The sequence below is a fragment of the Marmota flaviventris genome, chromosome 18, assembly GCF_047511675.1.
Source record: "Marmota flaviventris isolate mMarFla1 chromosome 18, mMarFla1.hap1, whole genome shotgun sequence".
Taxonomy (NCBI): domain Eukaryota; kingdom Metazoa; phylum Chordata; class Mammalia; order Rodentia; family Sciuridae; genus Marmota; species Marmota flaviventris.
In genome coordinates this window covers 10,391,928-10,450,143 of record NC_092515.1, presented here as the reverse complement: position 1 = coordinate 10,450,143, position 58,216 = coordinate 10,391,928, and the positions used below count along the sequence as shown (strand labels likewise).

General features: G+C 53.5%; 3 protein-coding genes across 6 annotated transcripts; 1 reads left to right on the top strand and 2 right to left on the bottom strand.

The window, feature by feature from the left end:
• Nucleotides 1-356: 356 nt before the first annotated feature.
• Nucleotides 357-17,671, bottom strand: Ppp1r13l (protein phosphatase 1 regulatory subunit 13 like). 4 transcript variants are annotated; one of them, XM_071604228.1, is made up of 14 exons: nucleotides 16,221-16,341; nucleotides 13,553-13,698; nucleotides 11,554-11,630; nucleotides 11,328-11,470; nucleotides 10,418-10,928; nucleotides 10,235-10,333; nucleotides 10,065-10,156; nucleotides 9,338-9,836; nucleotides 7,159-7,619; nucleotides 4,286-4,417; nucleotides 4,077-4,210; nucleotides 3,823-3,989; nucleotides 2,869-3,068; nucleotides 357-971 (listed from the first exon to the last, which is right to left on the bottom strand). In XM_071604228.1, the coding sequence occupies exons 2-14, from the start codon at nucleotides 13,576-13,578 to the stop codon at nucleotides 933-935; spliced, it is 2,580 nt and encodes an 859-aa protein (XP_071460329.1). In that variant the 5' UTR covers nucleotides 13,579-13,698; nucleotides 16,221-16,341; the 3' UTR covers nucleotides 357-932. The 4 variants fall into 4 exon arrangements, with proteins under 4 accessions (XP_071460329.1, XP_071460331.1, XP_027801530.2 ...); XM_071604230.1 differs by lacking the exons at nucleotides 13,553-13,698; nucleotides 16,221-16,341 and adding an exon at nucleotides 17,595-17,671; XM_027945729.3 differs by lacking the exon at nucleotides 13,553-13,698 and having other exon boundaries at nucleotides 11,554-12,109.
• Nucleotides 17,672-17,940: 269 nt separating this feature from the next.
• Nucleotides 17,941-20,512, top strand: Polr1g (RNA polymerase I subunit G). The gene is made up of 3 exons (XM_027945912.3): nucleotides 17,941-18,021; nucleotides 18,340-18,478; nucleotides 18,620-20,512. Exons 1-3 carry the CDS (start codon nucleotides 18,000-18,002, stop codon nucleotides 20,010-20,012), a joined length of 1,554 nt encoding a protein of 517 aa, XP_027801713.2. The 5' UTR covers nucleotides 17,941-17,999; the 3' UTR covers nucleotides 20,013-20,512.
• Nucleotides 20,115-32,785, bottom strand: Ercc1 (ERCC excision repair 1, endonuclease non-catalytic subunit). The gene is made up of 10 exons (XM_027945913.2): nucleotides 32,222-32,785; nucleotides 31,657-31,768; nucleotides 31,086-31,301; nucleotides 27,135-27,238; nucleotides 26,243-26,342; nucleotides 25,053-25,129; nucleotides 22,190-22,289; nucleotides 20,913-20,984; nucleotides 20,655-20,723; nucleotides 20,115-20,209 (listed from the first exon to the last, which is right to left on the bottom strand). The coding sequence occupies exons 2-10, from the start codon at nucleotides 31,759-31,761 to the stop codon at nucleotides 20,156-20,158; spliced, it is 897 nt and encodes a 298-aa protein (XP_027801714.2). The 5' UTR covers nucleotides 31,762-31,768; nucleotides 32,222-32,785; the 3' UTR covers nucleotides 20,115-20,155.
• Between the last annotated feature and the right edge of the window lie 25,431 nt (nucleotides 32,786-58,216).

Genomic DNA, 58,216 nt, shown 5'->3' with positions numbered 1-58,216 from the left:
GGCAGCCCTTGCCAGGGCCTGTGCCATGGTGTTTGGGCTCTAAGATTCTGAATCTGTGAGCCTAATGAGTCTCCCTTCTTACTAAAGTTAACCTACCTTGGGCAGTTTGTTACAGTGTGAAAAGCTGCTAATACATATCACTAAATAAAAGACACAAAGAGGAATGTGAAGCGTGGAAAAGAGGAAGGGAAAGGTCGGGGATTCCCCTAGAAAGTGACTATTTTAAGTCTGCTTTGCCAAGGGAGGAGGCACAGCTCAGTGATAGACTGCATGAGGCCCTGAGTTCCATCCCCAACGTCACCAAATAAACAAAAGCCCACACTGGTTTGCCCACCTTGAGCATTTATTGAGTCAGAACAGGATCAAAAGAGAAGGGAGTCGATTTCTGTGCAAACTACCTTTATTTATAAAGAAAACTCCCCCATTTGGTTATAAACATAAAACCAGCACTTCGTGAAGGCACTTAACTGGGGAAGGCGGGGTGAGGATCCTGGTGGAAACCAGTGGGTCTCCCCCAGACCCCAGAGCTTCTGGGAGACAAGGGACAGGAGTGACTCCCAGGGGAAGTCAGTTGTGGGGGGTCTCAAATCCCAAGCTCAGCTGGGAATGGTGGGTTGGCTGCTGAGGGTGAGGAGTGATTGGCAGTCAGGGCGGGAAGCACTTTGGACGGGATCTGCTTTGGCAAATGTGGAGGATCTCCTGCCCCCAAGATTCTCAGCCTCACCCCTGGGGCCTCCACGGTTAAGGCAGATTGCTAAACTTAAGGCTGAAGTTCTCCTCCACTGGCTTCTGGAAGAGCTGAGAAATGGTGGTGAGGGCCCCACCCCTGCAGAGTTAGGGGCACAGGTAAACAGCAGTATGTGGAGGGGGACATCTGGGGCAAGGGCAGGCTGGCTTGCTCTTGTCGCCTGGGAAAACATCCTTCTGTCCGGCTAGACTTTATTCCTCTGAGGCTTCACCCTGGGGAAGAGCTGAGGGGAGCAGACCTTCAGACAGACATTGGGGCTCCAGCCCTCATCCTTCCCTATGCCCACCAAGGAGGTGGGCTGCCTCCATCTCCCATCCCTTCCTCCCGGGCTCCCCCCAGCACTCAGAATCCCAACTCTCTTGTCCCCTCCAAGTACCATACAAGGCCTTGGATTCAGCAGCAGATGGAAGGGAATCTTCTGGGTCTATTAAACTGCCATAAAACTGATGCCTTCTTCTCCCTACCACCCAGCTTCTCCTGAATTAAAAGAATATTCTTGATGGGTGCTGTGGTGTACGCCTATAATCCCAGCAGCTCAGAGGCTGAGGCAGGAGGATCTCAAGTTCAAAGCCAGCCTCAGAAAAAGTGAGGCACTAAGCAACTCAGTGAGACCCTGTCTCTAAATAAAATACAAAACAGGGCTGGGGTTGTGGCTCAGTGGTTGAGTGCCCCTGAGTTCAATCTCTGATACCCACTCCCAAGGAAAAAAAAAAAAATTATTTGCAGAAATATAACAGAACCCTCACTCAACCCTGGGGGGATCTTCTAAAATTTTATAGAAGTTAGATTTCTACTCTGATTTTATTAATGGATTCTTCCTCACCTAGCCTCATGCTGCAGAATAAAACCACCTTCTGCCATGGCTGTGATATGCGATTTCCCCCAAGATACTGGGGATTGAACCCTGAAGCATTTGACCACTGAGCCCCAGGCCTATTTATTTATTTAGAGTCAGGGTCCAACTAAGTTGCCAAGGATTCTGGAACTTGAAATCCTCCTGTCTCAGCCTTCCAAGTAACTGGGATTACAGTCAAGTGCCACAGTGCCCAGCTATAATCCTTGAACTTTCCCCCATCACTAAGATGGGATTCTTTTTTTTTTTTTTTAATATTTTTTTAGTTGTACTTGGACACAACACCTTTATTTTATTTATTTAATTTTATATGGTGCTGATTATTGAACCTAGTGCCTCACACATGCTAGGCAAGTGCTCTACCACTGAGCCACAGACCCAACCCAAGATGGGATTCTTTTTTAAAAGTCTTTTCATTCTTGGGGGTTGGGGATGTGGCTCAAGTGGTAGAGCGCTCACCTAGCATGCGTGAGGAACTGGGTTCGATTCTCAGCACCACATAAAAATAAAATAAAGATATTGTGACCACCTAAAACTAAAAAACAAATATTTTTTAAAAATCTTCTCATTCTTTTTTATTAAGCCTTATTGTTATACATAATAGTTGGGTTCATCCTGATAAGATGGGATTCCTTTTTAACCTTCCCATCAAAATAATCAGGGATGACAATAAAAACTTTTTTTTTTTTTGGCAGTGCTGGGAATGGAACCCAGGACCTTGAGCATGCAGACAGGCCACACTCCCAACCCAGTAAAAATGCCTGATCAAGCTGGAATCAACTCTGGGTGTGGTGGCACATAACTGGGAACTTATCAGTTTAGGAGGCTGAGGTAGGAGGATTGCATGTTCAAAGCCAGCCTCAGCAATTTAGCAATGCCCCTAAGCAACTCAAGTGAGACTGTCTCCAAATGATAAACAAACAAACAAATGAAGGTCTGGGGATGTGGCTCAGTGGTTAAGTTCCCTGGGTTCAATCCCCAGTACAAAAAAAAAAAAAATTAAAGATTTGAAGGGGAACCCAATGGCTGTACTGGCGAGGACCCCACAAAGGCACCGGCCCTGGGAGGCTCTTCCTCACCCACTCCCCTGACTGTGGGCGACTTTCCCTTACCCCACCATTACTACCGGGGGCTTTTCTCCTCCGTCTATCAAAGATACCCAGCCTGCCTCACCCATTCCACCGGGCTGTCCTCCTCCCTCCCTTTCTCCTGTGAGCTCTGCCCCAAACTGCCGCTGGAGGTCCTTGGGACATCTCTCTGAGCTCACCCCGAAGTAGTTCCGCGGCACGTAGCCCTCCTGGCCGTGCAGCGTAGCCCACCACCAGTCGGTCTCCTCCGGCCCGTCCCTCCGCAGGATGGTGACAGAGTCGCCCTCTCGGAAGGATAGCTCGTCCCCGAACTCGGCGCTGTAGTCCCAGAGGGCGTACACCGCCCCGCTGTGCATCAGCCCCATGCTCTGCTCCACGTCTGAAAGGCCAGGACCGCCATGGTGAGAGCTCGGCGGAGGGCTGGGGACAGGGGCTGACCCCTGGCGCTTGTCCTAGCCAACTGGAGTTGTGCGTGCTCAGGTCAGGGGACAGGAGCCAGAGGGGAAGTCTGATGCTGGAATTGGCAGCCTCTAACATTGCAGGACACCGGGACGCGGGTCACCGCCCTGTTCCCCTGGCGCACATTACCAATCACTCCAGCCCAAGGTCCCTAAGGCCAAACTGCAATCCAAGTTGCCCTTCCAGGTGTGCAGCAGGGACCCTCCGCTTGATCCCCGTGGTCCCCCTACTCGCCCTCCCTCAGGGAAACTAGGTGACATCTAGTCTAGAGATGGCACAGCCTCTAGACTCCCCACAAATGCAACAGTCCTTAGGCCCTTCCCAGCTGCATGGCTTCTCACCTGCCAGGTGTGTACTGCGGCCTCAGACAGGTGGGAGAGCCCACCTGCTCAGCCCTGTGCCGGGTCGATGGTATGGCTGGAAACTATAACTTTCCACCCCGCAGGTAGAAAGCGGGGAGCAGCACCATCTCCACCCCGTCTCCCCGCAGGTCTCCCTAAAAATGGCACGCCCTCCACTGCCACGCCCCTCCCCACAGGTGGCCCACTCCACATCCCTCTCTCCAGAGATCCCACTGGTGCAGCACCCACGTCCTCCTCTCCCTGTGGGGCGCAGCCTGCGTTGCAGCCAGGTGGGAGGTTCAGCACCAGCCCAAGAGCCCCAGCCGGGCGCACCTGCCAGGTAGGTGGCGCAGTCAGCATAGCCCTCCCGGTAGGGGTCGCATTTCTCGATGGCGGTGGCGCCGTCGCTGAGAGTGGTGGCAAAGATTGCAGCGCCATGCTGCACAAGCACGGTGCAGATGGCCGTGTCGTTGCACGATGCCGCGCAGTGCAGAGGTGTCCTAGGCGCAGGAGGCATGCGTGAGGGGGTCGCGCCAGCCCGCGCGGCCGCCCATGCCCGCGCCAGTCCCCTGCGGCTTAGGCCTCACCAGCCGTGGCTGTCTGGGGAGTTGACATTGGCGCCCGCCGCGATGAGGAAGTCCACGATCGGGTAGTTGGCGCCGCAGATGGCATTGTGCAGCGCGGTGATGCCCTCCTCATTGGGCTGGCTCGGGTCGTTCATCTGAGTGGGCCAGGAAGGGGCTTAGTCCAGTGGATGTCACCCCACACCCGCCACCTCCAGCTCAGCGTCCCTCACCTCCTTCACCGCCTGCTGCACCACCTCCAGCTCCCCGGTCAGCGCCGCGTCCAGCAGCAGCACCAGCGGGTTGAGCCGCGCCCGCCGGGCCTTGCGCGGGGAGCCCGCCTTGCGCAGCACCGAGCGCATCTCCTGCGGGACAGGGCGGGGACCTCAGAGACTAGGAGGAATTGTTAGTACTGCACACCCATTAGGGGGAGGCCGGGGACCACAGGCTTAAGGACCAGGCAGCAGCTGCCCAGATCGCCCAAGTATCCAGGGGGAAGGAGGAGGGCTGGGATTCGCACCGGGGAGAGGTGTGTCCTGGCCCCGGTCCTCCTGAACTCTACAACAGCAAATATCTTTGGATCTTGACCCTGAGACCTGCGAGTAACTGAGAGGCTATGGAGTGGGTGGCCAAGTAATTCTAGACCTTCAAGGCAATGAATGTGGAAGCTAGTTATTCACTATACACACAGACACACGTGCACACACATGCATGTGCATACACATATACACGACTACACAAAATAAGTTATGTATTAAAAATATAGATACAGATAAAATGCCATGAAGCATGCATGACAAGTGTTACCAGGTCTTAATTCCAGAGGTTTGGGATATGAGTATTCATCATGTTATTCATGTGCTTTCTTATTTTTCATTTCCTCCTACAAGATTTATTTCTACTGAGTGTGTGTTTGTGTGTGCATGCACATGCAGTGTTAGTTATTCTGGTCTTGGCTGTCTCCAGCATTTCAATGATTGCAAGATTCTGAAATTTAGAGATACTAAGAGGCAGTGAATCCAAAATCTTCAATTTCTCAGTTATTTTTCTTTCTTTTTTTTTTTTCCTTCTTCCCAGTACTGGGGATTGAACCCAGGGCCAGGTGCATGCTAGGCAAGAACCTACCACTGAGCTACATCCCATCTCCTTTTAATTTTTTTTTTTTTTAAATTTGAGACAGGTTCTTGCTAAATTGCTCAAGGTAGCCTCAGACCTGTGATCCTCTTGTGTCAGCCTCCCGAGTGGCTAGGATCACCAGTATGCCCTGTTATTTCAAGTTTTTAATATGTTGTGATTGCAGAAATGCTAAATTATACTATTTCCTTCACTATTTCGAATTGTGGAGGGGCCAGGGTTTTGCAATCCTGATATTCTATGAGAACTTTCATATTTTACTATTAGAATTTCATTGCAAAAGACTGAAGGAGATACTCAAATTGTTTATCACAGTTCTGAGTGCTGAGACTTTTGTTCTTGGTACTGATTACTGTTTTTTTCCATGTTTTCTAAGGTGTTTATGTATTCTTCTACGATAGAAAGTGTTAATTTAAAATATTACTCTTAATAAAAAAATTGGGGGGCTGGGATTCTGGCTCAGCGGTAGAGCGCTCGCCTAGCACAGGCAGGACCCGGGTTCGATCCTCAGCACCACATAAAAATAAAGGCATTGTGTTGTGTCCATCTACATCTAAAAAAAAAAAAATTGGGGGGTACCAGGGATTAAATTCAGGGGCACTTGACCCCTGAGCCACATCCCCAGCCCTATTTTGTATTCTATTTACAGACAGGGTCTCACTGAGTTGCTTAGGGCCTCATTAAGTTGCTGAGTTCAATTCTTGAATTTTGTGTCTTTTCAAGCTTCTCTGTGACCAAGACATTGTGATTCTCTGAGGGGACAATTCTCCTATTTTGAGATATCATCCTTCCCCTCTTGATCTCAGGGCCCTGAGCCTTTTCGTTCCTTGGCTCTACCCTGGAGAGGCTGGTAACAGGCATTCTGGGGTGTCTGCTTCACCCCCACTTCTCTGGGAACTGTCCCATACACATCTACCCACACTGTGTTCAGGACAGTTCCACCTGACTATAACTCTGCCCCCATCCCCGATGCACAGCCAAAACTAAGATCGGCAAGAGACCATCCCCTGGGCAAATGACAACATTAATGGCAGCTAACAGTTATGTGCCAGGCACCATTCTACCCACTCAATACACTAGACCTTCACAGCAACCTCATGAGGTGGCTTGTGGGAGACCAACCTTGCACGTGACTGAGTTAACTCCCCTGCTGGGCGATGTGGCCTCAGGCACCCATGCTGCTAGACTGCCCCGCTCTTCTAGGGTCTTCATGCCTAGGCGAGCCTTCCTACAGCCCTATGGGTGGAGCTATACTCACCTGTTCCTTTGCAATATAACCCCTTGCCCTGTTTAGGATAGAATCTTCCATGGAAGTGCCTTGTGTGTGTCCCCTTCTCTTACTGTGCCCTTGGGTGTGGCCTACCTAGATGTCAGTCAACCTGCTGACAGTGGACATCATGAAGATGGACTCAGCCCCTGAAACCTGACTCCTTGCCTCATTTGAATAGCTTCTCAGTAAAAGGGGTCAGCAGGGTGCTCTCTCTCTCTCTCTTTCTGCGGACCCAAAAGGTCAGAGAAGCTGTCACAGCGACCCCAAAGAAAAAGGTATTTGTGTCTCTTGTGTGGTTATTTTGCGCAGCCCAGTCAGCCCAGTTTACCTGGAGTGACCCCTGAGCATTTTAGTCACCAGAACAGAAACCTGGCAGTGGCTGTAATTCTCACCATTCACAAATGAGGACACTGAGGCCCAGAGAGGTTAAATGTCTCACCCAAGACTGCACAGCTGGTAAGTGGCACACAGCCAGGATTCAAACACAGGTGAGCCCAGCTCTATGGCCAATGCTCTTAACCACTGGCCCCAGGGACCAGCGACTCAGTCTCCATCATTTGGGAGGCTGGATTCCCAGACTCCTGAACTAGCCCTCAGAAGAGGGCTGCTTCTCTCACATAAGGCATGTACTTGGGAGTGTTTTGTTACAGCAGCTGGCCCCAGACGCTAGCAGACACACCCGTTTCCTCCTGTGTTACTTACCATGCTCTGTGGCTGCTCTGGTGGGCTGCTCTGGGGTGGGGCTGGGGGCGGTAGGGGAGCTGGTGGGGCAGGAGCAGGGGGCCCGGCCCTGGCCTCAGATCCCTCGGTGATGGGCGTCAGCTCTGGCTCAGGCCCCCCAGGCCCTGGCCCGCCATGCCGGTGGAAGAGGCGGCTGATGATCTGCTGGTACTGCTTCTTGTGAGTAGGGGGCAGGGCCACGGCAGGGCTCTGCTCCATGGAGCCCCTGCGTTTGAGGGGCCGAGGAATCTCGGCCAGCACCCGGGCCACCTCCTCCAGCTCGGGCACCGACTGCGCCTCAGGGGGCAGCGCTGGCTGCAGCCTCGTGGGGCTGAGGGGCCGAGTTACAGCGCCTTCGTCTGCATCACCAGCCTCCAGCACCGGTGTCAGCAGCCCCTCTAGCTCAGGCTCAGCCTCCGCCTCGGCAGGGGGTTTGAGGAGGCCTAGCAGGAACAAGAACCCAATCAGAGGACAAGTCCTCTGAAGGCCCCCAAAACTCTCCACAACTTCCAGGGTCTGAAATCACTACCTTATTTTCTGTGTGACCTCAGGGCAGTTTCATGCCCTTTCTGGGCTACATATTCCCTGAACTGTGAACAATACGTATTTACACCTCCCATTTATTGAGCACTTAGGATGTGCCTGGCACTTTACATGCTGGTCTTGTTGAACTCTCCCCTCTAGGCTATTATCTCCATACTATGCGAAGGAAATCTGAACCTCAGAGAGAGTAACTAAGTTACCCAAAGTCACACTGCTGGCTGACTTCAGAATCTGTACTCCTAGCAACCATGAGGACCGGACTTTCCAAGATCTGCAAGCTTTCCTCTCCTACCATCTCGGGCAGAAAACTCCTTCCAGAAGTAGAATCCCAGCATTTAATGATCTCTTCTCTCTGCCTTATTGCCCTTTGGCAGTGGGAGCTGAGTGTGGTGGTGCACACCTTAAAATCTCAGGGTCTCAGGAGGCTGAAAACAGGAGGACTGCAAGTTCATAGCCAGCCTCAGCAACCTAGCAAGGCCCTAAGCAACTTAGTGAGACCCTGTCTGTCTCAAAATAAAAGCAAGAAGGAGGGGATAGTAGAGGATAGGAAAGGCAGCAGAATACAACAGACACTAGTATGACAATATGTAAATAATGGATGTGTAACTGATGTGATTCTGCAATTTGTATACGGGGTAAAAATGGGAGTTCATAACCCACTTGAATCAAAGTGTGAAATATGATATATCAAGAACTATGTAATGTTTTGAACAACCAACAATAAAAAAATTAAAAAAAAAAAAAAAAAACAAGAAGGACTGGAGATGTGGCTCAGTGGTTAAGCACCCCTGGGTTCAATCACTGGTACCAAAGCAAGCAAGCAAGCAAGCAGGTGGGAGCAGTAACAATCACTTTTGTTTTCTTTTTTGATACTAGGAATTGAACCCAGATGCCCTTTACCACTGGACTACATCCCCAGTCATGTATACATATATATATTTTTTTAAATTTTTAGACAGGATCTTGGCAAGTTGGTGAGGACTCATTAAGTTGCTGAGGCTGGCCTTGAACTTGTGATCCTCCTGCCTCAGCCTCCTGAGTTGCTGGGATAATAGGCGTGCACCACCGCACCCATTGTAACAAACACTATTATGACATAATCCCTCTCACCCTCCTATAAGGTAGATATTCATCTCTCTTCACAGATGGGTAAACAGATACTCAGACAAGTTAGGTAACTCATCCTGAGTCACACAGTAAGTCAGTGGTGGAGAGATGCCGAAACCCTCTCTGCTTAACTCCACAGATCTCCTACCAAAAAACATTAATGATTATCATAACAAATGATAGCTATTGAGGGATTACTATGCAATGGGCCCTATTTCAAGGACTCGATATGGTTTTAATGCCATCTCCCATAAGATAGGCTCTTATCATTGTTCAGTTTTTACACTCAAGGAAATTGACTTCCCTGAGGTCACACAGTGTAGAAGCAAGCAGTCTGCCCCAGGGTCCATCCTTAACCACTGTACCATCCCTGGCTCCTGTGCCAATGCCCAAGTTCACCTGGCCTAGCACTCTGAAGGGCAGTGTCTGGAAGGAGACGGTTCTCCCAGCTAATCTGTCCCTTCATTGTCCTCCCTTCACCCAGCCCTCTAGGGGCCTGTTATTGACTCACCTTCATTCACTGGTGGCCATGTTTGTTGGGGGACCTGGGGGACTGGAGCCTGGGGTTGGGCCTGGGGCTGGGGCTGAGCCTGGGGCTGAGGCTGGGGTTGGGGCTGGGGTTGGGGGGGCAACTGGGGCTGTGGTTGGGGCTGGGGCTGCAGTTGGGTCTGGGGGGGTGGCTGGGACTGGGGAGGCAGCTTAGGTGGGGGTGCTCTGGAGAAGACGGAGGACCCAGGGAGCATGGCTCTGCTGGCCCCCTGCTCCCAGAAAGCGTTCTGCAACTTGAATATCACGCTGAGGGGGATGGGACGCTGGCGAGGGGCACTGCGGGGCTGGGGGCTGGAGGGGGGCATGGGGATGCGGCTGACAGGCTGCCAGCTGCGGGGCAAAGTGCCTGACGGGGCGGCGGAGCCCAGCGAGCGACGGTAGCTGCCCACGTCTGAACGCCTGTCATTGGCGAGAGGGGAGACCTTGTAGTTGCGCGGCAGGGTGGCGCTGGTGAGGTTGTCCTGGAGAGCAGAGGGGGAAAGTGAGCCGGGAGCAGAGACTCAGAAGGGAAAGAGGAGGAGATAGGGGCACAGGGGCGAGAAGGGAGAGGAGGAGGCAGGAAGCCAGGGGGTGAGAGAGCGGGTCCAGGAGGGGTGCAAATCAGGATAAAGAAGGAAGCGCCTGGGGAAGGGCGTGGGGCTCCGCCAGGAGGCCCCCAGCTCCTTCACCTGGCGTCCCTGGCCCCTCACCTTGCCGGTGGCCCCCAGCCCATCCAGGCTGCTCTCTCTCCAGGGCAACAGCTGCAGGCCTGGCGAGGCGGGTCGGGCAAAGACGTCCAGACCTGAAGGGCAGGAATCATTAGGGCCGGGGTCGGGGGTCCTCGCCTCGGGGCCCCCAATGCCCGGGCTTCCTGGCTCACGTTCGTAGCTGGCTGTCTGCGTGGATTTCTTCTCGTAAGCCACGTCCAGATCAGACTCGTTCCAAGCTTTCGGGGGTCGCCGGCGCAGGGTCAGGTCATCTGGGGCGGGTGGCTGCGCATGAGGATGTGACGGGGGACTGGACCCCAGTCCCCGTCGCCCCCCATTTGGGGCCCCCGCCTCACCTTGCGCGCGCAGAGGCGGGGCGAAGGCGCTGCCGCCCGCGCCCAGCAGGGGGCTCCCGAAGGCCGAGGGCGCGTCGTAGGCTGCTGCAGGTGGGCGCGGCGAGGGCCCGCGCTCGGGGAAGAAGGCCTGGGGCCCCTCCGCCAGAGGGCTGCCACGCGGGGAGCCCGCACGTCCCAGATAGTCGAAGGGCGTAGGGGGACCTTGCTGGCGGAGCGGGCCTGACCCCGGTCGCGGGGAGGGAGCACGGCCCACGGGGCTGGCGGCGCCTTCGAAAGCGCGCGGCCGCGGCGAGGGCGCGCGGTCCAGGCTGCCGTAAGCATCAGGCTGCAGATAGAGCGGGGTGCGCGGAGACGATGGTCGGCCCTTTGGGGATAGAGGGCTGTAGGGGAGCAGGGCCGGAGCACTCTCGGAGCGTCCAAACTGGGTGTCTGCGCTGTCCGTGGCTGTCTTCCGGGGGGACCCTCGGCTGCCGAAAGGCTCGGGGACCGGGCTGGAGCTGTACCGGGACAGCTGTGGGGAGGGCAGGACGTTGGGGGATGAAAGGATACATTAGCGGAGGGGTGGGGTGGGGGCGGTGGAATCAAAAGAGGTCACCAAAGGTCAACCCAGAGGAGAGCACCGGGGTGGAAATTTTGGCACAGCGAGCTCAGATGAGCTGTGCTGGGGACGGAGCCCAGACTTAGGGCTGAGGCTAGCCTATCACTGTTTGCGCGACCTGGGAAAAGGCCCCTTTGCTTCCCGGGATCCTGTAGGTCATCCACCTCCCCTGGTCCTCTCTTTCAAGTGTCCTTGAATACCTACGACCTACACAACCATTGGGGGCAGCCTTGACTGAAATCCAAGCCTCCGACCTGGGGTATGGAGAGAAGAGAAGCTGGCTTCCGGGGTCAGGGCAGGAACCCGGCTCACCCTAGGGGGGACTCCGCCCTGCGGGCCAGGAGGAGCTGGCGAGTCCGACCACAGTGACTCAAGCTGCTTAGTCAGTTCGTCCACCTTGGCCGCCGCCGTATCCAGCTCCATCTGCTTCAGGTCCATGTGCTTCATGGCCAGCGCTGGGCAGGCGGGAATGAGGGTCAGGACCGGGCCTCCTGGCAGGGCCCTGCCCCCGCGAGCCCCGCCCCCGATCCCAGCTCACACTGGAAGTTCAGGTCCAGAAGGTCCCGCGCGCTCTGGAATGCCTCGCTGTCCATGGTGCCGGCCGGAGCGGGGCGCCTGCGTGGTGGGGGAGCGGTCTCAGACCTCACCCTCGGGGACCGCGGGGCGCCTCTACTCTTCGTTCCTTCCGCCAGATGTGCTTTACCCTTCCAGTTCCCAGATGGGAAATGTCCACTCCTTCAAAGCCCAGTCCACTCACTCACTACCTAGAAGTCCAAATCGGTTCTAGAAGGCTTCAGACACTTTTCTCTCTTTAGCGGTTCCTTGTTCATCTCTTTATCTCTGCCCTAATAAAATGCATCAAGGGGCTGGGATTGTGGCTCAGCAGTAGAGCAGTCGCCTAGCGCGTGTGAGGCACTGGGTTCCATCCTCAGCACCACATAAAAAAATAAATAAAACAAAGGTATTGTGTCTGACTACAACTAAAAAAGGCGGGGGGCTGTGGCTCAGTTCTGGAATGCTTGCACGTGTGAGGCACTGGGTTCGATCCTTAGCACCACATAAAAATAAATAAGTGAAATGCTGTCCATCTACAACTAAAAAAAAAATTAATATAAAAATGCATCAATTCCTTCAACAAGTATCTATTGATCATCTACTATGTGCCAATGAACATTGAATAAAATTACAACTATCAGTTACTGTGCTGAATGCCAGCTAGGCACCAGAAGATGCTGTGCTAGATGTTAGAGGTATTTATTTAAAATAATAATTGCACTGTCTAATACATCCCAGAGTCCATACCCATTACTTTCAGTTTAATGAAATAAAAACAAGATTGAGGGGCTGGGGATATAGCTCAGTTGGTAGAGAGCTTTCCTCGCATGCACAAGGCCCTGGGTTCAATCCCCAGCACCAAAATTGACTGCAGGGCCACTGTGCTAAATGCATTGCACGCCAAACCTCATTCCATGGTCAAAAGCACCTACTAAGCTTAAAAATCTTTGTTCAATGGGCTGGAGTTGTGGCTCAGTGGCAGAGAGCTTGCCTCCCACATGTGAGGCACTGGGTTCAATCCCCAGCACCACATAAAAATAAATAAATAAAATGAAGGAATGTGTACATCTACAACTAAAAAAAAAAAAATTTAAAAAAAGAAATCTTTGTTCAAGGTCACCCTGCAAGAAGTCTATAGAACTGGGTTTCATATCAGGTTCTAACATGTTAATTCTGTGTCTTCTCCACGAGACTGGAGGAGTCCCAGAGGGCAGTGATTGCTGTTTCTTCTCCTCAAGAGTCCCCATCCAGGGGAGGCCTGGCTCACAGTGACCCATTGTTAGGAGGAGAAACAGGGAGGTGGCTAGCAGCGGATGGGCAGTTGTGGCCACTGGCCCAGTGGGAGGCCACCAGGAACCGGTAAAGCCAGCCCCATCTCTATCCCCATGGTAGCCACCACGCCTGACAGCCCTGTCACCTCCTTGCTACATTGACCTCTTAGCTTTGGCCATAAGATGTGGGTAGCAGGGCGGGCTGTGGCATGCCAATAGCAGCCTCTGTCTGGGAAACCACGGAAACAGAACCTGTTAGAGTTGGCGGCTCATTTGGGTGTAGTGGGAGCGTGTGACCTTGGGCCATGAGTCCTCTCCACTCTGGGGCCTGGGTTTCCCCATAGTAGAAGGAGAAGGCTATCCTAAGAAGCCCATTCCTTCTCTAAGAGGCCTCCATTCTGAAGATGTAGGGAACTTGAGATTGTAATTAAGGTCCTACAGAGACGGAGTCCCTCAACTTGAGAATTGTTGGCAAGTTCTAAATCCAAGATTCTATCTTTGGAACATTCTAGAATTCTCTAATGTGGCTAGCCCAGAATTGTCTTCCTATTCCACTTTCTAGAGATCACACTGTCTTAGAAGTCTACAGCAGATAAAAGCACAAGAAAGGAGCCAGACTCCCTTCTTTCAAATATGGCAGGATCTCGTTCAGACCCTGGCCAGTGTGGCTCCTTTTCCTAACCTGTAAGATGGGGATAAATAACTCTTCACCTCTTAGGACTATTGTGAGGATCCATCTGGTCTGAAGGAGCAGTAGGAATTCAGGGCTCTGGGAATTGAGGCCTCAGAAAGTAGAGGCTATAGGAATCAAAACTCGGGACTTTTAGAATCTCAGGGATACCCAGGAATCACTGCGTCTGTCAAAATATAAAAACGATCAATTTTGTGCGGCCTTCAGTGCCAGCATTCGACAGTCAGCGGTTCTTTTGGGGGACTGCGTGATTTCCGAAAGTCTAAGGTTCTCAGATTCCATGCTGACATCCTAAGGAAATGCCAGCAATGGGTGTGGGGTTGTCCTGGAGGCTGGTGCCGGGACCGCCAGAGGGCGCACTGTCACCTCCCGATCCCGGCCGGGAGGGCGGACAGCGCCTGAGCTCAGAGCCCGGGAATGCGCGGCGGGCCCGGGCAGGTGCTCATCTCCCGGGGCAGAGGAGGGGGCCGGGCGGGGCGCGAGGGCGGGGCGCGGGCCGCGTCTCTGTTCCCAGGCTCCTGACCCTGCCCTCCGCCCTCAGGTCCTCTTCCCCGGGCAGCCCTCCAACTTCGGCTCCCCGTCCCGCGGGCTCCCATCCACCCCCAGGTATCCTCCCCTGGGTTCTCCTCTCCACGCCCCCTCTGCACCCCAGCCAGGTTCTTTGGGGTTAAAGATCCTGTGGGCTTCCTGGAGGAATCGTCCTCAGTAAGGACGAAATCAGGGTGTCGGAATAGGCTGGGAACACCTAGATGAGATTCCTCCAGCTTTGTCCTGGGCTGGGGCTTATTTTCCCCTCTCTGGAACCGGCTAGGGACTTCCCCTCTCTGAGCCTCTGCCTCCAGTAGATATTTAGCTTCTCTGAACCAGTTGCCTCCTGGGTATAATGGGGGAATTAATACTTTCACCTCAAAAGGGTGTGAGGATCGGGTGACCTGATTGATCTACAGTGTTGAAATAAATTTCACACATCCAGAATTCTAAATCAACAGCCTTTCTTGGTGGTTCATTAAGATAACACAGGGTCAGGCCAAGTGAGGGCTCAAGATCCTAAGTCATTTTTCTCCCAAAAGGGCCCTTTCAACTCTGAGATTTTAAAAGTCCTAAGTTTCAATGCCTCTGGTCTCAGCTTCTTTGCCTAAGGATCACAGAGCTCTAAACTCCTCTTGTACATTCCTGAGTTCTGCCCCGTGATCATGCCCAGTAACTTGGGGACTGGGACAGGGAGAGCCCTGAAAGATTCCAGACAGAAGCTGGCAAGAGCCAGTGTCCACTCTCCAGCCTCAATTTCCCCACTGGTAGGGAGGAGTCCTTTCCTGGGTCAGCAAGCATCCTTCATGGTGTAACGCCCAGGTCCGACTTTTGGGAGGTTGCCTGAGACTTCTCTAGACAATAGGGTCCGTCCTGTCTACCTGCCAGACCTGAGCCTGGCATGACATGAGCCGTTTTGGCAGCCAAATTATTATTTTTAATTTTATTTCAGGCTGCCACCAAATGCCCTTCAAGCCCAGACATTAGCAAACACCCCCCTCCCTGTTTAATCCCCCCCACATGACGCATAGGGGTGGAGAAAAGGGGGAGAGAAAGAGGGAGGTGTCTGCCTGCCCCTGCCCTCCCCCGGCCTCAAGGACAGACACCTCCAGAATTAGCCTCTATCCCTCCCTTATCTCTCACAATACCTCAGGTCATACTGTGGGAGTAGAGGTGACATTTCTCACTCCAGGGTCAGGACAAGGAGCTCTGGGAGGGAGTTTAGCTAGACAATCTGGTGGAATCCTGCCCCCCACCCCAGAGAGCTGCCATAACCGGAAGGAAGAGGTCAAATCCTGACCCCCCTAACGCTGCTGTCACCTCTAAGCCTCAGTTTACCAATTCTTCTTTGTGCAATGCTTCCGTGGCAGACCAAACCCCCATTCTGGAATTCTGCCCTAGGCTCTAGAATGACCTCTGCAAACCCCCAGAAGTTTCCCATCCCCATGGGGCAATAGGAGGCTCCCCCACCCCCACCAGGGGGCTCCCTGGGGCTGACGTCCCTCCTCTGGTTAGGCAGGTCTGACGCCTCAGTTAATGACATGTTGGGGTTCGCTCAGCGGCACAAGGGAGATTGGAGAACCTCCCCAGTTTTCTCACCCCCCTGCCCCCACCCTAGAGCTGGAAGTGCAGGGAGGGCAGGGGCATACCCTCCAGAGGGACCCAGGGTACCTGTCCTGGTCTATTTCAGAGACCAGTTTCCACTATCTCCGACACACCCTTAATTCTGCTCAGAGACCTAGAGGCTCAGTCCAGAAGGCAGCCGGAGGACGACGGTAGAGTAACCACTCTTTCCACCCTCGTCCAAGCCTCCCATTTCTGCCTAAGATTTAGGGATCTGAGGCTCTAATATTTCCCAAAGACTCGGACTTCCAAAAGTCCGCAACTCGAGAGACTCAGGAATCCCTCCTTGAATGTCTCACTGGACCCCTTTGGACCTGAGTCCTCCATTCCAAGAACTCAGACATCCAAACCCCTTCTCCTTTCACCCAGTAATTCAGGCATCCTAGTATCCTAGTTCTCTTTTCCAGGCACCCAGGCATCTGCGCACCCCAAATTGGCCCTGGGACCCGGCGTCCAAGTCCCCTCCTACTTCCCTCCCCCAGGGACATGGTGTCTGGTTCTTTAGGGGTCGCTGGACCCCTGAAGGGTGAAACTCACGGGTCCGGGGCAGATCCTGGCACCAGGGGGTCTTCCTCCGGCTCCAGCTCCAGCTGCTGGGAGCCGAGGACGGGGCGGGGCAGGCGCACGGAACAGGTTAGACGACGTGACTCTTGCTGGAGGGAGGCGGGTCCCCGCGGGGGGGGGGGCGGGCAGAGATCGCGTCAAGCACCCTGGGACTTGTAGTCCCAGAGGGGCAGGACGCAGACATTCCCATATATATTCACTCTAAATCCATTTCACAGACAGGAAGAGCAAGGCCCAGAAGCCAAAGGTGATCCAGCCAGCAAGACACAGAAGGGTCGAGACTCCCACCTCAGGTAGAAGCAGAAGACGAACTCCTGGGCCCTTCCTCACCCCTCCAGGCTCAGTTTCCCCTTTCCTGAGTGAAGATTTGGACGCCACTAAAGGGGTGGAAAATTGGAGCATAGGGAAAGTCACAGGCTCCAATCCACAGATTTAAGGCCAAATCTGTAACCCCTTGGGTCTCTGAATTTCAATCTCCGGGTGGGTGAAAAGCGGCGGAATGAACATCCCAGGATTTTCCAGCAAGAGCCCAATAGGGCTAAACTACAATCCCCAGTAGCAGGCGCGACCGACGTCCGGCGCCTCGAGGCTTCGGATCCTCTGGGAATTGTAGTCTCGGAGCCCATAAGGGGTGGCTCCCCAAAGTTTCTCTCTCCCACACGCGGGTCACTGTTTGGAGATCCCAGGCGGAAAGAACACTTCCCATTCCCCTTGACCCTCTGGAAAGCCGCAGAGGAAGGGGGAACCCCATGTCTGGAGTTGGATCCAAAATCTCCGCAGAGGGGGCGGGAAGCGGCGCTGACACACTGGCCAGGAATGCAGTCGGGTCACCCTGTCTAGCCACTGTCCCGAAGCTCCACCCGCCGCCCCACGCGGTGCAGTTCTGGTGGGAAGGGGCGTGGGCATGTCCCCCAAATCCGCACCCACATGCGGCTGTTTATAGGCGCCTCGGGGCAGGAGGGGTCGACAATGAGAACTTCTGTCCCCTCACCCTTACTCAAAGCCATAGGGGATATTTCTCAAGCACTAGACTTGATCCCCTAGAGCATTTACGAATCTGCTTTGATCCACGAACCCCGCCCCTTCGTCCGCACAGTTCCAGTTCCACGCGAGTCCCGCTTCATAGGCTCCGCCCCCCAGACCCTCAGGCTCCTCCTCTTGTGTTTCCCGCTACCCCAGAATCCAGAAGCCCCGCCCCCTAGCTGTTACTTCAAGCCCTGCTGGGAAAATTACCCCATTCTTCCATTTTTCGAATTTTCTCTTAATTCCTAAATTTCCAAGGCATCCAAGCTTCTCCAGAGGAGATTCTAACGTTACAAGCACAGTCCTGCCACCCAGGATCCTTACCTGCTTCTTTTAGGAATCTCAGTCCAATCGATCTTCCTGTCTCTTTAAGAGTTAGAGCCTATCTCTGCGACTGCCCCTTTAAGGCCGTGTCGGAATAATGCATATCTGAGATAGTGTGGGGGAGGCTGGCCGAGACTTGGCGCGGCACTGACTCCCGCGGCCCAGTGAACCACCCTCTTTCTGGAGATTTTGGTAATATAGTCATTCCTTGCTGGTCTGCTCTATACACGTGGAAACGTCCCTCATTTCTGCCCAACGGAGCAAACGGGCGCCGAGCGACACCCCCCACGCTCCCACGCCACTTGGGCACTTCGGGAAGAGGCCCCGCCCACTTCGAGCCACGTGGTCGGCGGCGGGGTCGGCTCAAAGTCGGCTGCTGGGTCTGCGCTCCGCCGGGGGCTCGGGATGGCGGCGACCCCGTCCGCCGGTGAGCGGGCGTGTGGACCGGGGCTGGGGGCGGGGAGAAAGGGGTGCCCGGGAAAGTTCTGGCGAAAAACGGGGCATCCCGGAGACGGGGAGAGCGAACCTTCCAACGAGGGCGCCAGGATGTGGACGGCGAATACTGGGGGGAATACCCGTGGAAAGAAGGGCGCCCCCAGGGGTGGTGTGGGGACGCCCCTGGAGAAGAGGTGGGCACGGGATTGACGGGGAGGGAACGGGACACTCGGGAGGTTGGGACTAATGGATTGGTGGGCGCCCTTCAGGATTGGATGTCGACAGATCCCCGTTTCCTCTCTTCCCGCAGGTGCTGCTCGGTTCTCTTGTCCCCCCGATTACACAGCGATACCCCCAGCCTCAGAACCCCGTTTCTCCTTGGAGGAGCTGTCTGGCCCAGATACCCAGCTGTGGCTTATCCAGGCCCCTGCAAACTTTGCTCCAGAATGGTGAGTGGTCCCACCCACCTCCCGGGAAGACTCCCCACTCCAGAGGCTGCACTTGGAGGGTGTTTGGAGGGGCATTTCTGAGGAATCCAGTGACTTACAAACAGATCTGACCAAGGTTCTCCCCTCCCTTTCTCCCCTCAGCCTCAACGGGCGGCTGGTGCCTCTCTCTGGCTCCCAGACAGTGAAGGGCAAGTTGGCAGGACAGCGGCTGCGCTATCAGGTCCTCAGCAGCAGCGGTCCCCGGGCAGGAGAAGCAACCCTGCTGGCTCCTTCAGCCCATGCAGGCGGTGGACTTACTTGTGCCCCGACCCCCCAGGGCAGCCTAAGGATCTTTGAGAGTCCCCAAAAATCCCTATCAGGGACCCCTCTGCAGCCCATCCCAATGAACCCCCCACCACAGATCCCCCCTGGCCTGAGGCCTCGATTCTGCGCCTTTGGGGGGCAACCACCAGTCACAGGGCCTGGGTCAACTCTGGCACTGAAGCCATCTGTGTTGGGGAAGAGGAAGAAGAAGAAGCAGATGCCAGAGGCCGAGGCCTCCCAGGAGGCAGTGAATGGGTATGAGGCCCTGGAGGTGGACCCAACTCTGAGGTCCCTCAAAGTAGATGTTGGGAAGAAGAAGAAGAAAAAGCTGCCAACAGAGGTGGCGGAGCCTGCAATGATAGAGCCCACAGCTGAGCTGCTGGGGCCTCTGGGAGTCCTAGTCCCACCCACCACGAAGAAGAGGAAGAAGCCCAAAGGGGCCGAAGCAGTTGACCCACAGGTTAGGGTGCCAGAACCAGAAGGACAGATGGCCGAGCCAGAGCTGGCGGTGAAAACAGAGCCTCCTGAAGAGGCAGCCCCTTCCCCAGGCAGGAAGAGGAAGAGGAAAAAAGAGGCAGGAGTGGAGCTGGTGGAGGGGACGGTGGCCGAGCCTCAGCCACAGGTGAAGGTGGAGCTGCAGGAGGAAGCCGTCCCACTGCCCCCCAAAAAGAAGAAGAAAGAAAAGAGGCAGAGCGCAGGGGCGGAGTCGGGGGCTGAGGCTGGGGAGCCAGAGAGGCCGCCTCTGGTGCTCTGTCCCCAGAAAGCAGAGCCCGAGCTGCCAGGTGACGACGACAGGCCTCAGGCCGAGGCAGCTCTGGTGTCCCCCAAGAAGAGAAAGAAGAAAGAAAAGTGGCAAAGTGTGATGCTGGAGCCGGCGACAGAGGTGGCAGAGTCTGAGCTGCCAGGTGACCTTGAGCCTCAGGTAGCTCCAGCATCTACCAAAAAGAAGAAGAGAGAAAAGGGGCACAAAATGACAGAGCCAGAGACCGACATGACTGAGCCACCATGGGGGACAGTGGAGCCTGAGGTCAGCGCAGCACCAGGACTGACCTGGAAGAAACCGCGGGGTCAGGAAGGCGGCGAGATGCCAGAGGGGGTGCCCCAGGAGGAGATTCCAGGGCCACTGCTGAATCTGGAGCCCAGGGAGGCGGCTCCCACAGGACCAGAAAAGAAGAAGAAGCACAGGAGGAAGCCTCAGCAGGAGCCTGTAGCCCTCCCCCAGGGAAACTGAGGAACCAAAACCACCCAGGGCATCAGAAGGTGAGCAAAGCGACGAACCCAGACCCCAGGCGCGAATCCCGAACCTGCCCCAGCAACCCAGCAGGAGCCTGGCCCCAGAGAATGCTTTATTGTCATGCTGGAGGTGGCAGCTGTTCATCGGGGCACTTTGAGGAAGGGCTCATGTAGGACGTCAAACAGCCTGCGGGCCTGGGGTGGGGAGTGAAAGGAACCACTCATTAAAGGGGCCACGTGTTTGCTGCTCGTGGAGTGAGGTATTGGCTTTTTCTCCCAGCCTGCAGGGTCGGGGAGATGGGAGGGAAGCAGCCCATCTGGATTGTCCCCTAGACTGGCTGTGCGAGGCTCAGCTAGTCCCCATCCCCTTGGACAGGTCTCGCCATCTGCAACACAGGCAGGTGGGGGCTGGGGCTCAGTGGTAGAGCGCTTGCCTACCATGTGTGGGGCCCTGGGTTCCATCCTCAGGACCACATGAAAATAAATAAATAAATAAAGGTACTCTGTCCATCTACAACTTAAAAAATTAAAATAAATACAGGCAGATGGTTGCTGGGCCTCTGGAGACTTTTGAACACTGGGATCCGAGGTCTGGTTGGTGTAGGGTCCCTCCCCTCAAGTCCCTTCCCAGCACACTTACCTTCTGGGGGCCCAGGCCTGGACACAAGGCCAGGTCTTCCCGTGATGCAGACATGAGCTGTTCCAGGGACTGGGAGGGTGGAGGCAAAGGGTCAGGGCAGGTGAACACTGGACCCCACCCTGGCCCAGCTGGTGAAGGGCCTTGGGTGCTGCTGGGGGGACGCGAGGAATGCAGGGGACTGGGATGCAGCAGGGTATGGGCTTCTTAGGAAAGGGAAGGAGGGGAAGCGCCTGGCAGAGCAGGGCAGCTGGTCCTTACTCCAAAAGTGGCCAAGAGGGTCTGACTGTCCGTCTTGTTGACTGACTTCACGGTGGTCAGACATTCAGTGACCTGGAAGGAAGCAGCAGAAAGCCCGGTAAGACAGCTCGGAGGGCAGGGCTGGGCCACTGCTGGGTCCCCAGACTGTCTACTGTGCAAGAGGCTCTCAATAAATGTTTTATTTTTTTCTGGGGGAGGACTGATTAAAAAGCCAGATCAGAGTGATCCCAACTAGCCAAGGGTGTGGGACACGTGAGATCAATCCTGCTTATCTGAAGGAGTTGGTACAAAACCAGTCCACCACCACCTGTCCCTGCATGAGCCAGGGTAAGGGAGCTGACCGCTCTGGCCTCCATTTTGGGGCAAATTAGATTCCCAGGAATACCCAGAAGACTCGGGTGTCTGTGGACATGGATTGGGGTGCAGCTTAGATGCTGCCCCACCCCAGCACCGTGACAGCCGCGTGCCTGGGTGTACTGGCTGCTGCCCTGGTTCAGACCCCAGCCCTGCCAGTCCCTAGCTGTGGGACCTGGGGAAGTCACTTCCTCCCTGCCTCAGGAGATGGGTTTGGAACTGCTGTGCAGGCTTGGAGGAGGAGGCTGGGATGCAGGAGCTGTGGCCAGCAGGATCCAACTGACCCAGGCCCTTCTGCTGTCACTTCTTCCGAGGAGGACCTCCAGGGAAGGCACCAGTGGCAGGGTCCCTCACTGGAACCCAGAGTTGACAGTCCACTGAGCAAATACTCCCTGAGTGTCTACTGGGTGCTGGGGACAGGACAGGCTTGGAGTCACCTCCAGCCCTGCCCTCCTGGGCTGAAGTCCAGTGGGGAGACAGGTGGGCAGGCCTGGGACGGGAGCACAGGGAGAACCTCTGCTGGCTGGGGTTGGGGAGGGCTTCCTGGAGGAGGGAACATCCGAGCTGGGATGCCCGATGGGATGAGGCAGGTTACTGGGTGGAGGGAACAATATGGAAGCTCAGAGGGATGAGGAAGGCCCGGGAGGACACAGGCCCTGCACAGCACTGCAAGGCCGGGCTTTCCCTCAGGGCACTGGGGAGCCATAGCAGGGTTGGGAGCTGGGGAGAACAGGGTCAGTGTTACGCTTAGAAGACCACGCTGGGAGCCGTTGGGTGGGAAGGCAGAGGGGGACAGGGTAGGGAGGGAGAGCCCAGATGGACTCGCCTTGGGACCAGAACTGAAGTTTGGCCACCCAGGAGCTGCAGGGAGACCCAGGCAGGCATGGGAGGTGCCTGGAGGGAGGGAGGGAGGGAGGCCTCACCCGAGACACAAAGTTCTGTTCCAGCTTCTCCATCAGAAGGTCCGCAGGCTTCTGCTCGTAGGCTTTGTAGGTCTCCAGGTAGCGCCCGGCCTCCTCGGGGCTGAGGTGACAGGACACACATCAGCCAAGTGAGGGCCATCATGTTCTAGATGGGCTCCATTTCACAGTCGTGATTGCTAATGCTGTAAATTCCAAACGCTAACATATGCAAAAATGGAAGTTCTCAGCTCCCCCATGGCCCATGGCCCTGGCCAGAATCCCTGCTGGATCTGGGGATCTCTGTGGTTCTCCTCTGGCTCAGGGCTAGAGCCTGGAAGCCCAACAGGCTGGGGCTCAGGCCGGGCTCAGGCCTCACTTCCAACCTGGGTGACCTTAGGCCAGTGATTTTATCTCTGTGGACCTCTGTTTCCTCATCTGTAAAGTTGGGTGATAGACTGTAATGATAAAAGAAGTCACTGCCATGTCCACCATCAGGGCCTGGCTCTTAGAAGCCTGTTTAAGAAATGTTGGCTGGGGTTGGGCTCAGCGGTAGAGCGTTTGCCTAGCATGTGAGAGACGCTGGGTTCAATCCTCAGCACCACATAAAAATAAATAAAATAAAGGTCTTGTGTCCAACTACAACTAAAAAATATATTTGAAAAAAAAGAAATGTTTGCTCTTAGTGGGTGCAGTGGTGCACGCCTTTACTCCCAGTGGCTCAGGAGGCTGAGGCAGGAGGATAGCAAGTTCGATCCCAGCCTCAGCAACTTAGCAAGACCCTGTCTCAAAATAAAAAAATAAAAAGGCTGGGGATGTGGCTCAGTGGTGAAGTGCCCCTGAGTTCAGTCTCCAGTGCAAAAAAAAAAAGAAAGAAAAAGAAATATTAGTCTTTTGGAAGGAAGGCTGGCATTCTGCTCTGCCTTTTGCTGGCATGAGAGGGAGGGAATCAGGAAACTGAGTTTATTTTCTCAAGTGCAGCATGAAGACAGCCTACTAAACATTCAGCTTCCTGACACAGAGGAAAATGAGCTTTTGAAGAGCTTTGTTTGCTTTTGTGGCGCTGGAGACAGAATCCAGACTCCCTCAGGCTGGGCGAGGGCTCTGCACTGGGGCTGCAGCCCAGCCTGAAACACTGCTTTTAAAATTGATAAAAAGGGTCCCGTGGGCAGGGCAGAGTAACTCGGGGTTCTGAGCACCAGGAAAGGCTGGCCTTTTTTTTTTCCGCCCTTTGAAACAGCAGTGAGTAGTGCAGTGGCCTCAGGAGCCACCACAGTTCCTTGGGATGTGCTCTGCGCAGCTGGGCCCCCCCCCATGCCTGCCTCTGTACCGAGCATGTGCGGACTGTTTTGTCCTTGCCATAATCCCTAAACAATAGAATTTTATGTAAACAACTATTTACACAGCATTTACATTGTATCAGGTATTTTAAGTAATCCAGAGAAAACGGGAAGGATGGGAAGGCAGGTGGAGCAGCACCTGGCAACAGGAGCCGCTGGTTCTCTCCAGCAGAGCAAAAACAGAAACAGAAAGAAGGGAGCTGAAAACACCAGCAAGACGTGAAGGAGCCACAGGTATCTGTTGCCGAGGGAAGGAAGGCTACAGAGGCCACAGGAGCCCAGCCACAGGCACTGGGCCAACAGACTGTAACAAGATCCGAGAATGCCAGGGGTGGGTGGGGGAAGGGAGGGATGGACAGGTGGACACAGGCATTCTAGGGCAGTGAGTCCATCTAATGATACACCCAGGAAGGACACGGAGGTATCACACACCATCCTGCTGTGTCCTGATCCAAGATCACAGAAAGCCTTGACCTCTGTGACCTGACAGCAGAAGGCCTGGAACATTCCCAGGTGCAGATAAGGGTGTTGATGTTGTTGCCTCAAAAACACTGAAAGAAACTGGCCCCGACCTGAGCCAGAGCCTCAGGCCCTCATCAGGGCAGCCCTGAGCCCTGGCTGTGGACACACTCCCCCACCCAGAGCCTCTGGCTGTCAACGTCCATCTCCAGGGCCTGCTGCAGGCCACTCTGCAAGTCCCCCAAGAAATGCTTTGGACAATTCACTCTGTGCTTTCACTGGTATCCAAAAGGCTCCAATTTGGGGACATTCTCTTATGGGAAATTCTGTAGGTTTAACAGGATGAAAAAACTTTGTCTAATCCTACAGAATGCACAAGAAAAGAACAAACCCTGAGGTAGACTAGGGACTTCACAGTGGCTCCTGGGCTATCACAAATTCATCACATAGCGGCACATGCCTGTAATCCCAGTGGCTAGGGAGGCTGAGGCAGGAGGATGAAAGTTCAAGGGCAGCCTCAGCAACTTAGTGAAGCTCTAAGCAACTCAGTGAGACTCTGTCTAAATAAAACAGGGCTGGGGCTCAGTGGTTAAGTGCTGCTGGGATTAATCCCCAGTACCAAAAAAAAAAAAAAAAGAATCATAAAATTTTTATTGTAGTTTTTCTTTTTGAGTTTAAAGCTACAGGGTTGGAAGGAGCGACTCCATGTGCTTGCATGAGACCCTGGTTCCATCCTCAACGCCACACATAGAAAAAGAGCTATAAAACTCATTTTTAGGGTTTAATTCTGCTTATGGTGTGAGGAAGGGATCCATTTTCCCATTGGAAAGCTAATGTAAATGGTCTTTAGGTGCCCAGGCCACATTTCACGTCTAACTCAGAAACCTAACGCTATCCAGAGCATGGGACCCACATCAGGCTGCGCCCGCACCTCCCCAAGAGAGAAGTGAGGACCTCGGTGCACAGCTGAGGATACCGAGGCCCAGAGGGAGGCAGTGCCTGGACCAGGCTCACACAGGGTGTCCAGGGACAAGGAGGGAAGGCTGAGTGGCAGGGAGGTGGGGGAGGGGAGCGGGGCCCAGTCTCACCTCCAGGCCAGGATCAGAGTGCAGTCGGCCAAAATGCACATCTTGGCCAGTTCCTTGAGGGCCTGCTGGGGATCTTTCTGGCGGAGAAGAAAGTCAGGATTAGGGAGCTGGCAGAAAGCGGGACTTCCCGTCTGGACACACAGAGCTCAAGGTGGGGAGAGCCTTTCACTCACCCTCCAAGCCCCCACAGGGTGCTGACCCTGCGCTGGGCAGCACTAGGACCCAGCAGCGACTCACAGGGCTCCGCCCTCCTGGACTCCTAGTCTAATGAGGGGAACAGACCTGTCCCCAGAGAATGAGGACCTGAAGTGGTCATGAGTGGCTTCCTGGAGGAGGAGGAGGCTGGGAAAAGGAAGCACAGGCGGCAGGATGGGAAATCCAGGCACAGAAAGGAGGGGAGAGGGTGGGAGAACTCAGACGCGCTCTGTTGGGGATGTACTGAGGAGGAGGTGGCGAAGGGGAGCTTGCAGCCTGGAGGGCTGGGGACCAGTGGTGGTGCAAGGCCTCAGGGCTACAGAAAGGCCCTGGGGACCCAGGAGCCGTGGGGAAGAGTGCAGGGAGGGAGCATTGACCTGGGGTGTATTCTTTAGGAAGACCTCTCTGGCCACTGTAAGGACAGGAAGGGTCAAGACTGAGGCCATAAAACCAGGAAGGAGGCAGGGACAGGGACCCAGGCAGGAGACGAGGGACTAGATTGGGGTAAGGACTGCAGGGACAGAGGACGAAGTAGACTTGAGATATTTAGGAGGCAGAGGTCTGGGACTGGCTGATGGGGTGTGAAGGAGACAGATCATCTTATGGTCCCACCTCTCTGCCAACACAGGGTGTTAGTAACCTGCGTCAATCTCAGATATGAAAAATGGTTCCTCACTGAGCGCTCCTTGGGGATTGAACCCAGGGGCGCTTAACCACTGAGCCACATCCCCAGCCCTTTTTATTTTTCATTTTAAGAGTCTCACTATGTTGGTTAGGGCTTCACTAAGATGCTGAGGCTGGCTTTGAACTTGCAATCCTCCTGCCTCAGCCTCCGGAGCTGCTGGGATTACAGGCGCACACCATCACTCCCGGCCTTACTGAGGTTTTAACGTGCCTTTCTTCTTGGAAAAGATTCAACAGTCCACTTCATAATGGCGAGGCTCGAAACCACCTATTTCACAGTAGGGGAGGGTGAGGCGTGTGACCCTGCTTACCACGTCCACCTGGACCAGCAGGATGCGCAAGGCGAAGGTCTTCCCCAGGCTCTGCAGTCGCTCATGGATGTAGTCTGGGTGGAGGTTGTGGTAGCGGAGGCTGGCAGGGTGGGGAGATGGTGGGTTGGGGCCTGTCTCCCTGAGAACCCAGAAACCCCTTCTGCACTCCTTGCCCCATGGCCTGGACACCAGGCACCATGAGCGCAGCATAAGTGGCTTGCAAAGAAGGCGAGTGTCAAGGACGGCAGCCTGGCCGTGGCTTCCTGGCAGCTGGACCCCTGGCTTCTTCGCTGAGCAGGGAGGAAACCTGGGCTTCAGGAGGACAGGAGCAGGCACCCCAGAGTACATGCACAGGGCCAGGGGATGCTACCCAGCTGGCCGCAGAGCACGGACAGAAGTGGGCTTCTCCACCTAGGACTAGAGCCTCGTCCCCAGCGCCTGTCACCCTCCAGCCTGCAGGGAGGACAGGATCAGGGAGTTTCATCTCCTCTGTCTATCCATCCGCAGAGGGGCCCAGGCTGGAAGGGGAACTTGTTTAACTGAGATAGAGCTTAGAGAAATCCATCTCTTGTCACCTCGCCAGGTATGTCTGGGACATGAGTGACCCTGACCTTCCTCCCTCAGACCCAGGAATTCAGGCCTTAGCCCTCCTCCCTCATGCCCAGGGCCCCAGGCCCAGCCTCAGACCAGGGGTCCAGGCCCTGCTCTCTCTGCTCTGGGCCCCCCCAAGCCAGGACTCCTTCCCCCGACACAGGGCCACACTAGGCCCAGGGCCAGCAGGACTGAGCAGAGGTCTCCTGTGGAATAGCCCAGAATGCTAGGTCACAACACTCCAGGCCTCCCGGGCAGCCCTCCCTGAAGGGCAGCCAGTGCCCCAAGCCCCGGAGCTCACCTGAGGAAGAGGGCACAGGTGCTCTGGCCCAGCACGTAGTCGGGGACGACTTCACCAAATTCCCAGGGCACATTGCGCACGAACTTCAGCACGGGGTTGCCCCTCTGGGAGGGAGGAAGAGCAGGAGCCGTCCACAGGATGACCCTGGACCAGGGCCAGCGGCCAGGCAGGGTCCCTCTGCCACCTCTTCCCCCTCCTCCACCCTCCACCTGCCTCCACCTCACACCTCACACCTGGGTCTTTACCACCTCCCCACCTCCCCCCACAACTCTCCTCCTCCCCAGCCTGGGCAGGTCGGCCTGCCTGCAACCATTCATTTATTTTCTTTTGCAGTACTGTGCATGGAACCAGGGCCCCCCCCCCCCATACTAGGCAAGCCCTCTACCACTGAGCTACACCCCCAGCCCCTTTTAAATTCTTTTTTACTTTGAGACAGGTCCTTGCTAAGTTTCTGAGGCTGGCCTCAAAGCTGAGATCCTCCTGCCTCAGCCTCCTGAGCAGGAGGCTTATAAGCTTGCATCTCAGCTAGTGGCCTTTACTAAAGGGCCCACAGTCTGTCTCTAGCCTCAATCCATGTGTCCCATGGCCTGCAGGACAGGGGCCCTTGGACATCCACCTCAGCCTCATCCACACCTGGCCCTCCTCCTGCCCTCATCTGAGACAGCCATACTGTGCAGAGATGGAGGCTTGTCCTGGATGCTCCTCTGTCCCCGACTCAGGTGGGACCTGGACCTTCTAACATCCCTCATGAATGTCCCCCCTCCTCTCCTGCACAGCCCCTGCCCAGGTCCCCACCTTGCCCCTTCTGGGCTCCCGCGAGTATGGCTCCCTCCTGACTACCCTTCAAATGGCAGCTAGAGAGACCCTTGTGGTGCTGGGGATCAAACCCAGAGCTTCTCACAGGCCAGGCAAGCGTTCCACCACTGAGCTGCGCTCCCAGCGCAGCACAGATCTGCCTCTCCCTTTTTCCCACTCCAAACCCCACCGTGGCTCCCCAGTACCCTTAGGAGGAAGCCCAAGCTCCTCCCCATGGCCTGACACCCTCCACACAGACTGGCAACTGCTCAGTGCCAGGCCCTTCTCTCCCAACGCCCCTCACACTTTACCCTGAAAACGGGCTACAGCCCAAGACTGAAATTCTCTGATTAAGATAAATCCTAATCCTAAATAATCCATTTAAAACCTACTCATGGAGTGGGCACCTGGCACGGGTCTCAGTGTTGAGAATGCTGCAAGGACCAGGAGAGATCAAGAGCCTATGAGGGCCACATGGTCTTATGCTGTGACCTGATAAAAATATGTGCTTGGACCAGGTGGGGTGGCGCACGTCTGTAACCCAGCTACTCAGGAGGCTGAGGCAGGAGGATCACACGTTGGAGACCAGCCCTGGCAAGCAACTTGCCAAATCCCTGTCTCAAAATAAAAAGGGCTGGAGGTGGAGCTCAGTGGTACAGTGTCCCTGGGCTCAACTCCTAGTACGACAAAGAAAGAGAAAGGAAGGAAAAAAGAGATCTGTGTTTGGTCTCTGTCCCTGAGTCCAGTCCTGCAGCTCCTGAAGTCCTCACAGACAGGGCACTGAGAGAGACTTTTGTTCTGACATTTGGTCTCTGACCTGGATTCCTGACTCTACCGAGCTCCTAAGACCTTTGGAATTTCCGGAGTGATAACATCTGACACGGAGCTCTAAATCCTTCCTAATTCCTGGGAATTGGGAGCATCTTGTTTTCAATGAGGTGCTTGGGTGGCCCCTACTGGCCCCAGCATGGGGGATGGTGGCCAGGCAGCCAATCAGGGACTAGAGGGCTGGGGTTTTCAGCCCCACCCCGACTCAGGGGATGGAGAGGGCTGAGGGCAGAGGTGATCAGCAGTGGCCAGTGACCTCACCCATCGTGCCTGTGCAGTGAGGCCCCCCTAGGCCTTCAAAGGACCGGGTCCAGGGAGCTTCCTGATGGCTGCAGAGGGTGGTGTTCAGAGCACAGGGAGGCTGCGAGTCCATCCTGCCTTCTCAGCCCCGTGCACCTCTTCATCCAGGTATCCACCTAGGTCCTAGGTCCTCTCCCATATTCCTCATTAAGAAACCCGTAAACTGGGGCTGGGCTGTGTCTCAGTGGCAGAACGCTCGCCTGGCATGTGTGAGGCACTGGGTTCAATCCTTAGCACCACATATAAATGAACAAATAAAATCAAGGCACTCTGTCCATCTAACATTACAAAAAAAAAAAAAAAAAGGAATATGGTACTAATAAAATGTTTAAAAAATAAATAAAATAAACCAGTAAACAAAAATTATTTCTCTGAGATCTGTGATCTGCTTGGGTAAATTAATTGAACCTAAGGAGGGGGTCGAGGGAACTTCTGATTTATTTGTCAGGCAGGTTAGGGTGGGGCCGGGGCCTGCCCCCCCCCCCACCTGTGGGATCTGATGCTGTCTCCAAGGAGGTAGTGGCTGAACTGAGTTAACCCTTAGGACACCCAGTTGGTGTCCCCGTGAGAACTGCCTGTTGTCCGGGAAACCTCCAGATATCTGGTGTCAGAAATGTCATGTTGCACATGACATGGTGGCACATGCCTGTAATCCCAGTGACAGGGGAGGCTAAGGCAGGAGGATCTCGAGTTCAAAGCAACTCAGCGAGACCCTGTCTCTAAATAAAATACAAAATTGGCCGGGGATGTGGCTCAGTGGTGTAGTGCCCCTGAGTTCAAACCCCGGTACAAAAAAAAAAAGAAAAGAACCAAGTGGAGGGTATCTGGATGGCTTCTTGCTGGCTGTTGTGAACGACACCACCATGGATACTTGTGTCTGGGTTTTTATGTGGACGTATATTTTCATTTCTCACGAGTACATACAGAGAAGCAGAATCACTGGGTCATGTGACAGCTCTACAGTTGACTTTTTTGTGTGTGTGGTATGGAGATTGGACCACAGGTGCTTTACCACTGAGCTACATCCCAGCCCTTTTTATTTTTTACTTATTTATTTACATTTGTTATTGGTGATTGAACCCCAGAGCAATAACTCCTGTGCCACATCCGTAGCTTTTTTTTTTGAGACAGGGTCTCCCTAGGGTGCCCAGGCTGGCCTCCAACTTGCAATCCTCCTGCCTTAACCTCCTGAGTTTCTGGGATCCACAGGCCTGCACCATGGCACCCAGCTTGTCCATCATTTCGGTGACAGCCTTCTTGGTAGGCGGAGAGTAGTATCTCATTGTGAGTCAGATGTCATTTTTCTGGTGACAAAAGTGGTGAGTGCTTGGGTCCTGTTATCACCTGTACCCAAGCCACTCTCCCTGCCAAGTACACTGGCTCTAACAGTGGCAAAGACTTTCCCTATTCCCTTCCCACCACTCCATCCCCAGAGCAGAAAGTAGCATTCCTAACTTTCTATGCATCTCTGTGCATGGATTCCATCTCTGTGCCCTATTCCCATTTAAAGGCACCAGATGGGTGGAGTTACTCGCCCAAGGTCACACAGCTATTGCATGGCAGAAAAGGGATTCAAATTCAGGCCTGTGCTCCTTTAATACTTTTTTTTTTTTTTTTTTTTTTTGAGGGGGGGGGGTACCAGGGATTGAACCCAGGGGCACTCAACCACTGAGCCACATCCCCAGCCCTTTTTTGTATTTTATTTAAAAGCAGGGTCTCATTGAGTTGCTTAGCGCCTCATTGTTGCTGAGGCTGGCTTTGAACTCCTGATCCTCCTGCCTCAGCCTCCCAAACTGCTGGGATTACAGGCTGTGCACCACCATGCCTGGCTCAATGAGCAAACCTGGGGACAGAAACAGAGCTGCACATACACAGTCACAACCCCAGCAAGCAGAGTTGGCCACCCTCAACACACAGAGCTGGTGAATGAATGAACAGGCTGCTGAAACAAAGTAGCTAGAACTCTGCCACCACCGGGGCCATCCTATCACCGGCTTTCCCCCCAGAAATCTCCGTCTCCCTCCTCACCTGCCGGGGGCTCACAATGATGCTGTTGGACTTTGTTCCTGGTTTCAGGGCCTGATTGGGGGTCTCTCCAGCCAGGGGTTCTGACCCAGTGGGGCCCGGGGCTCCAGCCCCTCCTGGGGGCCGTGAGATGGCATACTCAGCATAGGTCTGAGGGGCTTCCTGGGCAGAGGTCTCCACAGCAGGAAGGTTCCGTGTGGATCTGAACAAGGGTTTGGCCTGTGGGGAGGAAAGGGGGTCACCGGGGGCCAGGGAGGGAACACTGAACCCCTGTGGGTCCCTCCCTGTCCTACGGGTTGGCCTATCAGCCACAAATTCCTTCTTGCAAAAATAGGGTTTGGACCACATAAAACATGAAGGGGCCACCTGCTAGCTGCCAGTTATTGGCCTCTGCCTTGGCTCCCTCTTAGAACTGCTCTGTCATCTTACAGATCGGGGAAACTGAGACTTGCCCAGGACAAAGGGCTGTTTCCCCAAGGCCACCTAGGCCCCCACACCTAATCCACAGTGTGGCCCCACAGATCCCTTCCAGCACCACTCCCATTCCCAGGCGTCCCCCATCTCCTCGTCCTACCCCTGCAGGAGGGACCTCATCTTCATCCAGCGGGATTACAAATTTTTTCCTTGTGGGTGGCCCTGCAGGCTGCGGCACCCCCTCCTCGTCCTTCCCTGGTTCCATCAGGAGCCTGAAAGGGAAGACGTGGCAGCAGGAGCAACTGAGATATTGGCATCTGTATTAGCACCTTCCCAGCAGGGACCCCCATTCACAGCCGCCCACCCTCACCAAAATTCCAGTGTCCCAAAACGTCAAGTACCAAATATCCACAGCCCTAGGTTGCAGAATGCCCAGCCCCAAGGGCGCCGCTGCCCACCCGCCTTCTGCTCGCCCCGCCCCCTTCGGTCCCCGGATTCCTTCGCCCCGCCCCTCGCCACCCGGGCCCCTTGCGCCCCGCCCCGCTGTCTCCGCGGGCCGTTGGGCCGGCACCCAAGGCTCGCACCTGGACGTTCTACGCCGCCTTTAGGTGGGTCGCAGACATTGCAAAGGTTGGCCTCTGCGGCTGCCAATCACCACCTGCGGCCTCCACCTCCAGCCCCTCTCGCCCCTACCTGGGGTCTCAGCACCATGAGGACCCACTCACCTGCTCGCCCCAGAGCCCAAAGGGGAAGACGGCGGGGGAACGAGGCGACCCACCGCCAGCGCGACCAGCGCGGCCCCAGTTTGCCACACTTCCGGCCTCTCTGGCCCTCGGTCCGTCTCACTGCTCCCCACGGGAGAGCATAGAGAGGGGCAGCCCTGCGCAGCTCTCTATGGTCCTGGAGGACCTTGGAGGATTGGCCAGGAAAGTGGCGTGGGTCTGCGGGTTCCAAGGCCTGGGGTGCCCTGTTGATCGCCTCTTGTATTCCCGGGCTCCGGGCAGGGCTCAGTGGAGAAGGATGTCGGGAAATCAAACTAGGTGCCCCCTCTCAGTACAGAGAAACTTGGAGTTGAATCCCAAATCGGCCATTGACTTGCCCTCGGTTTCCCCATCATTCATTTATTCCACCGTTCCCCAAACGCCTGCTCTGTTCCCGGCGCTGTGCGGGGCGGTGCCAGTGACAGCGGTGACCAGGGACGGCCCTGGGCTGCCCCTCCCTAGAGCCTTACATCCAGTGAGAGTCCCAAACAGTGACCACCAGAGTGGGAGGGACGGGCGACCCCACAGGGCCATGGGATGGGGCTAGGAGCAGCGCCTAACCCAGCCCAGGAGTCAGGAAGGGCTTCCTGGAGGAGGGGACATCTAGGCGAGACTTGGTGGATGAGTTAGTATTAGTCATTTCCTGAAAGGATAGTATCACACTGTTCTAACTTGTAACTCTGTGATTGCTAAGGAAATAGAACATGTTTTTGTGAGTTTATTGGTCTTAGGTATTTTGTGTTCTGTGAGTTGCTTGCTCATATCCTTTGCCCATTTTTTAAATGGCTTGTGTGCCTTTTTTATTACTATTAATTTATAGGAGTACGTTCTGGATTCTGATTCTAATTCTTAGTCAGTTCCATGTATTGCGAACGTTTCCTCCTCGTTTGTACTCTGTGTTTTAGCTTTATTTATTTAGAAGTTCTTAGGGCTTATTCACGCCTATTTGTCTATCTGTTCCATCCTGGCTTTTGCTCTTCCTGGTTTTAGAGACCTGTCATACCCCAAGGTCATCTGTGTATATTCTGTCATTTCTTCTAAACATTCCCCAGTTTTCATTTTATGTTTCCATCGTTATTCCGTAGCAGATTTATTTTGGAAAATGCACTGAGGTAAGGATTTAGGTAGATGTAGCCAATTGTACCAAAGGCCAGCCCTTTCCCCACTACTCTGACATCATGCCTCTGTCACCTATCAAATTTCCAACATGTACACCTATTTTGGACATTTCTGTTGAGCTCATTGGTCTCTCTCTGCTCCATGCCTCCTCGCAGGTGACCACCCCACCCCACCCCCAGGTCAGCCTTTCAACTGTGGGTCCCGCCCTCTGTCCAAATTTTCCCATTTATATAAGGACATCATTTATATTGAATTAGGGCCCACCCTCCCACCCCAATATCACCTCTGGAAAGACCCTGTTTCTGAATAAGGTTGCTTCCCAAGATACCAGGATTAAGACTTAAGCATTTCTTTTGGGGACATGACAATCCTTCCCTCCTTGGTATTGAGGATTGAACCCAGAAGCACTCAAAAAAATTAATATATATATATATTTAGTTGTAGATGGACACCATATGTTTAGTTTATTTTTATGTGGTTCTGAGGATTGAACCCAGTGCCTCACATGTGCTAGGCAAGTGCTCTACCACTGAGGCACAGCCCCAGCCCTCGTTTTTACCTTTTGAGACAGGGTCTCACTAAGTTACTGAGGCAGGCCTCACACTTGGGTTCGTCCTGCCTCAGCTTCCTCAATAAGTAGGATTACAGGTGTGCTCTTCTTCCCCAGCTCATTTTATTTCTTGTTAGAGTATTTTTATTACTAATTCGCGCGCGCGCGTGTGTGTGTGTGTGTGTGTGTTTGCAGTGATGGAAATCAAATTCAGGGCTTCACACGTGCTAGGTAAATGTTCTACCACCCCCCCCCCCACGACCTACTCCCTACTAATTCTTGGAGAGTGTATCTGTAAATAGCAATTTTCTGAGTTGTGCTCATTTGAAAATCTCTTTTGTTCTTTTATTCTCACGATTGGAATCTGGAATTCTGGGTTCTTAGTTCCTTTCCTTGAAAAGTTAGAAGTAATTGCTCTTCTTTCTCTCTGACTTCTGGGTGGCCTCTGAGAAGAGTTTTGACCCATCTGATTCTCCTTCCTTCACAGTCTCATCCACAGGTGTCATTTTCTCCAGGATCACTAATTAGCAGCGTGACCTTGAGCCAGCAAGTCATTTCTTTGTCAGTCTGTTCATCTCTGAAATGGGTGAAACAACAATACAAGTGTTAAGAGGAATTAACACGTGAAGAATTAACACGTGAAAGTGCTTAGAACTGGACTTGATCTGCAGTAGAGGGATTATTGTTAGGATTTTTCAAATAAATAAGTAGCCTTTGACCTGGTTCTGGGAAGTGGCAGCTGGAGCTGCCATTGCATCCCAGGTCCCTCACAAGGCGCTTCTGAACCCAGTGTTGTGTGAATGAACCCCACAGAGGCCGAGCCCCACAGAAAGCCACTTCTCCACCGCAGCCTCAGCTTGCCATCTGCAGTTACTGAGCATTCAGTAAGACCAGAGTCCGGTCTTGAGATGGCCCGGTTTGCTCACCTCTTGATTCTAAGTACTGAGCACCGAGTGTGTGCCCTGCGCTGCGACAGGCACTGGGACAGCTGTGCGGCCCACTTCCTGTGGTCTTGGGCCCGGCGGTCACCCGGCCCTGGCATCATTAGTTCATTGGAGAGACTAGAGACCCAAGAGTGGTCTAAAGAAGTACTACGAATCAGTGTCCTTGGGGGCCCCCAGGGTAAGCGAGCAGGACTCGGTCCCCGGGGGCTGGGCATTGCCAACCCTGCAGCGCAACTCCTGCCGCTGGCGCCAGGGGGCGCCGGCGCCCCACGAGAGGCTTTGCCTGCGGGGCTCCCGGGAGCGGGCAGAAGCGCCGGGACGACACGGTGAGGGCGGCGGTCCCCGCCTGGTCCCGCCCTGTCCCGCCCTGACGTTCCCCGCCACTCGGGAGCTGCAAAGCCCGCCGCGTCACTGTCAGCGGCGGGCTAGGGGCGGGCGGGAGGCTCTGGCGGTGCCACCTGGCGCTCGACGCGGGACTCCGGCCCGGGAAGCCGGGTGCGTCGCCGGGTCCCGGCGGGACGAGCTCCGATTCCCGCGCCCCCAGCGCGGAGCCGCGTCCTCGCTCCAGTCGCCCCAAGTCCGAGGTCCAGCCGACCCGGGCCGCGCGGGCCGCCAGGTCCCAGCCCGGGTCCCCTCTGCGCCCCGGAAGGGCTGGGGAGCCCGCGGCCCTGGGGGCGGAGGCGCGGCCGGGGCACGGTGACCAGGCCGGTGTCCCCGCCGCCTCTAAACTTAGCCGCGGTGACGCGCGGCCCGGCCATCGCGGCGGGGCCGGGGACGCAGGGGGCCCGAGCGGAGGGGGGCGGCGCGGCTCCGCGAGCCTCTATTTATAGCGCCCCGCGCCCGAAATAGCGCGGAGCGGAGCGGCCGGTATGACGCGGGAGCCGCCAGGGGCTGACTCACCCGGGCCCAAGCGGAGGCCCCCGGATGGGGACAGTGGAGGCGACTGGACCCGACCCTGCGCCCTCCTGGACGCCTTTTTTTTTTTTTTTTTGCTGGGACATCCTAAGTGAATAGGACGTGGGTGGATATGCTGTGAAACCGAAGGACTGCAGCATGAGACAGTGAGGTTGGCTCAGAGGTGGGACTTTCACCAAAGAGCCCAGAGTTGAGGAAGTCTTTAAACAAAAAAAAAAAAAAAAAAAAGAGTGGTTGGGAAAGAAAGAAGTTAAACCACAGATGCACCCCTGTTTCTCACTAACTGACTTGAGGCGCTTTGGAGGGAGAGGACCCTGGGCATTCCAGAGCATGTCTCCTCTATTCCTCATGACTCTGCATGCTGTTCCCACTCTCTAAACTGCCTTTCCCTACCTTCTCAGCCTTTGAGAACTCATACACCCTTGAGGACCAGGAGCTGAAGGCAGTCCCTCACAAATAAAAAATCCACCTGGGAGCCCCAGGAGGGCTGAGCCAGGATCACCATGTCATCACCATGTCCCTATCACAGCACAGGACAGGCCTCAGGAGGAATTAATTAACTACATGCATAAAAAGTGTTAGTAAGAGTGCACGCCTGTCATCCCAGCCATTTAAGAGGCCGAGACAGGAGGATCCGGAGTTCAAAGCCAGCCTTAGCAACTTGGGGAGCTTACCAACTCAGTGAGACCCTGCCTCTAAATAAAATACAAATACAAAACACGCCCATTGGTTGAGTGCCCCTGAGTTCAAGCCCCAGTACAAAAAAAAAAAAGGAAGAAGAAGGTGGCCTCTCCAGAAGGTCAAATAGCAGGTGTGTATTGTGCACTAGAGTGCCCCGTGATTCCGAATCCTCCCAGTGTTAGAAGAAGCCAAGATTCAGAAACTGAGTGAGGGTCCCAGCCCGCAGTCAGGACTGACTCTTATGCTGAGGTCACCCAGCCCCAGAGGCATTCAGTTGGTGGGGTGGGGTGATTCTCAAAGTGCAGCACAAGAACCCTTCCCCTGTGAGGTCACCGTTATTATTATAAGCCAGGTGCAGTGTGCACACCTGTAATCCCATTGACTCTGGAGGCCGAGGCAGGAGGATCACAAGTTGAAGGTCAGCTTGGGCAACTTAACAGGATCCTGTCTCAAAAAAAAAAAAAAAAAAATTAAAAAGAGCCCAGTGTGGTGGCGCAGGCCTGTAATCCCAGTGGCTTAGAAGGCTGAGGCAGGAGGATGGAAAGTTCAAAGCCAGCCTCAGCAACCGCCAGGCGCTAAGCAACTCAATGAGACCCTGTCTCTAAATAAAATACAAAAAAGGGCTGGGGATGTGGCTCAGTGGTTAAGACTCCCTGGGTTCAATTCCCAGTACTAAAAAAAAAAAAAAAAAAAGAAAGAAAGAAAAGAAAAACAAATTAAAAAGGGCCAGGAATGCAGCTCAGTGGTAGAGCACCCTGGATTCAATCCCCAGTATGAAAAATAAAAGCATGTAAACATATAGATATAAGCACATATTTGCATATATAATACATATGCGTATGTATGCAGACAACAACTTTCTCACTAATTTTTGAAAAGATGGTAATTTTTTCATTAAAATATGTTACATTACAGGAGAGTTTATTTTTAAACAAATCAATACATATTCCTTAAATTGCTTAGTTTTATTTTCTTTTTTTTTAAAGAGAGAATTTTTTTAATATTTATTTTTTAGTTTTCGGCGGACACAACATCCTTGTTTGTATGTGGTGCTGAGGATCAAACCCGGGCCGCACGCATGCCAGGCGAGCGCGCTACCGCTTGAGCCACATCCCCAGCCCTAGTTTTATTTTCTAAATGCAATAAATACTGATAGCTATCACCTACATCAACAAAAACTCTTTGGGGTCCTTTGGTAAGAACATAGGGAGGCCAGGCACAGTGGCCCACACCTGTAATCCCAGCAGCTCAGGAGGCTGAGGCAGGAGGATGGAAAGTTCAAAGCCAGCCTCAGCAACTTAGGGAGACCCTGTCTCAAAAACATAATAGGGCGGGGATGTGGCTCAGGGGTTGAGCACCCCGGGTTTACCCACACACACACACCAAAAAGAGAAAAAGAACATAAGGCAGCTGTGATCAAAAAGTTTAGGAATCTCTAAAAAAATCATCACACGAATCTGGTATCACAAGGACAAGAGCGTGGGGGTGCTGTTTGAACAGGGGTGGGGGGCCAGAGGGGGCTCCTTTGTCTAAGGAGGAGTTAGGAAGAGATTCAACAGGTAACTGGAAATCTGCTGGAGCGCTTCCAAGGCAGGAGAAGCCACGTGTGCAAAAGCCCTGGGGTAGGAAATCCTTCAGTGAGTTTGAAGAAGGTCTCTGTGGCAGGAGCAGAGGAAGCAAGGGTGACAGTAGTGACAAATGAGGCTTCACAATTCAGGGACAGACAGACCATGCAGGGCCTTGAGGTTGTGGCAGAGTGGACTGTAGAGAGAGCAAGGATGGAGCAGAAAGCCCAAGGAAAGGACGAGGTGACAGGCGTCAGGAAGGGGCTTGGGCTTGGGGGTCCTGGTGGACTAGCAGCCTCTTGAGCCAGCACAGCAGTCTTGGGAAGAAGCTTGCGAATTTCCGCTGAGCACCATAGGGTTGGAGGAATCTTGGAGGCAACCCAGGGATAACGTCAAGTAGGCAGGAGCAGGCTCAGGGCTCAAGATCAAAATCAGAGTCACCATTGTACTAGCAAACAGCACTTTTCTCATTTCCTGACTCCTTATACTTTTTAGCTGATTCATGATATTGAATAATGTCGACTAATCCTCTAAAAGGCAACCTGGGCAAATTCTTATCCTAAGATACTTTGTAGATTCTCAGGTTTTTCTTAAAAATGGTCTAAAAGGCAGTTTTACCACCCACCTTCCAATCTTCACATCCGTTTATTTTTCTTGTCTTAGAGAATTTGCAAAGACTTCCAGTCTTATGTTAAAATGTTAATTGAGGGGCTGGGGATGTGGCTCAAGCGGTAGCGCGCTCGCCTGGCATGCATGGGTTCGATCCTCAGCACCACATACAAACAAAGATGTTGTGTCCGCCGAAAACTAAAAATAAATAAATAAATAAATAAATATTATTAAAAAATATTTTAAAAAAAGTTAATTGAGCCTCAATTAGTCTACAACACAACTTTCTGGGATGAGTTATCTGGTTATATACATTTTATAGAGAGGAAACCAAGGAACAGAGAGGTTAGGTTTTTGTTCAAGGACATACAATGTAAGCAACCAAATCAGGACTCCACTCAAAGCTTTTTTTTTTTTTTTTCTTTTCTTTCTTTCTTTTTTTTGGTACCAGGGATTGAACCCAGGGGCACTTAACCACTGAGCCACATCCCCAGCCCTTTTTTATATTTTATTTTGAGACAGGGTCTCACTGAATTCCTTAGGGCCTAAGTTGCTAAGACTGGCTTTGAACTTTCCATCCTCCTGCCTCAGCCTCCTGAGTCACTGGGATTACAGGTGTGTGTCACCACACCCGGCTCACATGTGGTTCTTGAGACCTTGAAATGTGACTGGTTCAAAATGAGAGACACTGAGAGTTTAGATCCACATTGGATTTTAAAGATTTAGCACAAGAAACGCATGTAAAAAAAAAAAATCCCCTTAATAATGTAATCCCAGCAACTCAGGAGGCTGCAGCAGGAGGATCCTGACTTCAAAGCCAGTCTCAGCAAAGGTGAGGCACTAAGCAACTCAGTGAGACCCTGTCCCTAAATAAAATACAAAATAGGGCTGGGGACGAGGCTCAGTGGTCGAGTGCCCCTGTGTTCAATCTCCAGTACCAAAAAAAAAAAAAAAGAAAGAAAGAAATAATAATAATAATAGCTGAGAGTGCCATTAAACTAAAAATTTTCTTCAGAGCTAAGAAACAAGAGCGTGAAGAGAAAGTCTGCAGAATGGGAGAAAATCTTGGCCACCTGCTCCTCCAATAGGGGATTAATATCCAGAATCTATGGAGGACTCAAAAAACTCAACACCAAAGACATAATAATAACCCAATCAATAAATTGAAAAAAAACCCAACTAAACAGAAACTTCTCAAAAGAGGAAACACAAATGGCCAAGAAACACGTGAAAAAGTGTTCAACATCTCTAGCAACCAGGGGAGTGCAGAGCAAAACTAGACCAAGATTCCACCTCCCTCCAAATGGCAAGGATCAAGAATACTAATGATGATGCATGCCTGGGAGGTCAGGGCAAGTCCTCTCGCACATTGTTGGTGGGACTGTAGGCTCTACAAGGACTCTGGAAAGCAGTATGGGATTCCTCAAAAAACTAGGGATGGAGTCACCACAGGACCCAGTTACCCCACTCCTTGGCATTTTTCCAAAAGATCTGAACTCAGCACACTGCAGTGACACGGCCACCCTGATGTTCACAGCAGCACAACTCACAATAGCTAAACTACGGCATCAACCCAGATGCCCGTCAGTGGATGGATGGATGAAGAGACTGTGGTGTGTGTATATGGTGGGGTTCTACTCAGCCACAAAGAAAGAATAAAATCATGGCAGTTGCTGGTAAATGGATGGAAATGGAGACTACCATGCTACGTGAAATAAGTCAATCACAAAAAACAAAGGCTGAATGTTTTCTCTCATATGTGGAAGCTAGAGTAAAATATAGGAAGGGGGGAGGATGGGAAAACATGAGGAATCAACCAAATGTAAATCAATAGATGAGCAGAAGGAAGTCTGGCAGAGGAAAAGGAAGGGGAGAGGGAGGGAGGAGGGTAAGGAAAAGGGAAGGATCATGAACTGAGATCGATTTCCAAGCATGCATGAGTTTGTTGGGCTGAACCCAACTACTATGAAGAACTATAAAGCTAAGCTCCAATTAAAAAAAAAAAGACAACTTGCTCGGCTGGGGCTGTAGCTCAGGGGCCGAGCACTTGCCTGGCATGAGTGAAGCACTGGGTTCGATCCTTAGCACCACGTAAAAAGAAATAAAGGCATTCTGTCCATCCATGAGTACAAAAATTTTTAAAAATAAAAAATACTTCCTCATAGTACATGTTGAAATATTAGTGTTTTGGTTTTATCCAGTTAAATATAATACAACAAGATCATTCCCACCTGTCCTTTTTTCTTTAATATTTGTTTTTAAAATAAAAACACACTTGTTCACTGGGCAAGGTGACATAGACTTGTAGTCCCAGCTACTCAGGAAGTTGAGGCAGGTGGATTACAAATTCAAGGTCAGCTCTGGACACTTGGGGAGACTGCGTCTCAAAAAAGAAAGAAAGAAAAGGAAAGAAAAGATATTTAGAGACAGGGTCTCACTGAGTTGCTTAGGGCCTTGCTGAGTTGCTGAGGCTGGCTTTGAACTTACAATCCAATTGCCTCAGCGTCTGAGTGCTGGGATCACAGGTATGCACCAATATACTCCACCCTGTCTCAAAATTTAAATAAATAAATAAAAAGTAGAATGAAAGCCAGGCTCGGTGATGCACACCTGTAATCCCAGCAACTCAAGAGGCTGAGGCGGGAGGATCACTTGAGCCCAGAAGTTCACGGTCAACCTGGGCAACACAATAAGACCCCCCACCTCCAAAAATCAATAAATGCAATTGTACTTGTGGCCCGAACTCTATTTCTCATGGAGAGCACTGGCTCACAAGATTTGTGTTCTTCATTTGGGAGGACATGGGGTACTAGGGGGCCATTTGTGAATCCACAGATGCACTGGGAGCTTCTGGAACAATGTAGACACAAGTGTATGCAGGCAGAGTGACTGATGCTCAGGTCAAATGCAACCTGTGCAGGATGCTCTGCAGTCCCTAACTCCTCCACACCTGGAGAAGAAGCTGCTTAACTGAGGAAGACCACAGTGTCACAGCCAGGACTCTGTGGCCACCCTGGATATGGGGTTTAATTTTTTATTCAGACAGTGCAAACATGTGCCTCTACGCTAAGAGCACGGGTGCAGCTCAGTGGTAGAGCATTTGTCCTTCATGCATGAGGCCCTGGGTTCCATCCCCAGCACCACAAATAACAAAAGCAAACAAACTCACAATGCTGAGATGGACAATCTCCCCAGCCAGAAGATCCAGGCTGCGGGAGGTACTGAGTTCCAGTGCTCCCCCCACCTACAGGTGCACTGATGAGCCCTGCTGACTCGGACCTTCATTCTTCATCTAGGAACGGAAGTGTTTGTTCCTGTTCTCAGGGCGTTAGGGGAACTGAATGGGGTCATCTGTGCTGAGGGCTTGTGCATGGTCCACCAGGGAACAAGCCCCACTCAACAGGGCCCGGTGTGTGGGGCTGGAGTGGGGGGATGGTTGTTGTTTGTTTATCTGTTTTTGTGTGTGCCTGGGATTAAACCCAGGGGCACTTAACCACTGAACCAGTCCTTTTTATGCTTTATTTAGAGACAGGGTCTTTTATTTTTTTTTTTATTTTTAGATGTTGATGGACCTTTATTTTATTCATTTATCTATATGCAGTGCCGAGAATCAAACCCGTTGCCTCACACATGCTAGGCAAGGGCTCTTCCACTGACCCACACCCCAGCCCCTAGAGACAAGGTCTTGCTAAATTGCTTAGCACCTCCTTAAATTGCTGAGGCTGGCTTTGAGCTGGGATCCTCTGCCTCAGCCTCCTGGGCCACTGGGATTACAGTTGCTCACCAACCCAGGCTCTGCAGGGTTCTTGAAGGGGGCCATGTTGAGCTGAGCCTTGAAAAGTGAGGAAGTGCCCAGTAGGTGGGAGAGAACAGGAAAAGTCCAGGGTTCAGACGCAGAGGCGCACTTGGGAAAGGCACACAGTTTGGAAATGGTTTCAGGGCAGAGTTGATGGTGTTGGTGTGGAGTGAGGGTGGAGGGAGAGAGATAGGATCAAAGAAGGTGGCCGCATTCAGGCCACTTAGGGTCCTGTGAGTCAAGGAATGGAGCACTAGGGAGCCACAGCAGGCTCTGAGTAGGAGAGGGACCTGAAGGGGTGGGTCTGCAATTTAGCAAGTTCCCACTGGACAGGAGTGGGCAGGATTGGGGAGGGAGACCAGGAAGGAGGCTGGGAAGGGTGAGGTGGGATGGGGGGACACATGAAATCCTTAAATGTCAGAATGGAGATGAGTGATGAGCTGTGGAAGACCAGAGGCAGAAAGAGGCCCAGGCCTCCAGTCTAGGTGATGGCAGGGTGGTGCCTGAACTGGGAATCTTGGGGTGGGGCAAAGGTACAGGTGTTCTGGGAGCAGTTGAGGTCAGGGTGAAACTCTGTGTGACTCCCAGGGGGAGGCATTCAGGATATGGTTAGACCCAGGATCCAGGTGCAGCCAGACGCCACATGCTCAGGTGGGGCTGGGGTCCTGACCAGGAGAGGTGGAGGGTGTGCTGGGACACCTTCACTGCAGTGGACCAAATGATTATGTCCCCCAGGTTCATTGTGGAAACCCCAACCCCATGTGATGCTCTTGGAGGCGGAGGCCTTTGGAAGGTGGCCAAATCTTGAGGGTGGGGCCCCCACAAATGGGATTAGTGCCCTCATAAAACGAACCACAGATAGCTCTCATGCCACCACACAGAGGTGGTCACCAGAGGGCTTATGCAGTCCCCACACCTCCCCTTGCTTTCTTCCTATGTCCTGACTGAAAAATCACAGAAAGCCTTGATCTCTGTGACCTTCCATCAGCTGGTTTTTCCCAGAACCCGTGTCCCCAGCAGAAGCCTGGAACATTCCCAGGTGCTGATAAGGGTGTTGATGTTTTTGCCTCAAAAACACTGAAAGAAACTGGCCCCGATCTGAGCCAGAGCCTCAGGCCCTCATGTCAGTCAGCCCTGAGCCCTAGCTCTGGACACATTCACCCACCCAGAGCCTCTGGCTCTCGATGTCCATCACCAGGACCCGCTGCAGGCCACTCTGAAAGTCCCCTAAGAAATGCTTTGGACGATTCACCCTGTGCTTTAGCCTGTCTTTGAAATCCTAATGAGTCCCATTTCAGGGTGGTGGGGGCATTCCCTGGTGGGAGGTCCCCTGCCACCATTTGGGTAGAGACTCCAGCCTTAGCTCCTATGGGTGAGACAAGGGCAGACCTTGACCCGGATGCGCTCTCCCCGTGCTGGTCCCCGTGAGGAGACTGTAGCCTCTGAACTGGAGCGAGGAATTCCTGTCATTTTGAAGGCATCCCATCTATGGTACTTGGTTGCAGCCGACCAAGCTAAGCTGCTACCATTAGCCAGCCATGACTGTGGATGTGTCCTCAGAGCTCAGGTTCTCAGGCAAGAGGACACCTGGGGACATGGAGATGCCTGCTCCTGAAAGAGCCCAGATGCATGCCCACAGGAGACCTGAAAAGTCCCAATCAGCAGGGACACTGTCTCAGGGCACAACCTTGCATACCCAAGGAGCAGGGGTAGTAAGGAGTGTCAGGACCACTGTTTTTTGTTTTTGTTTTTTCCTGTAGTGGTGTATGGATGGCATGGCTTTGTTTTATTTATTTATTTTTATGTGGTGTTGAGGATGGAACCCAGTGCCTCACACATGCTAGGCAAGCGCTCTACCACTGAGCTACACAGCCCCAGAACCAGTTCTTGTGGATCATGGAGAGGGACAGTGAATTAATCAGGGATCTCTCAGCCTCAGATGCAAACTAGTTTAGGAAAATGTATTGACTCTCCAAAGTAGTACCGGGTGTGGTGGCCCATGCCTGTAATCCCAGGCAACCAGGAGGCTGAGATAGAAGGATTGCAAATTTGAGGCCAGCCCCAGCAATTTAGGGAGGCCCTAAGCAACTTAGACAGACCCTGTCTCAAAATTAAAAAAAAAAAAAAAATGGAAAGGGCTGAGCAAGTAGTTCAGTGGTAAAACACTCCTGGATTAAATCCCCAGTACAATAAATAAATAAAATAGTAACCAGCTTCAGTCACAGCTGGATCCAGGGTCCCACCTGATGATATGAAGTCACTGTCCCTATTTCTCAGTACATTTTTCCCACCTGGGCAGGCTCTCCTTCAGATAGCAAAGATGGTCTCAGAAGCTCTAGGCTCACAACCCACCTTCTTGGCAATCCAAGAGGTCTCCTGCCTAATGGTCCCACAGCCATCATTAACTGGGCACTGTTGGGTCACTTGCCCAACCCTGATCCAATCACTGTGGTCAGAGGGCGGACAAACCAGAACGCACTGATTGGTTGGGCCTGGGTCACATAGCCTTCCCTGAACAGGGAAAATGGGGAGTCCGGGGACAACCAGGTGAGCTGAAGTTTAGAATGGGGGAGTTTCCCAAAGGACAGACTGGATGATATTGGCAGAGGGTTGGAAATGTCACAGGCACCAGTGCAGGTAGGAGATGAGAGAGATGGGGAAACAGTTTCCTCATGGGCTAGGGGTTCTGGGAACGCGGTAAGGGTCAGCATCCAACGAAACATGCCACGGCGGCAATTCCCATGGCTAGGAGCTGAGTAGGTGCTGAACAGACGGCAGCCATTATTCTTTAAATGTCCATCAACATCTAATAAAAATGAGTGGCGTCTATATGCTGGGAGAGAGGTAATGTGCTCACAGGCACAGGAGGGGACCAAAGTGAAGGGAAGAGCCGCGGGTGGGAGCTCATCTACATTCTGCAAGCTCAGCCCCCAGCTGGTCCCTCTCCAGGCTCCTACCTCCAGGAGCACGAGATGGACTGGGGCGTCACCAGGCCAGGCAAGCGCTCTGCACCGAGCCACAGTCCGTCCTTCCCCTTTATTTTAATGTCATCTTATTTTACTTGCTCTACGGTGCTTAAAACAATCTGAAGTCATAGTGATTTACTTTCTGCCCCTGCCCTGGGCAGTGGAACATCTGCCCCATGAGCGAGGGGATCTTGGTCTTGTTCACTACTTGCTCTTGTCCCCACAGCACGGAGCCACACACCAGCAGGCCCTTGACAAATATATCTCGAATGGCTGGACAAATATTACCAATAAAGCCAAACAGTGCCCGGTCACACGTCTGTAATCTCTGCGGCTCAGGAGGCTGAGGCAGGAGGATCGCAAGTTCTCGGTCAATCTAGGCAACTTGGCCGAACCCGGAACCAAACAAAAAAAATGAGTAAATAAAAGGGCTGGGGCTGCAGCTCAGTGGTAGGGCAGCCCTGGGTCCCACCTCAACGGCACGAAAAAACAAACTGCCCAGTTTTCTGAGAGCTCCCCACTCCGGGGGGCATCCACGCTCACGCGGAATGATCGTCCCTTGCAAGGCATTCGAATTAATTCACCCGCAAGTTCCCGTGGGGCGCGCGGGGCCCCGCTCCTGCCCGCTGTCCCCGCGGGCGCCGCCAGGGGGCGCAGCGCCACCGCCACCGCCACCGCCACAGCGCGCAGCCGGCGCCGAGCCGACGCGTCCCGAAGTCCCTGGAATGTTCCGCGCGGCGCGGCGGCGGCCAGGCTCGGGCTCCAGGGAGCGAGCGGCGTGCGCGGCGCGGGCGGCCGGGCGGCGGACCCGCCTGGAGCGGGAACTCAGGCGCGCCCCCGGCCGCGGGGCTCGCGTGGGGCGCGCACGGCCTCGGGAGCCCGCGCGGCGCAGCGTCCATTTTTACCCCAGCGCCGCTAAAAATAGTCGCTGCGCCGGGAGCGGAGCCCGAAATAGCGGCCCCCAGATAAGGCAGGACGACTCAGCGCTTCCGGGGAGCGGAAGGGAGGCCGCGGAGGGGGAGTGGTGCTGTCCCCAGCGCGCCCCCACTCCATCCCGCGGCCACGCTCGCTTCCAGCTGCGACCCCAGCCCCCCGCCGCCCGCCAGCCTGGCCGTGTCCCTGGTCCTGTGCCCCCGCCTCAGCCTCACCTCCATCCTCATCCCAGACCATAACTCCCCTTCCCCCGCCGATCCTAATTTTCATTCTCAATCCCTGGCCCTCAACTATGTCCCCAGATGGTATCCCCATCCCCCACCGACCCTACTCCTGGCCCTGTTCTCTTTCCCACCCGTGTCACCAATCTCCTGCTCCCCATCCCAGTCCTCAAACCCAACTTCCCTGGGGGTGGAAGGTCACAGGAAGTCTGAGCGCGTGGGGCTGGGGTGGGGATGGGATGCTCTAGTGAGGGTTTGACTTCTTGGTTTGTTTCTACAGAGAGCAGCTAGGCTTAGGTTTGGGTATGGGGACTTGTCGCAGGATCTGGGTAAAGTGTGCCCTCGCATCAGGGTTCATCCTGTGTGACCAGAGTTGGGGCTTAGGCTGGAGGATAGATGCAGGTTTTTTGTGGCTGAGTTTAGGATCTTTGTGTCACCAGAGTCAGGGCTCAGCCTGAGACCCAGTGCTTTGGGGACCAATCCTAATTCCACTAAGATTCTAACCTCCCTTCCAAGTCAGTGATTGGACACAACAGCTCTAGGCATTGGGGACAAGACAGAACCCTGCCAGATCTCCCAGGCATTAAACCCCGGGAGACCCTTCCTCTACCAAATCCTGTGACTTTCAGTGCCCATGAGTGCCTATGCAGGAGTCAGGCCCAAGGATCTATGCTGCAGTTTCCACCTGTCACTGCCACTTCAGGTCTCTGAAAGAGAACTGCCCTGCCCTGTAGGGCCCAGGAAGGGGGCTATACCAGACAGATGTTAGTTCAATGACAATTTAGGCCCAACAGCTTGGCAATGGATGGGAGGCAGCTTCAAGGGGTGATAAGATCCCTGTCCCTGGGGGACACCAAGCTTTAGCCAGGTGTCCAATTGCTGTGCTGTCTGGATGGGGAGACACACACACACACACACACACACACACACACACACACTGGCCAGGCAGAAGGATAGGGCCAGAGTATCCTGTAAGGCTAGAGGAATCATGTCTTTAGGATCAGGAATTACAAGGTGGACCAGACCATACGGGGCCTGGTGGGTCAGAGTGAGGAGGCCCTAGCAGCCCTGGGGAGCCAGGGCGAGGTGTGAGCAGGGCAGGTCTGCTTCAGTAAGACTCCTGGTTGCCAGTGGAGGTAGACTGAGCAGAGGGGCCTGAACCTTAGTGGGAGTGGGGAGTGTGGGAGGCAGGAAGGAGAAGGGAGCAGGGTTGTTATTTTTGTTTGGCTGGTTTTTGTTCTTATTGTGCTGAGGATCAACCCAGGGTTTCCATGTGCTGGGAAACCCTCTGTCACTGAGCTATAGCCCCAGAAGGAGACAGCAGATTTGAGAGACTGTCAGGAGGCAAGAAGGGCCAGAAGTGGCTAAGTGGCTGGGGAGAGGAGACACGCTGGAATGAGGGCCAGGTCCCACCCAGATGGAGGGTGGTTAGTGGGATCCTCTCAGATGAGGTCTGGAGGGAGCTAGTGTGAGTGGAAGGGCTCCAGGCTAGTTTCAAAGTCAGTCCAGAGATGGTCATTTTTAAATTTCTATTTTTGTTTGTTTACTTTTGGGGGAGAGGGGTAAGGGGCATCGAACCCAGGGGCGCTTAACCACTGAGTCACATCCCCAGCCCTTTTTTATATTTTATTTACAGACAGGGTCTCACTGAGTTTCTTAGCGCCTGGCCATTGCTGAGGCTGGCTTTGAACTTTCAATCCTCCTGCCTCAGCCTCTTAGCTGCTGGGATTACAGGTGTGTGCCACTGCACCCAGTAATTTGTTTACTTAATTCTTACATAACATTTGTATATATCAATGAGGTGCAATGTGATGGTTCAGTTCATGTATATATTGGGTAGTGATCAAATAAGAGTAACTAGCATGTCCACCACCTTAAACTTTTTATTTATTTATTTTTAATTTTTAATATTTATTTTTCAGTTTTCGGCAGACACAACATCTTTGTATGTGGTGCTGAGGATCGAACCCGGGCCGCATGCATGTCAGGCGAGCGCGCTACCGCTTGAGCCACATCCCCAGCCCTTATTATTTCTTTATGGTATCTACTTTTTAATTTATTAAAATATCTTTGCTTTATTTATTTATTTATTTATTTATGTGGTGCTGAGGATTGAACCCAGTGCCTCACATATGTGAGGCAAGCCCTCAACCACTGAGCTACAACCCCAGACCCTACTTTTTAATTTGTATTTTATGTTATTTTTTGGTACTGGGAAATGAACCCAGGGATGCTTAGTCACTGGGCCACCTCCCCAGCCCTTTTTATTTTTTATTTTGAGAAAGGATCTCAGTTGCTTAGGGTTTTGCTAAGTTGCTGAGGATGGCCTCAAACTGTGGTCCTCCTGCCTCAGCCTCCTGAATCACTGGGTTTACAGGCATGCTCCACCAAGCCTAGCATGGTACCTGCTCTTTACTGTTTTAACAAATGCAAAAGGATGTACCTTGAAAAAGTACATTTCACCAGGTGACATGGCACATACCTGTAATCTCAGCAACTCTGGAGGCCAATGCAGGAGGATTGCAAATTTGAGGCCAGCTTCAGCAACTTAGCAAGATCCTATCTCAAAATAAAATAATAAAAAGGACCAGGGATATAGCTCAGTGATAGAGTGCCTCTAAGTTCCATCCTCCAACAGGAAAATAAATAAATTTCCCTCCTCCCTCTGATCCTAGCTTCCCAATGGTAACTCTTTCTTATGTGTGGCCAATAGGATTGATTTTGCTCTCACAAGGTCACCCACCTGTGCTAAGTCCCTCATAGAAGTGAACCCACTGGAGTCACCATCCCTGTGTGTGCCAGACACCGATGTCATGCCTATTTTAGAAAGGGGGACATGGGTTTGGAGAGGCACAGGTCTGTGTCCTTCCCAGAGGCTGACTCTGAAGGTTTCTCAAAACTGGAGACATGGATGAGATCAGAAAGGCCAGGGCAGATGCCAAGGGCCTGGGGAGAGGAGTGAGGGTTCCAGGAGGGCTGGCTGGAGAAGGAGCGATGGTGGCTGGGAAGGCCCTTCAGCCCCTTCTGAAGGAGGGTCCGGATAGAAGTAGATCACTCCCTCTGGGAGGTTAAGGTACCATCAGCAGCAGGGCAATGCCCCCTCAAAAGGCCCCCAGAGGTGTTTATGGGAGAATGAGGATGCTTGATGACATCGCAGGGACACACCTCGGTGACAGCACAGCCAGCTGTGTATGACGTCTGAGTGATTCTCCAACAGGCTGTTACGACCAGCATCTCTAGTCATGCCCTGTGGGGGGGGGATGAGAATGAGAGGAAGTGCGGGGGGTGGGGACTGAAGTCACGCAGAGAATAGGGACTGTGGAGCTGAAGGACGCGTTCTGTCCTGTGCACTAAGGAGGAAGGCTGCAAGGAGGTGCGGCTGGGACCAATCACAGTTTGGAAAGGAGTCATCCCAGGGACTTTAGGGATCCAGGACGCCAGTTTTCACCAAACTCCTTCCCCTTTCCTGAAACTGACCCCTCACCTCGACAGTAACCGGGACAGAACAGGTGCTCAGTGCATCATTGTTAAATGAACAAATCAAATGAAAGGAGTCAGCACTCTCTGGGACTCAGTTTACCCTCGTGGCTAAAAGCCGCGGTAACTGGGCTTCTCCAACCGGGGTGTCGCTAAGCCTACCAGCCTCCCACCCGGGTCTCAAATCCAAACCTCCTTTCTCAACCAGGAGGCGAAGGAGCAAGAAAACGAGTTCGCGCCTCGGGTGGACCCGCCCCTCGTGACGTCACGAGACGCTCCGGGATCCCGACCCAGGCCCCGCCCTCGGGATGGGGGGGGGGAGAGGAACCCGAGAGTCTGACTCCAGGCCCTTCCCTGGGAGCAGGCGTGCCTGGCAAGGTTACATAACCCGTCGCGCGTCCCCAGGGACATCGCCGGACGTCCTGGCCAAGCCGGGGACAATGGGCGGGGAGGGCCCCTCCCGCTCCTCCCGCCAGGAGTCTGGCAGTGGCGAGCCTCCCGGCTCTGATTCACCCCTGTTTCCGGCGGGTTTCGGCCTTCTCAGGGATCTTTGTCCCCCTAAACTCCACCCGACCTCCCCGCACTCCCTACAATACTTTCCCGACCCCGCACCTATTTGTCCTCTACACCCGCACCCCCCCAGGGTGTTCAAGGCCTCCCAAACTCCTTGCCCTTACCTACACCCCCACTTGTGATTCCCTAAACTTCCAGTTTCCCACACCCTTCCTTCGCTCACCCACCCTGGGTCTCTCTTCCGCTCCCTCAAACTATCCCCACTACTCTGTCCCTGTCCTTCCAACCCCTTCTCGTGGCTCCTCGCATATTCCCCCTGGGATCGCTCGGTCTTCACCAAACTCCTTCCCCTTTCCTGAAACTGACCCCTAATCATCTTTCTCGTCCCCGAATCCGAGCCTCCCAGCCCTCTTTCGTGTCCCGGAAATTTGTCCCATACCCCTACCTCGTTCCCCAGTCCCTTTCCTCCCCTTCCCCAACGTGGCTCCCCAGGGCCCCTCCTTGGCCCCGGGCTGCCCGCGCCCCTCCCGGCTGGCTCCCACGACGGGCGCCGGTTCCCATGCAGCTCTCCCGGCGGTGGCCCAGAGACCCAGTTTGCAGAGGCAAAACACCGGTCTCCAGGCAACAGGCCCCGCCCCGCCCCGGGGCTGCGCGCTGCGAGCCCGGCCGCGCGGGGGCAGGGCAGACTGCACAGCCGCCGGCCCGGGACAGCCAGCGGAGCCTAGCAGAGCACAGACCCCCCCACCCTCTACCGCGGCCTTCGCCTCCAGAGGCCTGGAGCACACAGAGACCCCCAGCACCCAGGCGGCAACTCGAAAACAGACAGGACCCCGGAGCCCCAAACTTGGGGACGCACGTGGAGACTTTGGCCACTGGGAGCTGTTCAGAGGCACAGAAATAAGGAGAGACCACAATCAACAATGGAGCAAGGATGGGCCCCAGAAATGAACAGAGGTGGTGCGATTAAAGATAGGCACCCTCAGACCCGCAGGGACGCCCCTGGTGACGGGATAATCTATCTCTGATCTCCAGGGCTTTCGCACTCTGTCCCAGGGACTTCCCCTCTCCGACTCTCAGTTTCATTTCTATAAAATTGGGGACATTAATACGCAGCACTTAGCAAATAGGACTGTTGTGACGATTTAGTGAATTATCAGACCTAGAGCTGGTAGCACCACTCCTGGCACATACTATTCTTCATTCATTCAAATAGATACTGCATCTGCTGTATGCCAGGCACTGGCAAGTACCGTGGGCAAGACAAGGATCTCTGTCCCTAGGGGCGCTTACTCTTTGGGAGTGGGGAGGGGGACTACCTACACACAAATATACAATAAATAACTATGAAAAAGCAAATCATATAGTACTCTGGATAGTAAGAAATGCTGGGGATGCAGAGAGGGAGGGTTGAGGACTGTCACTGTAAATGAGGTGGTCAGGCAAGGCCTAAGTGAGATATTTGAGCAAAGACCGGAAGCTGGTGAGGAAGAGGCCATACTGATATCTGGGCTGAGCATCCTGATCAGAAGGAACAGCAAGTGCAAAGACCTTAAAGTGGGAACATGTCTGGTAGGCTGGAGGAACAGGAGGAAGGAGGCCAGTATGGCATAGAGAACAAGGGATGGGTTGTGACAGCAGATGAGGTCAGAGAGATTAAGGGACCACTGTGCATGGTGTGAGGAGGCCTTTGACTTTTACTGAGTTCGGAACCCTGGGAACAAAAGAGGGGCATGAGCTGATATGGATTCCAACAGGATCCCTCTGGCTGTATGGGAATAGACTTCTGAGGACAGGGCGGAGGCAGGAGGCAGCCACAATGGTCCTGGTGAGAGGTGACCAGGACTAGGGCGTAGTAGGAATCTGAGTCGGGAGGTGTTTGAACTTGGAGCTGCAGAGTTGGCCAACAAGCACACTTCTGGCAAGCCCTCAGCAGATGGCAACAGTTACCATTATGTTAGTCACCATCCCCATAGAAGTCATTATTTTCCCCATTTTCAGATGCAGAAACTGAGACCCAAGGAGGTCATTCAGCTTGCCCAAGAACTCCAGGCTCAGTCGGACTGCAAAGATAGACAAGTCCAAATTCACACATCCAGACATAACATCCTCAGTGCCCTCAGCTATCCCAACCCTCTACTTGCCTGTGTGGGTCCAAGGACTCCTGGGGCAGTACCCTCATCAGCCACACCCAGTAGGGTGTTGTCTGGACCCAACAGGGAGAATGCTGCCTGACTGGTGCTCAGTTGTCAGGTAGTTACCCATGCTGGGCCAGGACACTGGCTTAGGGGCAGGCAGTCACATGCCTAGAGGGTGCACCCAGAACCTCCCACCCTGGCATCTGCTTCCCACACCAAATCACAGCATTAGTCTTGGCACACCCCTGTGTTGCCTGCAGAGACCTGTTAAGCAGTGTCACACCTGCCCACGGAGATGTGGCCCTCTGCTCTTGAGGGTGAATTTTCAGGAGGTGTGCAGAAGACACAAAATTTTTATCTATCAATTTACCCCCCTTATCTCTCTCTCCTTCTCCATCTCTCTCCCTTTTGACTCTATCTCTGCCTCTTTGTCTCTGATCCTACCTCAACCCCCGCTCTATCTCCTTCCCTCCTCCACACTCAGGATCCTCTGCCTGTAGGGGAATGACTTTATCCATGGCCGCGTAGCTCCCTAGAGGCTCACCTATTATGTGGCATCAGAACTTGGCATTGGAACAAGTGTGTGGAGGCCCCAGGTCATCAATTCCAGCTTGCTGCTCAGAATCACCCAGGAAGTATCTCTCTCACATATCAACCCTTGGCCTCTTTCTTTGAAATTCTCACCCACAGCTTGTCAATGTGGGATCAGAGAAATCCACTTTTACAATGTCTTTTGGGTGATCAGGACCCCTGCCCACCTGCACTATTGCTCCATGTAATTTTGCAGATAGGGAAAAGCAGAGGCCCAGAGAATAGAGGGCCCACCGCAAGATCACAGAGCAGTCACTCACAAGGGGACCTGTGCTGCTCAGCTCCTCCTTAGACTCTCTCTGGGAACAAATCAGTGGAAAGTTAAATAACAAAATAAGAAAGAAGGGGGATAGAATGGGATTCAGGGGGGTAGAAGTAAACAGTGACAGAGACAGAGATGGTGAGAGACACATCAGAGAGACAGGAGTCAGAAAGTTGCAGAGAGATGAGACCCATTAAGTCAGAGACTGAGAAAGACAAAAAACTACATAGGGGTCTGGAGAAACCCCCCCCCCCAGCATAGGTATACATTCTTTTGAATGAGACAGTATACACGTAGCCCATGCCTCACAGGCCCTCCTTCCTAGAAGCAGTCAGTGGTTGGGCAATCTCAGGCTTACTCAAGCCAGGTCCCCTCCCCGGGCCTGCTATGTAGGATGCACATTAAATTCATTTATATAACCTGCCCTCTGTGCAGAATCTAGGAGTTTTACATAACATAGCGCCATGAGTCATGCCATAGACATGGGGCACTGACCTGACACGCCCAATGACAGGGGACCCCCCTGCCCAGGACCGTTACCCTTGAGTGACTCTAAGAAATGTGAGGGATTCCCCGGTTTCATTGAGAAGTAAATAGAGGATAAGAGAGGGCAAGGTACTTGCTTGGGGTCACTCAGCCAGGATTTAACAGGACAAGGATTCCAACTGCATCTGCCAGGATCCTTTAATGCACATCTTTACCAAGTGGAGAAAATAATTTAAAAAAAAATCACTAATAGGCAACACCCCCATTATTGATTGCACAGTGCCCCATTAGTATTTAACAACCACTTCATTTATTCCAAAATTAATTAAGCCTATTATGTACAGAGCACTTACTATGTAGTGCCTCAGACTTTCATAAAGTCACAATTCTGGAGGTGTGTCATGTTTTCAGTCCCTCTTCAGGAAGGAAAGCGACTCATAGGAAGTCACAGGTCAAGATCACAAAGCGGATATTCAAATCCAGTTTTCTCTATCCGTATATCTCTGCCACCTACTTCCATGCACATCTGCCCACACGTGTACCTGTTCACTCTGGCAATCAGTATCACACTAACAACACCTCACACCCTTTAGTTGAAATAACAACAGCTCTCGCCTCGTGTTCTTTCTCTGCCTCGAAGTGTCTAAACCAGCTTCCGAATCCACTCAGCCTCCCGATGCCTGGAAGGAACCCTCTTCTCTCCCTGAAAAGCTGGGTCTCCCAGAGCCACTAGTCAAGTGCACCTGCCCCTTTAAGAACGCGAACAGTCGGCCGGCGTTGCCGGGCAACGCTGCGGCAGTTGCCAGGCAACGTCAACAAACCACCCAGCGGCCGCCGTCTCCCCGCGCTCCCCCCCCTCGCCCGCGCAGACGCGGTGACGCGACCGACTGTGGAACGCCGTCGCCTAGCGACGTGAGGGTTGTTTGTCCCCGGCCGCCGGCGCGGCCGCACCGCTCGCAGCCAGGACGGGCCGGGGCGGACGACGGGCCGACCGGAGCCCGGGAGGGGGAGGCTGCGGTGGTGGGAGCGGGGGAGAACCGGGCCCCCAAATTGCGGGTTTCCCTGAGGACAGCCGCCGTCTGCTGCGCCCGCTCCGCCCGTCCGCCCCGGGACCGCCTCCGTGTGGGTGTCTGTCCGTCTGCGCCCCCTCCTCCTCGGCACGTCTGTCTGTCCAGCGCCTCCCGCGCGGTGACCGTCTCGTTCCCCCTAAATAATAACAACCCAAAGAGGGACAAACCACCTCTCCGGCCTGCCGCTTTGGCCTCAGCCTCCAAGGTCTCCGGGAGCACTATCGCCATTAGGGTCCCAATCCATGGAGACGGATGCACGGGACCCACCTGTCGCGGGCACTCAGCCGCGGAGCGCTCTCTCCCGTCTTTCCCGGTCCCCTCACTGGTCCTTGCCTGCTCTCCCAGCCTCTCTCAGCAGGCAGTCAGCTCTCAGTCATGCCGTCCCCTGTCCGGGAAGCTGTCCACAGCACAAGGTCCTAATAACTCATCCCCAACACACACCCCCAGCAAGCCCCATCCAGCAGCTTCATGTGACCAGGGCTGGGCCGAATCTCAGCACAGAGAAGTTGGGTGTGTGATAGTGAGAATGGATGTGACCGTAGGTGAATGTGGGATGGGGACCTCACCTACATCTGGGGTCCCTGAGGCATCCACTGAGTGACAGTAACTGCCCCCACTGAGCCAGCAGTTTCCTGCATGTGCTTTTGTGTCTCAGGATGTGTGGACATTAGCAGCCCTACTGGCTGTGTAGATGTGTGTGTGTGTGTGTGTGTGTGTGTGTACAGTTGTAGTGAGTCTTTGCACGTGGGCATTTTTGTGAAACAATGAGTGTGTAAGGATATCTATGGTTTTACCTCATGCTGTGCATTTCTGGCACTCTGTGTATGTCTCTGCGCTGTGTGCAACTGTTGGGGGCCCACTTTTGTGTGCACACAATCCCCCCAGTTCCCTCCCCAGCATCTATCACAATTTCTAATTATGAATTAAGGTCTCATGTGTCCATGTCCAGTGAACCCCCCTGTGCACTGTGAGTGGTTCTCCCAGTAGACTGTTGGGAGTAAATTCACACAGAAAGTATTTAGAAAGTGCTTGGCACAAAACAAACACCTACAAGATCCCATCAGTCTTTGCCATCAGTATTGAGTGCCCTTGAACGCATATGTCCAGAACCTGCGGCTAGCTTTGTGGTTCTCCATTAGCCAGTACCAAATTCTGACTGTCAGTTCTCTTCTATATGATAGGCATGTTCATGGAGCAACTCTAGGGGCAGCAGTGACCAAATGAAGCTGTGTCTGGAAGTCCTGACCCCAGAGTAAGAGAGCAGTGAGCACTCAGCACACACAAGGCCCAGTTCTGATCATCACTGTGGGGTGCACTTTCTGGGGAAGGCAGATAAGGATTAGGGTGGAATTTGGGGAGGTGGGATAAAGGTTCAGATCACCCAATGGGACTGGGAATGTGGAAGGTCAAAGAGACTAGAAAGTGCACCTGCTGAAGCAGGTTGTTTGAAAGGTAGACTCCAGAAGGGACTTCCTCTGAGGACTGTTTGGGAACTAAGAATCTGGAGCTGTTTGGAAAGTTTGGTGGAGGAACTGAAACCAGTCTGAATCTTGCAAATTGGAGGAAATACCAATAGCAATAAAATGAAGGCATAAAGTGTAGACTCTTCTAGGGGGGGCAGGGTGGGTGCTGATTAAATGTTTGTCCCCTTGCCCAGGGCTGCATTGAGCCCTGGGTCTCATATTCACCAGGCCAGGGCTCTACCCTTGTGCTCCACCCCCAGCCCCTGGTTAGGTCTGAATGATTGATTGAATGAATGAATGAATGAGTGAATGAATGTCATCCGCAGCCACTGGGAGGACCACAGTCCGGGCCTGGGGGAGGGTGGGGCACGCTTGGCCAGGGCTGTTGCTGGGCCCTGGTCTCTGAGACCCCTCAGGCCGGCCCAGCCCTGCAGTTCCCACAGCTCTGGGTCGCGGAGGGTGTGGAGGGGGCCAGGAAGGGAGTGTCGCGGCGGCCGGTAGCAGCCTGCTGGAGAGGTGCCCAGAGTGTCTGCCGAGGAGAGGGCAGCTCCCAGCCTGAGTCACCTCGGAGAAACCCCGGCCGCATACCTGGCCGCTGACATCATTTCGGCCAGGGCACCCCTGGTGGCCTAGACAAGCGGACTGAATCACAGACAGAATTCAGCCACCCTGGGCGCAGGCACGTGGCCGGCTGTGACCCCCAGGACACCCCCGCGTGGCCGTCTGGCTGCGGGGGCTCGCGGGCCGCAGGAGGGTCAGTGAGGGGGCATGGGGCCTGAGTCAGGGACAGGGTGGCTCAAGCCAGAGACCACCCAGCCGCAGGCATCCCCGTGGAGCAGGAAGAGAAAGTTAAGGGAGGAAGGCGGTGGGGAGGCCCCAGCCAGTGAGGAGGAAGCACGGGCGGGCGTGACAGAGAGACTGTGGCTTGTGGGCAGTGGCTGGGTGACCTGCGGAGGGGCTGTGGGATGGGGTCTGGATGTTTGCGCAGAGAATGGAAAACTTATAAGAGAGAAATGGAAGCGGCAGAGGACGCAGCACCGCGCACGTAGGTGACCCAGTGTAGGGAGGCCCGGCCTCCACCCACCTAGGCTCTGGAGCGCCACGACACACAGTCTATAGGTCGGGCAAGTCCCAAGCCCCCAGTTTCCTTAACAGTTAGTAGCACTAAAAATAATCACTGTTATGCTTACTAATCATAATATCTGATTATATCATTATGATTATTAATAACTCTGTGGATCATACTTTCTGCAAGGCACTGTCTTGGGCACTTGACATGTCCTTGGGGATGTCGTTCAGTGGGAGAGCACTTGCTTAGCACACTTACTTAGGCACGGGTTCCATCCCCTGCAACACCAAAAAAAAAAAAAAAAAAATTTGCTGGGAGCTGGGTGCTATTTTCCTCACTGTAGAGATGGCTGAACCGTGGCTCAGAGAAGTTGAATCACTTGTCCAGTGTCACACAGCTTGTGCCCTCCTTCTGCTATTATTGGGAGGGTTAAACAAGAATACAGCGGACCTGTAGTGTAGTGTACCTGATGTAGTGCCTGGTACAAGGTTAATTTTCTTGATTGACTCTGTTCTCATTATTAATTGTCATATAATTTTCATTAAGTCCAGATGGAAAGAATTCTAAAACACCTTCACCACTGTGCTCTGGTCC

What these genes read in the sequence shown, in the direction of transcription:
- Ppp1r13l (XM_071604228.1), bottom strand. Translation starts at nt 13,578, where the DNA reads ATGGATCCTCACAATAGTCCTAAGAG. An exon ending in CCCGCCTCTGCGCGCGCAAG is followed by an intron (nt 10,334 to 10,417) that starts GTGAGGCGGGGG and finishes CACCCGCCCCAG; the next exon opens with ATGACCTGACCCTGCGCCGG. An exon ending in TGCAGCAGGCGGTGAAGGAG is followed by an intron (nt 4,211 to 4,285) that starts GTGAGGGACGCT and finishes TGGCCCACTCAG; the next exon opens with ATGAACGACCCGAGCCAGCC.
- Polr1g (XM_027945912.3), top strand. Translation starts at nt 18,000, where the DNA reads ATGGCGGCGACCCCGTCCGCCG. An exon ending in GGCGGCGACCCCGTCCGCCG is followed by an intron (nt 18,022 to 18,339) that starts GTGAGCGGGCGT and finishes CTCTTCCCGCAG; the next exon opens with GTGCTGCTCGGTTCTCTTGT. An exon ending in GCAAACTTTGCTCCAGAATG is followed by an intron (nt 18,479 to 18,619) that starts GTGAGTGGTCCC and finishes TTCTCCCCTCAG; the next exon opens with CCTCAACGGGCGGCTGGTGC.
- Ercc1 (XM_027945913.2), bottom strand. Translation starts at nt 31,761, where the DNA reads ATGGAACCAGGGAAGGACGAGGAGGGGGTGCCGCAGCCTGCAGGGCCA. An exon ending in TCATTGTGAGCCCCCGGCAG is followed by an intron (nt 27,239 to 31,085) that starts GTGAGGAGGGAG and finishes CCTCCCTCCCAG; the next exon opens with AGGGGCAACCCCGTGCTGAA. An exon ending in CAGGCCTGGGCCCCCAGAAG is followed by an intron (nt 20,210 to 20,654) that starts GTAAGTGTGCTG and finishes TCCCCACCCCAG; the next exon opens with GCCCGCAGGCTGTTTGACGT.